The 72,089-nt window shown below is 39.4% G+C and overlaps 3 protein-coding genes across 4 annotated transcripts; all 3 read right to left on the bottom strand.

The window, feature by feature from the left end:
- Positions 1-19,854: 19,854 nt before the first annotated feature.
- On the bottom strand, positions 19,855-40,254 carry OMA1 (OMA1 zinc metallopeptidase). Its single transcript, XM_082054134.1, has 9 exons — positions 40,034-40,254; positions 38,167-38,695; positions 37,217-37,445; positions 35,972-36,145; positions 35,761-35,868; positions 34,031-34,159; positions 30,569-30,643; positions 28,623-28,772; positions 19,855-21,349 (listed from the first exon to the last, which is right to left on the bottom strand). Exons 2-9 carry the CDS (start codon positions 38,673-38,675, stop codon positions 21,131-21,133), a joined length of 1,593 nt encoding a protein of 530 aa, XP_081910260.1. The 5' UTR covers positions 38,676-38,695; positions 40,034-40,254; the 3' UTR covers positions 19,855-21,130.
- A 4,132-nt stretch (positions 40,255-44,386) lies between these two features.
- On the bottom strand, positions 44,387-50,641 carry TACSTD2 (tumor associated calcium signal transducer 2). Its single transcript, XM_082052364.1, is given in 4 exon segments — positions 44,387-45,016; positions 46,526-46,981; positions 46,987-47,085; positions 47,088-50,641. Coding segments are annotated over 3 exon segments (921 nt in total). The 5' UTR covers positions 47,598-50,641; the 3' UTR covers positions 44,387-45,016; positions 46,526-46,669.
- A 3,016-nt stretch (positions 50,642-53,657) lies between these two features.
- On the bottom strand, positions 53,658-70,175 carry MYSM1 (Myb like, SWIRM and MPN domains 1). Of its 2 annotated transcripts, none has more exons than XM_082052353.1 (20): positions 70,006-70,175; positions 67,648-67,723; positions 67,373-67,443; positions 66,619-66,696; positions 66,455-66,481; positions 65,980-66,058; positions 65,183-65,281; positions 63,813-64,573; positions 62,469-62,599; positions 61,193-61,296; positions 60,158-60,235; positions 58,970-59,058; positions 58,580-58,634; positions 58,446-58,496; positions 57,687-57,761; positions 57,218-57,406; positions 56,878-57,010; positions 54,883-54,988; positions 54,702-54,756; positions 53,658-53,841 (listed from the first exon to the last, which is right to left on the bottom strand). In XM_082052353.1, the coding sequence occupies exons 1-20, from the start codon at positions 70,071-70,073 to the stop codon at positions 53,677-53,679; spliced, it is 2,490 nt and encodes an 829-aa protein (XP_081908479.1). In that variant the 5' UTR covers positions 70,074-70,175; the 3' UTR covers positions 53,658-53,676. The 2 variants fall into 2 exon arrangements, with proteins under 2 accessions (XP_081908479.1, XP_081908478.1); XM_082052352.1 differs by having other exon boundaries at positions 54,702-54,759; positions 70,006-70,173.
- Between the last annotated feature and the right edge of the window lie 1,914 nt (positions 70,176-72,089).

The following is a 72,089-nucleotide window of genomic DNA, read 5'->3' as shown; positions in this document are numbered from 1 at the left end:
AATAGTTGCTTAAAAACTGCTTTTAAGGTAATTAATGTAACACACACCCATCTAGTCCTATGGACATACAGACAAATGTATATATTTCATCCAGCTGCTACATTCCTTAAATACTTGGAAGAAGTGTTCCATACTGGCATGGTCTGTGAATTGTACTTGGTCTGAAGGCCAAACACAGGGTTTGCCTCCACCGCAAATACTGTAACTCAATTAATCAGACCTAAACAAACATAAAGATGAAATTAATTGGAACAGGCAATAAATCAAAGCTAACACAAACTCTTTCTCCTTGTAGAAATATATCAGTCATGTTTTCTCCAAAATATTATCAAATTATGGTTTACAGTACCAAAACACCTAGCATTTTCAGGTAATTTTTTTTACTAAACATTCCAAATACACAGAAATAATTAATCACCAAAGCAAAGAACTTTCAGACAAAAAAGACAAAGTGGGGCAATCAAAGCAACACAAAAGGGATGTGATTCACTCTACCCAGGAAGAGACCCATGTACCAGTTCTGTGCTGTCTGTAACAACCTGGGGAGTCAAAGTACGACTTCTGAATCACATCTGCTTTACTGAAGCATGGTATGACACAACATCTAGGCTTACAGTTTCCTAGTGGAATTTACCACTACCTGCCAAAGACCATATCAAGATATCTGCCAAAGTGTCATGGCTCTGAGGGCACTAAAATCCTTAATGGCCTTGACAGCCTCACCTGGAGTTTCCACCCAAACCCATGAGACCACAAACTATTTAAGCTCCTACCTGAGGTTGGCAGCTCCTCCTGTTGGAGGAGCAATGGTTTCTAGTGTGGCTGCAGTTGTTTCTGGCCTTGGTGCTTCTTGATCCAGCCATCAACCTGCAGACTAACTTCCTGGCTTGATTTTGACCTTGGCCCTGCCTTGTCACTATGGATCCAGGTAGGAAGAGCTTATCCTGACCTGTAGACTGACTTTCTGGCTTGATCTCAGGCCAGGTTTGTCACCATGATGTCTCATGATCTGGGCCCCTCATTTGATCTGCTGTCTGTCCTATTTGTCTGGCATAGGTGTGGTGGGATGTGGCTTGGGCTGGTGAAGCCTCTGCCCTGCTGGTTGTTACTGGTCTTGGTTCCTCATCCCTCAAGTAGCTGGTGGCTTTTGCTGTTACCTGACAGAGCAGGTAAGGATGCTGTAATAAAACATTCATGATGGTAATAATGATGTATGTTTAAATTGAAGTATTTTCTGGTAGCAGATTGGCTGACTCTAGAGACAAGAGGGTTTTGTTAATATCATCACCAGAAAGAGGAGTTTGGAAAATGGAAAACTTCAACCCCAGAGCCAAGGAAATAAAATACACTGCCTCCAATGTTGGCATCGCTATTTAGAAACCTTACAGGACAGTTATTCAGAGCTGCTGAGCCAAGTAGGGAGTGTTTGAGGGCAGACCTGGAAAACTTCATATTGTATGTGGGATGGGAAAGGTTGTTTCTCTGTCAAACCTGTCAAGGCTGAATCAAACTGATCAGGAGCAAAAAAAGGGGCTAGGATTCTGAGAAAGTCAAAAGCCTGCCTCCAATGTGACAGTCACAGTCTTGATGTGGTCGTTTAATTTTCAGGGTTCACAGAACAAAATTCCAGTTGGGGGTGGAAGGAGAGTTTTTGAAAAATTACCTGCAAAATCATATGTCCCCATTTGGCATTGGGCAACTCAACACTAACAAATTTTTCTGTAGTTCTGTTTTCAGCCAGTTGAGTAGGGCTTAGTTGCTTAGAGTTGCATTTTGCTTATCCTTAAGTGCTATGAGCATGTTCTGGGTGTCTGGATTTTATGGCTTAATTATTTTACTATGGAGCAGCTACAACAGTGTCTGTTTTAGCAAAAGAAAAAGGCAAGTAAATTTTCCAATTATCAAGGCAATGTAACAATTGGTGTATATCATTATGAAGCTGTTAACAAAAATGCTACATTTTCATTAGCTAAAAGGCTATTTATTCCTAATGAGTTCTTAAAGACTAAGGGCAAAATTCTGCTTTCAGTTACACCAGTGTAAATCTGTAATCCATTTGAGTGCCTCTGGATTTATACTGGTGTCAGTGAAAGCAGAATTTGGCCTAAATGCTCTTGGATGTGACTTTGTAATGTTTCCACTTTAAGAAAGTAATTATTCACCCGTAAGGACCAATCAGTAACAGTAATACTGGGAGGTAGGAGGAATCAAAGGGACTTTTTTTTTTCTTCCCCCTATGGATAATTCAGAACATAATACAGTGTTTAAAAGATGTCTAGATGAGGTTCTTAGGGACGTGGTTTAGTGACAGCCCTGGGTTAATGGTTGGGGACGATGAGCTTGAGGGTCTCTTCCAACCAAAATGATTCTGTCTATTGATATACAAACTATAGCCTAGGATGTGTAAAGTAAGAACATATTTCAAGACTGCTTTGCAGCCTAGATGCTGATGCACATGTGGATGACAGACACAGAAATAGAAGCTGGCCAATTTCTAGGGCTTCCCTTTTAAAATAATAGTAACCAGCAAGCAGTTCACTAACAGTTGGAATGTGTTCTGGGATAAGTAAGAGACTCCTGAACTGTTGCCTACCACAGTAAAACCCCTTTGGCACAACAGTCAGTCTTATAAAACATTTGAGAGATTTTTCTGAATTGTGGCCTTTAAATTGGAGAAAATGTACATTTGGTGACAGTTTGCCACTGGCTTTAGAGAAGCAGGAATCTTTCCTTATGAGATTTATATTAAACAATTGTACATGATGGATTTATACAATACAGCAAATTACAGGTGTATAAGGGCCTTACAGGCTATAACATGTCCATTAAAGTCAAATATGCTATAACAATGATGCTTACATGACTAGATATACTTAGAGATATACTTAGATATTTCAAGTGTAAAAATTTTGAAAAATGAATGGAAATCATAATTTTGAAAAGCAAATGTAAAACAGCGACAGAGAATCAGTACAAATTATCCGAAAGCAGTTCATGTGCTACCTCCTGCATGTGAATACGGCTCTGCCAGGGGCTGACTGTGGGAACCTTCACAACAAAGTATTTATTGATAGCTAGTGACACGTACCAGATGTGGTATGGACTAGTGATCTGCACAGCAAACTTTCTGGTTTTGTCACCAAATTTCTATGTTGCTTTGTAACTGCAGCATCTTGTACCCGATTACACAAACGCTACATCTGGTCCCGTAGATTGATTTATAAATCTGACTAGTAAATTAACTTTGATAGCTATCAGTGGTACTTCTGTATCCTGTGCTTTTCCTGCAACTCTTTAAAATATTTGGAGTAATAGCTAAGATTCTAGGCCAATGGTTCCTAACTGATGCAATAAATTTCTCCCTAATTTAGCATTATATAAAAAAAGAGGGGTACTCAAGCTTTTATAGCTGCAAAGGTAACACATATAAAAACACAACAGGAGTTAATATTAAGGATTCAAAAATGGAAATGGGCCTGAGCTGAGAGATAGATCCCAATGTAATTTCCATGAAGCCTACAGATTTGATAGCTTAATGTATTAAAGAGAAGCTGCAATGGCCAAGATTTTAAAAATCTGTAAAAAGATCAGCTTTCTTATGGTGTGAACACTATATTTCACAACAACGTTTGTTAGGAAGTCTGACTCTACAGATGACTTCAGGCATATCTGCCCACCCTGGGACTGTGGGTTGCACTTCGGGGCACTGGTGAGTCTTGCAGAGGATAACACAGCCTTTCCTCTCCATGTCTGACCTTCCAGCTGCCCTCATAGCTCTAGTCTTTCTGAAACTTTTTGGAGGCAAAGGTAAGTTCTGTTTGCTATATTGTATTCTTGTACAGTAACAGTAGTAAGTGTAACGAGAAATTAAGTTCTTGCTTGCCCCAGTTTTTAAAAAACAGCAGATTGTTGCTAACACACGTTTTTCCTATCATCCATGATTGATTCATCTATTCCTCTTATCTACTTTCATCTGTGAAAGTATTTGCTATCAGTAAACAAATAATATAAATATAATTAAATACAAAAGGGAGATGCCTCATATTGTATAAATTATTACCCAGGAAAATATTATACTAAGCATGAATAAAACAATGTTTACTGTAAAAGAAGCAGAAACATGTAGATGTATAAACATTTCTCAGTATTAGCAAAAGTATGCTTTCTCACTCTCATTTTCTTAGTTGAATTCGACTCTATAATCCTATAAGCCACTAAACCCTGGAGAGTATAAAGAAAAGTAGAGTCACTGAAGGGTAGCATTAATTCACATTACATGGCAGACAGCTACAGGTAAAATATTAATTTACAATGAAACACAGCCTTGAGGAATCTGAGTCCAGCCTGAATATCTGCATGGAGCTGCTGGGGAAAAAGCCTTTTCAAGTACGAGTTAAGAGAGGAGGTTCCTGTAGTGACTATGGCAGTATTTCAAGATTAAATGCCCCAGAATCTTCCTTCCAAAATATTTTTACCTTCTCTTGTTTTGATCAACAAGAACAAAAAGTTGCAAGCAAATAGCAAGAGACTAATATGATGATACCACTGAACACACTTTGGTTCTTGTCAACATCAATCAGCTCTGCAGTTTGTAACACACGTATTTTCATATTCTTTGGAGGTAAAGAGGCAATTATTTCACTTCTCTACTCTGGACTGGAACACAACTAAAGGAACTGATTTTCCTGGGATATACAGGAAGCCTGTGACAAAGCAATGACATTAACCCAGGACTCTTGGGTATAGTCCCTGGCCTCTGAACTATTTATTCTTCCACTCTGGGGTTAAAGCAGATCTGTTTCTTTGATAGTCCCTAGAGGAGTAAAAGGGAACCCAGTACACGGGCTCATGAAGCTTTGTCATTTGTGTTACTGGATGGTTTGTACACTTCAGCACATGTATTAATCTGTCATAGGTTTTCAGTCTCTGTTGAAATTCTATGTTTCCACTTGCTTCACTCACTGCAGCAAAAGCCAGTGGAGGAACTGTGCACCCACTGCTGATGTGTAGTGTAGACAGAGAATGAATCCAACTCATCTTTGTGTCTGGGGAATCTGAGTAAGGCATAAACAAGGACTCTGGTGATCTCTGGCTCTCATAGGTTGCTACCTGGTACTTGTGTATGGGGGTTTCAAGTCCTGGGAGAACAGCCACTGCGAAATTGGCTTTTAAATTCAAAGTGGGGAAAAAGCAGACTCAGAATGATGATCTCAAAGCCATGGGGCATAAAGCTCAAGCCTTAACTGTTTCCAGGTTGTGATGAATATGAATGTCACAGCAAATTTGCAGATAGTCTTTGGAGAGCATAAGTGAAAAGTCAACCATGAAAGACAGTCCATGAAAGTGTTACTGAGGACCTTGTTAGTGAGCAAAAGTGCTTTAAAATCAATATAAAATGTCAATCATAACAAACAAATTTCAGAACTCCACTTGTGCCTGACATGAAAAGTGAAGCTTGGAATCAAACCACCAAACTAATTGTGATTTAACACTTAGGAGAAGATTTGGCCCCAGGCCTCTCAAGTCAAAGACTAGTGCAAAAAATATTCTCTTCCATATATTGTTCATCTTCCTTCTCCATTCAGTTTAACTTCCAAGTCTCATCTGACCTTCAAAAGGCATTCATTTCTTCATCTGTAACCTTAAAGAACTTGCAGCAGTTCTGTGTGGGCTTCCAAATGCCCTGACCACTTTGTCAGAAAGACTTGTTCCAAAACATCATTCCAACCCCTTCTAGTTTGTCTTCTTACGCTTATTTTCCCATTAGTCTGTTGGCCAGATTAAAAAGCTGGCTCCACTAACAATAGTCCTTCCAGAAGTCCATGAAATGAAACCTGCTATTTCCCACAAGGATCCCAGTATATTTCCTTTAAAATTTCAGAGGGAAGCTGAATCCTATTATTGATATGCCACTGATTTATATAAGGAAGCCTCAACACCCAGATATAATTTATCTTAGCCTAGTGTTTGGAAAATGAAGCATTCAATATTGTGCCCTTTGACAAATGTATATAGGCACTAGATCCCAGAGGTAGCTCTAACAAATGGTTTTATTCTTGCACCATTCTATTATAGAAATGCCTAAATCCAGCAGCTTCACAGAATTGCTTTTGTAGGTTCACACTAAGTAGTCTCACTGCTTTTGGGGAGAATTAAAACCAAACAACTAACCCTCAAGCTCAAAAGCTGCAGAACTCATTTATTTTGAAACAAAATAATTAAAAGAAAAAACACTAACCATAAAGACTTCACCTTTAGAGTCAAACAGCCTAATTGAATTTGTCCCTGGAAATCTTACAGATTAAAACTAGGGCTTCCCTTCTGAGTGAATGTTCCACCAAGAAGTGAGAATCTCTTTATTTGCCATATGTCTAATCTTGCCACAAATACTGCATGACTGTGTTAGACTGACTTAATGGCAACTCTATCAATAAAACCCCTCTTGACCTAAAGTAGCAGTTCTGCTGCTGCCATGAAGTACAGATGCTTGTTGGAGCTGAGGATGTGGGGTGAAGTCCCAGAGCTGTGTCTGGGCCTGGGAGATGCTATGAACAGTTGAAACTTGGATCTCTCCTATGCCAAGTGGCTCATGTTGAGCTAGGACAGGGTGGTCTAGGACAAATTCTCAAGTGGCAGGACATAGTGAGTTGTTTATGAAATGCAGACTGCAGACAGATGTACAGGGATTGCCATTAGGATGTTGACATTTACAGTTGGAAGTGCTTTTTGTTACCATGGTATTTGGAGTAGCCAGGGCACTGCTGTAGCTGTGTGTACATGTTCCTCAGAGGACTCTGGGCATCTGCTCATTAATGTCCAGTTGCTCTTGGCTTCACAACAGCCAGGCAGTAGGTCAGAGTCCCCACATTACATGGCACCTGGGGGATGGAGTCACCCTTCCTTGCCTGCCATGGGATTTTCCAGCCTGCAGCTTTAGTCATCAATAGACACCACAGAAAATTCTCCACTGGCTATAGCCACACAGAAACACTGACAGAGGAGAACCAGCCCTGCCTGTGTCCTTCTCCAGCTCCTGCTGACTTGCACATGACTAAAACTATGAGCTTTCCCAAGGACCTTATTTCCTATACACATATGCTTCCTGCACAAGGTTTGAAGGATATAAAAATACATTGCATTATCAGTCCAGAGAACAGGACTGGGCTGAGAAATGGAAGCTGAGCTTACTGTGCAGCACAGCAATGTGTCTAACCAACTGGCTAGCTTGAGCAGAGCTGCTTGACTCTGCCTTGGCGTTATCACTAAATTCTCCAGACAGGCTCAATGCGCCTCTGTGGAGATGACATCATGATATCAAAATGAAATGAGACTATTTAAATGCAAGACTATCGTGGTCCTAGTACAATGTGAAAATGAAACTAACTCAATGTAACCCCACAGGGAGCAAGTTACAGTTTGAGAGAGGAATAAAACAATGTAAATGCATGTTACACTGGACTTAAAGAGCCCACTGAGGCCAGGGTCTGTTGCTGAATTTGTTTGGGCGTTCAGCTTAATTTGTGCCATATATTTTGAGCTGGATGCATTGTTTTACTGAACAGCTATTAACTAAAATTAACATGCATGAAAGTATGTTAGCGTTCAGGCAGGGTTTGACCTAAGCCATGAAAAGCAAAGACACTGGAAGTCTGACATTTCATTCCTAAGTGGGAAATGTCACTGCAACAACTCAGTGATACAGAATCACACAATTATGAGTATTCTAGCATAGTCAAAGAAAGATGTTGACAAACTCACTGGAAACTAAAATGGGAAAATATAAATTATAAAGGAATGTGGGGAATTCAGTCTGATTTGAGGTGATCAGGGTAGGGAGGGGGAAGCGAAAATGCAGAGTCATCACCAAGCCTTTCAAGGGTGTGAAATAGAAAAAAACCTACTTCTCGTCCTTAGGAGAGCTATCGAGGTGTAATGATGCACAAGTGAGGATAAGAACTATCCATCTGATTACCAGAAACAGTCTTGCATTAGTGAGATCTGCTGGGCTGTGACAGGGTCTCCCTTGGAAACAGGAGCTTTCAGCTCATCTGTACTGGGTGTGCTGGGATTCTTGGTACAGATATATAAGTTCATGTGCTGCTTAGCATAACAGCAGTGACATACTCAAGAAGCTGCAGCTGTCCTAAGCACTAGCAACAGAAATATATTAAAAACTTGGCTTTTTGACCACTATGCTGGAGGTGATGTTGTGTTATGTTCATGAGACACCTTGAGGTCTCAAGGTCTGCCCAGGCAAAATTTCCAGTTGGAAAAGGGATGTAAGAGGCAAGGTCATCCTCCCACTGCAGCACAGCCATAGCTCACCTTTTCCATATATTCAATAATCAGAATAATGCAATTAGATACCAACTTTCCAAACCTTAAATGAATTAATGAGCAACAGATCTATAAGACACAAAAATATTTTATTATCATATTTTGAAGAAGAACCTGAAATTTATCAGAAGTCTCACAAGAGCGAGAAGGGACGCTAAAATTTCCCCTCTACTTGGAGACAGAGAAAGACCCAACTGAAATTACCTGGGTCACCCTTGTTCTTTTATTGACATGCATTACTGCAGTGACAGAATACAGATGTTCTCAAAGAAGTATTATAGTTCATAAACCCTATAGTGTCAACAATATTCAGGTAATCTGTAATCCAAATAACCAGGAGTATTTCAATATGTCCTTAAAGAGCACTTAATCTATAGCTATTGGCCTTACTATAAAGTTCCAGGGAAATTCTGGTTTAGAACTATATGCAGCCACTATACATTTAACTCCACTGGAGCAGGAATTGTATCAGCTACCCATTTAATAAAAAGAATAATCTTAAAAAGACAGAAAATCAAAGAGAACTCAATTAGTCTAGATTAGGGATCAAAGACATGCTACATGTTAGAGCAGGTTTTAGGATATAGGAGAGTAAAACATTAAAACTGTTCGGTGTGCAGCATCATCGTTATGAAACTCTTGACTGCAGAGAACTAAAAAGAAAAGTACAAGTATACAAGGAAACACAGCAGGAGCTAAAAGCACCAAACTGTGGAAAAACCAAAGAAACAGAAGCAAAAAAACACACAACACCCACAAAGCAGCCTTTTAAGATCCAAACCAATTATGATTGCAAATTATCATGCTGACCATACTTAAGGAACTTACTAAGGGCTAGAAAACAAATGCAACTGAAGGCATGAAGAGGCTCAGGAAAATATCTAAGTTCTCAGCTTTCCAGAGAGCAGGAATATGGAAGAAAAAAACCACACCTAACCAGACAAAGCCAACCAGCAAAGGAAAAATGCATCCTGTAACACATGCAGTTGTTTGGCATCTGAAGGAGCTTGATAAAACACTCTGGAGTTGGAGCAGCAGGTCAGTTTGGGTCGTGTAGCTTGCGGAGCACTTGTTTGCCTAGGCCTTAGCCTGAGTTTGTGACATGATTTCCATGCCTTGCCCACAGGTCTTCTAAAGTAACACAGCAGACCAAGATCCAAGAGAGAGAATTCCAAAACCAGTGAGTTGATTGCCTGTGTCCTCAGATATCAATGGAAAATTAATACAAACATTTAAAACTACTGTGGTGCAGGCTGGGGCCCACCATCTAACTTCAAAAGACCCAAACTCTCCAATTCCACGTTTAGGTTCCAGGTCCAGCAGCCTCCCTCAGAGCCAGCAAGGCCCGTACCAGGTACTGGGAGCCTGTTCCCAAGGCATCAAAGGTTCGGACTCCAGGAAGATTCTGATCTCCGGGTACGTGACAGTTACAAATGATCTGTGCAGGCCCTCTGACAGGCTGCTCACTTGGTAACTGATGAGCTGGTGTCCCAGAGAGCAGAGCCCATGTATTTAGCAAACGACAGAACCGCTATGTTGATTGAATCTATGTGGATAGTAAAGAAAAGCAAATACAGGCTTTACACTAACTGCCCATGATGGATAGATCCATCTTGCTGTGTGCTACTCTGATTCCAACGTATTCACTCAAACTACATATGTAATTGAAATTTTTCCTTGAATTTATTCTTGTTTACAGGAACTCTGAAGCACTGTGCTTCCAAGTGCTTGCAAATGACTAAGTACTATGCCTTGCTCCAGGGAAGGATGTGAGTCCATATCCTGAATTAAGTCTGTAGCACACTCCTGCTAACTGCAATAAATAAAGAGTAGGCTTTGATTTGTCCATGTGACACTGTAAATCAAAGGAGGTAGAGGGAACAAGCCCCCAGCTATATGGCATGTATGAAATGAGGAGGGGTGGAGAGACTGGTTCTGTTTCTTCTTTGGCCAAAATCTAATTGGCTTTGAAAGAGTAAAAAGCTCAAACCTCCCACCTGCAGGGACCTCAGACATTTCACCTTTGCGTTCCACAAAGAGTGTGCAAATCCACGTTTTACTGTCAAAATTTATCACAATACTGAGGTTTTAAAAAATTCTTTATACTAAAAGAGAGAATTCTGCAAGATCTTTATGTTTCCTAGATGGCTAGTTTTGGATCTTTGAAGCCCACCTGTAGGGGGATAAGAGAGAGAGATAGAGTCCCTTTTTTTTTTCTTTTCATAAACTCTTTCCTTTCTACAAATCACACACAGCTTTATGAGGCACCTTTGCAGCAAATCTCTGAAGCCCCAGGAAGCCTGAGCAAGGTGTAGTTTTGTCAGAGCTTTTTGGGGTGGGTGGGTTGGTTGGTTGGTTGGTTTGTGGGCTTTTTGTTTGTTTGCAGGGCTTTTTGTATTCTCTGTTTAGGTATTTTTTTTTAGAAGCAAAAAATGCTAATTAGATTGTCTTAGTATTGACATTTTCTTTGTTGCATTTTTTCTATTACCTTTTCACTAGGCCAGCCTCATGGACTGGAGCAGACATGTAAAAACATGATCCCATTGAGTCCCATGAGGCACTGCAGTCCAAACCTATCAGCATATTAAACTGAAAATGTTCTATATTCAATTTTCTCTTAAAAGACACAGGATTTCCTATGTTAGCCTTTTAAACTAACAAAGATAGAGTAACCTTATCTCACTGAAAATACGAAACTATTCCTATCTGCTTCCAAGACTAGTTTCAGAATTCAGACTTGCATGGGCCAACCTGCCCATCAGTCTCCATGACCTGGCAAAGGTCGTTCTCTTGGTGGATGAGTTTTCTGACCTTCTAAAGATGGGGGAATCAACTTCAATAAGCAGCTTCAACAGCAAGCCTTTCATCTCTGACCTCCAGGCTGGATTACTGCAACTCATTAGACTGTTACAGTGAAACATGCTAATAGATTGCACATTAAGAGGCATTGATGTATCAGCACCTGGGGTGAAAGTCTCTATAGGAAGAGTTCAAGATGCCGTTGAGTCACTTGCAGCCACTGCCACACTCCATGGGTTAAGCCACTTCATCTCACTGAGGCTCTTAGCTGTCAAAGCTTTTCTTGTTATTTTAAAACAGAGGCAGAAAAGAGTAGCTATCTGGATTTACCCTTACATTTCCCAAGCAAGCAACCAAGTTTAAAGAAGAAAAATAGGGATTAGGAAAAAAAGGTGAGATGGAAGAAGCATGAGAGGAAGATGGAGGTCACAAAGCAGCTCTGCCTCATGTCAGAGAGGGGCTGTGTGTGGCTCCTGCAGGAGAGGCCTCAGCACAGGCTTTGCTCCCTTGTTCCAGGAACCAGAACTGTGTACACAGTCTGTAAAACTGACACCAAGTTTAAATAACTGTAAGGAGCATTTTACTGATTAGGGAAACTTGGAAACTATTATAACAAAGGGTTTATATGCAGAGAAAGTGATGCATTTTTATTAGTAACTAAAATTAAGGAAAAGTAGTAGAAATGTTGGGTGGGGGCAGGTGTCTCTAAAGTAGTCATGCTCTTATTATGGTATCTTGATGTGACACCTGTGACCATCAGCAGCCATGTGCCTTCACATCTATGCCTGAGAGCTATGCTGGCAGCTGCTGGCACTGAGTTACAGCATATCAATGGCAATAAAATGAGAAGTTTAAATCTGCGATTGCTCAGGAAACTGCTCAGTGTATCAGATATGAGTACACAAGTACCTTCTGAACACTTCTCTTTGATAATGCTGTGCTCGTTTTATTAGCTGCCCTTGTTATCCCCATCAAATTCAAGATCCTCCTTCCTAAAGTCCTATATGTATCACCTCATGATAGTCATTATGAAACATCCTCCAAGATGTTTCTTGACATGTATGTCCCACAGGCACTATGAAACACTGAAGTGATAAAACTCAAAGTCCCAAGTTAAGAGATGGAGATTTCTTCAGGGACAGCCTGATAGACTGAGACCTGCTCCCCGAGAAAAATCATGAAGTCCATAGATCTCAATGGCTTTCATAACCACACAGGAAACTAATTTCAGTGGATCCTCTCTCTTGCAATACTGACAACAAAGATAAGGAAAGGTCAGCATGTCAAAAATAAGTTAGTATTAATAATAGAATGACAAAATAATAGAAATAGAATGACAAAATAATAATAGAATGACAAAAGAGAGCCATGAGGAATTGAAGCTGGAGCCAATCTAAATACTACACCTTGAGACAGCCATGAGAAGTTCTTCAATGCCATACAGGGTACATACTCTGTGTAATATGTGTGTCATATTAGCTATGCCCACAAACACTGCCAGCCATTAAAGCTGCAGCCAGGGCAGAGGCAATTGAGGTAACAGAGGTGCGGGGATAGATGACGATGCCGGACCAGCAGCATTCATGGCAGCAGTCGCTACTAGAGACAGGGTCCTACTCTTGGCACAGCCCCAGGACAGCCCCCAGCTTCAGCTACAATATAAGAACTTGTCCTTTTAATGCCAGAGGTCACAACCCACCATATTGTCTAAGACTGTGTCCATCATAGTTAATCACAATAAAGAAGGGTTTACAGAAAGCACTAAAGCCTTCCACAGACTTATCCAAACCCTGGCTTAAGGGTTAACCTGTGATCAAATTGGGCCACCACACATGACACCCTTAATGAGTGTGCAGTATGCAAGGAATACCTGCTATCTGTGATTCTGACACAGCAGCAGTTACTTCATCTTGGTTAAAAAATAATACACTTTACCTGGGGACAAGCAAGCTTGTCACCGAATCATCATAATTAATTTAACCACTATCATTACAGCTGAACTTTCCAGCCCAGTCAAATGAAGTAAGTCAGTTCTTTCTGTGTACTTTTTTTGGATGTTTTCCTTCCTCTGTGGCTAATTATTGAACATTTTTTCTAAGCCCTAATTCATGCCTCCTTCCTGCTTACTGAAGATAAAATGTCATCTGTGCAGGAGCTCATAATCAGCTGATGCTGACAAGCAGAGGATAAAGCACAAAAGGAAGAATATTGTTTTAAGGAGGGAGAAATCCAGATCTAACTACTGGGACTTTTGCCAGAGATTTCAGTGTGAACAGAACAGAGGCCTCATTGTTGACAGCGAAAATTGGACTCTGCTGCTTCTCAAGGGTTTTGTTTCCTTCTAGCTTGTTGGCTGAAAAAATTGTGAAATGCAGACCAGTAGAGCCTCATCTGTATTACCAAAGTAACGGGAGGGTGATACAGCTGGGGACATAGCAAAGAAGTGGGGAAAACTCCACCAAATACAGTGCTAGACAAGGTTCTGATTGCTTCAAGAATCATTTGCTGTTCTGTTGAAGTGCTTAAAGAAAACATAGTAACTTTCTCCAGGCTCCGAATCTGAACACACTCTTCATATACCTGGCAGTCTGAAATCCAGTTAACACATGTTCAGCTCCTCCAAACCTCAGTTATTTCCCTTCACCCTTGTAGTTCATGAATTACCTCACATGGAGTGGGGAAAGAGAGAGAACACCAAGCACTGAGACCACAGAACAAAGCCAGAATCCTCTCATTTCACCATCTCCTGAACAAGTAAGGCTGGCTGATGTGAAGGAACCGCTCTCTCTTCCTCTGCCTATTATCCCTCATACTCTAAAACCACAATTACAGAGAAGAAAATACAAACAGCCTATCCTAACATTTTCATTTTCTCCTCACCTCAGATATATATCCATCCTACACATCCACAGCTGGTGCTGCGGTCACCCTCAGCTCCCGGCTCATTTCCCTCATGCAGCAGCTGCTCACTGCTCGCTGACAGGTTGGAGAGGAAGGAAAAAAGCAAGTCCCAGGACGTCAGAAACACAGGTGGAAGCACATTTCTCATCTCCTTAGAGCACAGATCCTGCTTTGGTCATTAGACAGAGACAAGCATGCCATAAGCACCAAAATAAAATGTTCTGACTTCATTTGTTATCCTACCGCAGGAGGAAAGCAGACCACATTTGCAGGGAGGGCTCAAAACTGGCTACTACAAGTGTAAATCCAATGGTGCATACTTCATTTTTGCATGTACAACTTTTCACTCAGTCACCCCTTTCTGATAATTTCTATTACGGGAAAGTAAGGCTTGCCAGACAGCAGCTTTTGGTAAAGTTACCTGCTACCCAGATAAAGAACAACCAAAAACCTCCAACAGAATCACCTGAGATTCACTGGCTCACAAGGATGATGTTTCAAGTTAACTCTAGGGAAGAGTTATTGCAGTTAACGCTGAATGAAAGCGAAAATCACCTTGATAATTTACTAAAGCCAGAGTAAAAATGAAGGTGTTACAACGCATCAGATTCCAGATCAGCTCAGGCAGCCCAGCTGCCATCTCGTGGCTAAAAATCACACTGCAGCAACTTTGCTACAGTATTCCTTCCTCATTTACTCTTTCATTATTTATCCCACACACGTATGGAATAAATCTGACGACAACACATCCCAGGTAGGAATAAGGAACTCAGATCCACTCGAGTCCAAATATACAATACAAATCAATGTCGCCAGAAGGGAAAAAGAGATAAATTTAATTACATCAAGTGTAATTTGCAGATTAAGATTGCAGAGAATGGGAGGAGGGGAAGCATCTGAGTTGGGGCAGGAGTCATCTGAATTTGGGTACTATTCTGTACACACTGATCTGACAGAAGAAAACCAACTTCAATACCTATATGAAAAACATCCATTAAAAGTTGGGGGAAAATATTCCATTTGACAATTGGGTCAAATACCCAGTCGTCTATGCAATTACGGAAATTAGGCAGTGAGGGAGTTAAGAAATACCACTTTTCCAGCAGACCCTTGCATCTTTTGTAGCCTCAAGTTGACCTCAACAGCCATTTGAAAAGGTCTAAGAAGAACCTGCAATTAAACTTGCATAGGAACTTTAGAGCTTCCTACAATGTTTATCAAGTTTTCAGACCATTTAGCACTTTCAGGAGCTTCTGTTGCTCACGCATGGATCACCTTACAGCCTTTTTCACGTTGACTCAATGCTGAAATGTTGGTTTGCTCATCCTACTTCTGTGGCACTTGATGTATTTTCTACATTGGATTGTGTAGCAAAGGCGTGATAAGAACTTGAGAGAAGCTGGAGGGACTTGACCAGTTCACCACAAACAGGAAAAAAACAACTTGTATCATTTTGATGGAACGCACTTTGGAAAGCAGCCTTTTCACTTTGGGAAACAGTCTCTACTTGCCATTACAAACAAAAGACAGAACGACCATAAGGCTGACCACAGTATGTCCAAATACAGTTATAATAAACACATCTTTGCCATGAAAATCCACATGCCAGTGAAAGCTGAAGCAAAAAGTAGGCAAGTCAGATCATACAGTACATGCCACAAGCACAAGTTTTACTTCCACTTGTTAAGTGAATGGTTTCTAAGATGAGCTTCTGTGTACCTGTACCTCCCCTGACTTTCGCAGGAAGGCAGCAGCAAAACGACCAGATCCCAAAGAATTATTACCTTTTGCTTTGCCTGTTCCCTGCACTTCCAACTGGAACCACTGTCCTAGACAGTTACCTCGAGCTGTGTGTTCTCAACCAGGTGGCTTCAGCTACAAGCTTTGCAAGCTGAATGCTACAAAATAAATGTGTTTAGCACGTATTTTGGTGTCTATCATCAAAAAGTGCTGTCAGTCAGCAGTGTTTTTATCAGATTAAGATATAGAAGACAACCATACCACAAAGTTCTTCTTCGAACTTGTATTTTCACGTTTTGCTGGTCAACAAAACGAGACTGTGTTAAGGATATTATATAGGTGACTAAGTTACACATCAGGTTTCTATGAACTGTTGTCCCACCAAATGCTGGTTACGATTTGCTAATTAATCCAGTACTGTCAGAATCCCATTTTAAATGGAAATATCTTAGTAAGCTGTAACAAAAGGTTTAGGAACATCATTTTTAGTAGGTGATTGATATCAACAGCCTGAAAAATGTTTATGCTTAAAATATAATGACAACTGCACATATCCTTTTTAACTTCAATGCTCTAGTCAATGTATTATAATTGAGTTCTACTGAATTACTTTTCTAGTGGATAAATACTGTACACGCTGTAGTGTGAAGCGACATCATGTAATGTATACTAATTAAGCCATTATATCTGTGGAGAAGATCATATCTGAAATATCAAATTAGCAAGAATTAAACATCTCAAAGGATTAATGAAATGTTATGGAGCCATTCACTTCCAGGTCAACAGGTTCAATTTCAGCTTAGTTTAATAGTTATAATGAATTTATGTACTGGAGATAACAATTCTCTGCATCCATTCATAAAGCAGGGTAGGAGCCCCTGGTTTGTACCAAGAAAAGCAGCCTTTAAGCAGCACAGCCACAAGAAGGCAGGCAGGAATGAGCTTGGCCTGGCTTTGGCACGTAGCCTCTGGCTCCAGGAGATCAAACAGCACATTTACTGGATGCCTGCAATTCGTGTAGGCAGCAACAAGGGACAGCAGAGACACCCAGCTCTCTTTACACATCTGCCAACAATCGCCAGCCCCACCAATAAAGTTATCACTGGCAGAACATCCAAGTCCATCTTTTACTTCACTTATTTAAGAGCACATTCTGCTTATCCTAATTCCTCTCCCTGCAACTCTTGCTACTTCTAGCAGAGACGCATGCAGCATAAGAAAAAGCTGGAGTGGGGCCACGAGAAAGGAAGAATTGTAGCCAATTTTTATGCAGCATTTATGACCATAAATACAAAACAAACCCTGATTCTGTGGTAGAATCACAAATTTGAGATTAAACTATTTCTGAGATTAAATAACCACCGTGTCAACAGATTTAGGCATCAGCTCCTTAGTGATGACGGACAGTAAACAAACAATAACCAGCTTGCACATACAAGAAAGTAGTTAAGAAATAACTACATCAAGAACAAATAGGTATCTTAGTCAAGTATGCATAGAGGTACATCCAACCTCTGAAGAAACACATCAAAATGTGAAAAACTATAAATGTAACAATCACCCAAAACTTATCACTTGCATGTGCTCTGCAGTGTCTGGTTTCAGACATGCAGACATTACCCAATGTGCCGTGGGAAGCTAACGAATGATTCCCAACGCCAAAGTTCAACCCCAGAGTTTTTCCACTGATCTTCTCTGAAGCTTTGCTAAAATCACTGTGCTACCAAGCTTCACTATCTCAAATAAAACTGTTACAAAGTCCACCTATGGAGGTACTGCAGAAAAAGTTCATTATTTATGAGGTACTTCAAGGTATCTGGAAATGCAAATTATTAATATCAGTCCTTACTAGGGGTGACTAAACCCTGCTCTGCAATATGGATTGGAAACATAAAGAAGCCGCAGCGTATTGCTGACAGGGAAGTCTTGTCATGCTGCCTCTACTACCAACCACACTTTGTGATCATCCCCTTCAAATGCTCCCAAGATCTGGGAAAACAACACGGATTTTCAGCACAGAGAATTTTGATGGCAGTGAAATAGCTTAAAACAGACTACTATATAGAAAATAATTTTCAACCAGGAGTATTGTGATACAAACACCACACTGAAAAAAAAACCCCTGTGGCAGCCTACACAAGATATGAAAAAAAGCATCAAGCTTGCAGGATTGTTCTCTTTTATTGACTACAAACGGAATTCAAGAACAAAGAGCATTTTAACCGCTGTTTGCTTTGCCTACCTGGCACTTCTGTGTTAAGAAACCAAAACAAAATAAAGAGTAAGCATGACAACCCCAAAGTTATAATGAGCCATTTTTATTCCAGGACTGCCTTGAATGAATGTCCCCTGCTTCTCAAATCTCTCAACACTCCCACAGCAGTGAATGCATTATGAGATTAAAGTGAAATTTGTACGATATATTTAGTCCTTCATTGGGAAGCTGTGAAGTACAACATACAGTATTGGTGGTTAAAATGCAGATGCATTTTTATCCATCTCTTACCTTTTTCCACTTCAGCCACCATTCTCCCCCTCGCACAACACGCGCCTTTCAAGAACTGAATCCCTTCAACAACACTTCTCAATATAATTTTCCTGTGACAGACATACTAAGTTACACAAATGCTATCTACAGTGAAAGTTTCCGCAACAAAAAGCTTGCAATCATAGTATTTCCTAAGGGATATATTTTAAAAATTGTATTATTAGAGTTTTTATAGATTAATTATACATAATAATACATCATTATATGCACGCACAACTTGAAATTATTATATGTTATTTCATTTTAAAAGTGCTATTTTTACTATGACTTGCTAAACCTTTGGAAAGCAACATTTCTTTAATTCTTCTGTTCAAGAAAGAAAAAAATACTTTAAAAATCTAGCCAGATGTAATGTATTCAGTAACAATGTAAGAAAAAAGTGCCTTCCAAGAGGCAGATGAGCACAAGGCATTTGCAGTGTTGGACAGTCAAGAGAAGCAGAACGAAGGAAACCCACCCAAAGCACTTGAGAAAAATATTAGGGATAATTCTAGATGTAAAAACGGAAATTTTCAACGTCCCATTTTGGACTTTAAAGTTTTTTAGTGTAGAGGCCTAACTCTTGTGTTTGTGCATGTTCTTTGTATATATACACACATATACACGTGTGTATATGCATATGTAAGGCTTTTAAGGAGAGAGATGTTACATCAGTACAGATGGAAAAAGTACTTAAGCCCTTTGTCATTCCCGTGTAAGTTACCACCTCTCCCTTGAAACCTTCTCTCTCACATCACCATGATCATGGTTACAAGACCATGTATGTACAAATTGGAAAAAATAAAAATTGTATTTCTAGCATTGCACTGCAGTATTTAAGCCACTTAAAACAGGCAGTAGAAATCTGAAACTTGCGTAGTTTCATACTTCATCTTGAATGTTATAAAACCCATTCTATGTTCTCCTTAGTCCTAACAGACACAAGCATCACGCTGCATGTCAAGCGGGAGCCCTGGGTAACAAAACAAGCTTTGACACTGGAGCAAGACAGAGGCGGCCCTGCTGGGGTCTGGGTGTTGCAGTATAAACTACGATGTCCGCAGGGAAATCTAAATGGTGTATTTTTCTGTTTACCTTCAGGTGACAATGTCCAAATGCTTCAACACATCGCTGAACGTCTGTTAGAAAAACTCCTGTCACTAGGAATAAGAATGGATGGATGAATAATGGTCAGGCTGGACCTTCTGCCTCTTGCCAGGAGTAGTGAGTAGAGATTTAAAACCAGCTTACAATATGCAGCCAATCTAGACCTATATGATCAGACCTAGAATCATCAACATTGCAGATACATCAACTTACCTCTGAGTAAAGACAAGTTTGATAGTTGTTGGTGTTTCTCAAAGGACCCTGGTTCATCGAATGAAGTCCGTCAAGGAATTATTTGTTTCATAATCTCTTTTTCCAACTATGTTCACTAACAGCACTGAATAGGTTATTTTTTTTCCTTTTTAAAAGCTTGAATTCTGCTTTAATTGAAGAAATTATACGTTTGCCCCTCTCCATATATAAAAATGTTTCAAAATACAGTGCACTGTAAAATATTTTTAATGTCCTCTTCATGTAAAATCCTACCATACATGAAACAGATTTTTGTTTTAACACCAGCAGCAAAAAAAAAAGTAATGTACTGCTTAACAGATAAAGGAATGGGATTTCCCTTTTTTATTTTCATTCACTGCTGCCTCTTTCTGTGTCCTTCTGGAAGATCAACATGTCAATATTTTCATCAACTGCAAAGCAGGGTTAACTCAAACAGATACAAATAAAGATTAACATGCTGGCTATACTGGGCAGTCCAGCACAAAAGGCAGAGCTTTACTTCTACTGGGCATATTGGTCTTTACAGTATAAAATCTGTCGCGTAGGGAGGTTGGGGGGATGCTAAGCATCAGACGCCAGTTTCCTGAGGAAAAGTAATCTTTTAGGATAAGGTACAGCTGCAAAAGCTGTGTAGTCAAGAAACGTTTTTGTATTTGTCTACTACATGATATATTTCCACATTCTATCCAAACGGATATACCCAAATGAAATGTTGCTACCCTCTGATGAGGCACCCTGGTCTATTTTAAAAAGCCAACAGCCATCCTTGTGAAACATTCTAGTCCTACCAACGGTGGGTCTTATACAGTGTTTTCTTCAGAAGAACGACTCGCTTGAAAATTATTTAGCTCCTTTTTTTTTAAATTCAACTTTGTGTAACCCACTCAGGTCACTTTGAAGAAAAATGTTGAATGAATCCTTATTCTAAAATGGCTTAGAAAGAAGAAAAATCCCAGCAGTAAATCCACCTAATTAAGTGGGGTGTATCTAGCCCATCAGCTATTACTGCATCTACACTTAATATTTTTAACCATACTATACGTGGAACAGGCGGTAAGCTCTCCTCATTATTTCTTAAATGAAGCTGAACAGATCTAACCCAAATTCCAGCAAGATAAACCAGACAACTTAAGCGATGAAAATTGTACTTTTTTCCTGTGCTTTAGGGATGCTTCTGGCTCATCCGTCCTCTGATCAAGGTGAGCCTGATAAAGCTGAAAATTACAGTGTGACTGGATTGTATGAGATTATGTTTCCCCTGAGAAGTGATTTATTTTAATAACTCTTGATGAATAAGAAACTTTCTGCTTAACATTGCTGCTCTTCTAGTGTAGACACAGTTCCTTATTGCTTTGAATGAGAGATCATATAAAAGAAACATAGAATATGAGTGGCCATGTCTTCTTTATGGTTCAAAGACAAATTTGTGTTATAAGATAGACCTTCAGGGACCACAAGTTTCACAGAAAGTGAAAATTATTATCACTAGTTTGTAGGTTTAGCTGCAAAAGTTACTGGCATATCTTCCGCTTTTTGAGTGTGAGGAAAATCCAGTTTTGGTTTTGAGAGATCTCGTTTTGTAGAATTTTGAGTTGCTCGATCTTTAGATGATTCCAGGAGATGTTGCATGTTAAGTCTGAAAATGAGGCGAGGATCTGGTCCAGAAAGAGATGGGCAATTGCAGCTCTCTCTTATTTTAAGAGCCTGTGAATACATAAGAAAACAAGTGAAGCCCATTTGAATAAGAAAAACAAATAAAAGGTTTCAGTCAGTGATTTCACTTTCCAGTAAGGTCTGCATTTGCACATAAAGCTTAGTGAGTATAGTACTGAGTCTGAGCTGTTGCTGAACAACTTTTCAATAGAAAACAAGAATTCCTGAGAAGAAATGCAGCAATATGGTAAAACAATGGGAAAAATGAAAAATGAAAAAAATTTTTTCAGTCTCTCGAAGAATGGATACTCTAAAAGGTACAGCATAAATGAATAGGAAGTTCTTCAACTATTTTATGTGATTCTTGTTCACATTGGTACCTTTTAGCTTTTAATTTGCATTCACATGTAAATGAAAATGACTGCATCAAGATAAAAAGGGCTGTGAATAATTTAATTCATCCGACATATTCTATATTGAAGTAATTATATATAGATGTCTGACTCAAAAAAGCAGGGAAAAAATCTCCAATAACATAATGGACATTTCACTGTTTGGCACAGAGATCCAGATGGTTGATCAGTATAGTTAAGGTCCAGTTACACAAGTGATCTCATCTCCAAGAAGCATTTGATTACAGAGCTTCCCAGTGCTCTGAGAAACCAAGGTAGAAAATTATCTGGATAAAAAGATTAGTAGTAGGATACCGAACTTTAAATTTCTCCTGGTCATTGAATAAGTGCCACTGAGGCACAAAGAAGCCAAAGAATTTCCCAGGGAATTAAAATCCCACAGGGCAGACATGCCCCCCCTGACCATTCTGCCTTGTGGGCGATCTGAAAGGAACAACAATTTCATTTCTCAAAGGCACAGTGGAGAAACTAATACAAACCAGAATGAATTTAGCTGTTTTAAAGGATGCTTAAATTGGTGTTCATTTTAACAAAGCTGAACATACTTTAATTAGTTCGTGAAAACAGGCAGATCGTTTTAGAGCTAACAATAGATACCACACAACTAAGTCCAATGCAGTACTTTGCAAGTGGCTGTACACAGATCTAGTATCCATGGATTTTCCTAAAAGATCCATTTAAATTAATCAATAAAAGTTCCTATTATCATATAGCAAAATATTATATGTAGAATTTCAGGGGGTTCTACACCTTCACTGAGAACTATTTTTTCAAGATTGCAAAATGAAACACCAAGAAAATATCAAGTCAAAAACTAGCCTGATATTCAGCATTAATCAATGGTCACTGTGGTACTGTCACATTTACACAATATTATCTGTATCTTGACCTCAATTAGCATAAAACTATGGGCAGATTAACATTCAGTTCAAATGTTTATTTTGTCCCAGACCTCATCATAACCCTGGATTCCTGAAAAGTAACGGCCACACATGTCCTGCACTGTAGCCGGGTGCCTCCTGACCAGCTGGTGACTGGTCCAGTTGGGATTGTTGGTGGACCGTGTGGGTTGATTCATTTTTTCAAGATGGATTAAACAGGAAGAAGAAAGCAACACAGTTTTCATATCACTCCTACCACTGCACTTAAAAACCAGTCCAGAAATTGTAATCTGCTTTATATATACTACATTTGGCTGAAATAGCAAATCAAATATTTCAGTATGCCTATGCCTAAGAATTTGCCCATCATTTTGAAACAATCTGGTATTGTTTCACAGGAGACACTGGGAACACCTTACTACAGCAGATTTTAAGAGAAAAGCAGAGTTTCTTAACACATTTCTTTATACAAGGAGGTATTAAAACATATTTCTCCTAACTTTTCTATAGTGAACTGATAAAGAGTTTGCTGCAAATGCCTAGAAATGAGAAGAATTTAAATTTAACAACAGGTTTTGGAAAAAGGTCCATTCCAGGAATGTAGCAAGAGTTTCTCCACTCTTTCTTGCTGAAATATAACATTCAAATTACTGAATACACAAGTCTGGATTAGACATGCAAATATTTCTCTTGTCCAACTTTTAAAAAATATGAATAAAGCTTTCAGTATTCGTGGGGTTTTTTGCTTGTCTGTGGTTTTGTTTATTTTGTGGGTTTTGTTTGTTTGCTTGGTTTTGTTTGTTTGGGTTTTTGTTACGGTGTTTGTTTTTTTTACAGCATGATTGTCCATGTAGTCACCAAATGCAGCTGTTCTGCTGAACACTCTTCTGCTTCAGTGACCAATTAATTTCTAAACCGACATTTATGACAAACCAAGAGTTTTGTCTTGTTCTCTTCCAGAACATAAGCTGCTGCAAGACTGCATTAATGTCAAGCAGCATTATTCAAGGCAAATGGAAATATAAAGATTTAGGCTGTATCCTGGAAAAGGCAACGTAATCCTCTTTTAAACTAATTTAGCAATTTTACATCTCTGGTTTTCATGCCTGGCCTATTTCCATGGTTTCACTTACCTAAGATACTGGAGTATTTTGGAATTTACAAAAAAGGTACAAAACAATAATTCAGAGTTAACATTTTTACCCTGTGGATGACTTTGTGCTCTTGCTAGAGGTAAAGCTGTCCAAGGGGGTAGAATGCTTTTATACACCACCATCAACTCATACACCATTAAAAAGACTACAGCAACAAGAATGGAAATTAAGCTGACATGTCATCTCACTGTTAAAGACAACTATGGCCACACACTCCAATGAGAGTGGCCTTTGTACTTATGTTTGTGACATGTAACAATCAGCCCTAGTCACAAAGTGCTCTTTCCGTGGTGTTATTTTGTTTTGTGCCGGTAGCTCTCTAACATCATTGAAGTGCCAGTAACAGGCTGGTGAGCTTACCATTCAATTTTTCCTGCAAGATAAGCCAGCCCAACATGATCAGCCATACTGTACTTCCAAAATCACCTCCCAACTTCCAATCTGGTAATTTAATATTGCTCAAGTAAACTGGATTTTGACAATTTGGGTAATAGGACAAGTAAAAGCATTGATAGTATAGTAAAAACATGTCTCATTGACTGCTTATACTGAAGAGTATTCTCAGTAAAGATGGATAGAACTGAGACACGGTTAACTAGCTAGAGTGAGTACGTAGATTCACCTGGGAGTACTTTAACGCCGTTCTTTTCAGGTTAACCTTAAGAGAGAAGTACTGCTGTTCAGAACAAAGACCACCTGCATACTTACTGGTTCAGAAGATCTCAAATAAGATATCAAAAATACTGCTTGTAAGTATAATAACAAAGGCAAAGCTGTTTTTCCTACCGATACAATTGCAGGAGGTGACTGCAATGTGCTGGAAGGGGGAAAGGAGTAAGAACTAGGGAGGACAGCCTCAGCCTAATGCTTTCATATAAAACCAACCAGCAGAGATGAACATAGAAACAAGCAATTTTTAGGTCGCAGTCTTAATCCTTCAGGCTAACTGCAGCATCTTGACCCCCTGCAGTCCTTTGGAGTGGATCCCACCTCCCAGGATGTCAGCTCTCTCAGTATAAAAGTCACATTCTCTTGTCCACAAACCAGGCTAAGGGTTAGAGTCGCTTGTGTCCAACCTGCGATTACCTGGCAGGGCTAACTTAGGCTCTGACCTTGCAATTCTGACAAAAACTAAGAAATAGTGCAAGCATGGAGGGGAAAAAAACAAAACAGAAATGCTGAGTTGCAAAATGAATTACAATTAGCAGGCATAGGGAAGACAACAGGTTCTACAAATGAAGTAGTAGTAAAAAGATGATTAATAGAATGGGTAGCTTTGTTACTTGATAGAGAAGAAAAGCAACTTATATATAATGTTAATACTTCAAATCTTCCACTACTTCTGTTGGCGCAGAAAAGAAAAACTGTGACATAATATTTAACAACTTTACAACAAGGTTAGAAACACAACTCAGTATTTTTTATTCTTATTTTCCGTTTTCACATTGATAGGGCTTAATTAATACACTCTAGTACTAGAACTATCTGAAATAATCTTCAAATCATAAGCAAAGGACAAATACAGCAACCTATTTTTGAAAAGTAAGTGAAATAAATGTATCTTCATCTAAAAGGCAGCAGACTGAGGAATAAGCAATAACTACCCAAGCAATAATAAAAATAATAAACAGTAAATGTGGATTTGACAAGAACAGGTCTTGTCAAAGTAATTTTTATTTGACAAGTTAATTGATCTAGCAAATGAAAGAGAAGTAGTAGAGGTGACATATCCCAACTTAGTATTACTCTTTAAATGTTCTCAACATGGCATTTCCACAAGAGAGTGTGGGAAATAGGAATTACAGTGAATCAAAAACGGAATCTGAGCCAACAACATGATGCCAAAAAAGCAAATGTCACATCAAGATGAATTTTTGTGTCACAGGCAGAGCTCAGTAGATAACCTTCTGCTTTATTCAGTATAGCTGAGGCTTCAGCTGACATAGAGTGCTCTATTTGAACAGCATATTAGGAAAAGGTAGAAAAACTGTAGCAAGTCAGAGAACATTAAAATAAAAGGTTCAGAGGTGAACAAGAAGATCATATGACTTCTCTCTGGCACTACACTTCCAAACTTTTTCTCTCCAGGACAATGCTAAGTATCCTTCCTGCTACTACAAAGTTATTTTAAGATTTATTTTTCTGAAAAGAAAATGCATAGGTCTTCATCAAGCATCTCACCACCTTCCATGGAGGAATTCTATGAAATTTCAGTTTCTTATTTAACAGTATATTCTGTTTTCCTAATTTACAATTCAAATCTCTCCCAGTCTGAAGGGAAAATCCTTTAAAAACCATGGTAAATATTTTTAATTTTATTTCCTTTGCAGGACAGCACCACCTTGTAACTGCTTATAGGTCCCTTATTAACTAATTCCTCAGCTTGGCTGTAGCTTCAAACTGGTTCAGAAAACCAGATGCAAGATCTTTAAAAGACAGGGAGCAAATCAAATGAGTTTTAATTATGTGAAAAAATAATCCCTGTAATATTCCTGCTTTAATTTACATTTCCTGACACTGTTAAGTCACCTTATTGAGACATGCCATTTCATTACCTGAAGGAAAATTCTCACTTTATATGTTCACATCTTATTGTGAACTTGCTTAGAAGTCTGCAGAGAAACATCCATGTGGCCTGAGAACTCAAAAATCTTATCTCTATTTCCCCCAGCTATAGTAGTTTGTCTTATAATAGATACTACATTGTCCTGAAAACCACTTCAGCTTGAAAACCATCAGCATATGAAACACAACAATATTTGTATCATTATCTTTAATATAAACCAGTCTACTGAGTCAAGTACAAAGGCAAAATCCAGCAGAGGGGTTATTTTTAGGATTTAAGCCCTTGTTTCTTGCTCACGATGGATTTGATACTGAGTCTAAGAGGTACAGTTTCTTCAGAGAGGTACTAGAGAGATAAAAAGGCCCTTTTCAAAACTTGACTTCACTCCATGGGCTCTGAATGTCTAATGGCCATTAATATATGGTAAATATACTGTTCCAAAAGGCTTTAAGTATGTGAACAATGAAACAAAAAGGCACTGATACTGAACAACAACCAAGCGCTGGGATTCCATGGCTTCAGACAAGAAGCCTCCAACAACACCTCTACATACCTTCTTTCATGTTTATTCCACTTTGGTACTATCAACCTCACTTATCTAGTGACTGTTAAAAACAGGAAGCCTTCGGCCCCAGCTTTCTCATCTTAGTCCAAAGAATGTTTAAGGTAAAAGGCAAATGAAAACACCTCCCACTCAACTATCTTTTGAAAGAAAACTTCCTAACCTCCACCGCTCTTGGAGGTGAGAATGGCTATAAAAACATGAAGGTTGCTCTGCCTGCTAAACTAGAAGATATAAGACAAATAACGTAACTGCCAGTTCTATACAATTGCTCAGTTATTTAACTGATTTGCTCAGTCTGGGGGTAGAACATAAGCAGTAATTTATTTCATTACCACTTTATAAGCCAGTCAGTAACTGTATGAAAATAAAGGATCCTGAACTCTTTATGCTCAATCTAACTAAAATTAAGGCTCCGCAACAAGTATAGTTTTCCATTCAGCTGCTCCAAAGTGTTAGAAAATCCATCAATAGTCTCACAACCTGTCTTTGCAAAGTACAGAATTTGTGTATATTAATTTAAAACATTCAGTCTAACCAGTCTCCACTCTCCTACCCCTAATGTCGATTTTGATTTATGCCATTGTTTAGAATATTCACCACATTCATTCTCATCAAAGGATTCATGAAAATCTTTTTTCCTCCTTTGAAATCAGCAAACACCTCAACATTTTAGTGCTCCCTCTGCCAATAAATCCTCAGCTGTCTTTACAGTTTGGAATTGAGAAAGACTTAAAGTGACTGAAAGCTTTTAAAAGAAAAAAAAAAAAAAAAGAAGAAAGTACCAGTGGTTATAAGAAAGGGAATTTCCAAACACAGCTTAGCTTGCTGAAAAGCAGTGCTGTTATGAAGTGCTTTAGCACTATCTTTCAAAAAGAAAAAATAGGCAAAAACCAATCCATACTATTTTGCTGTAGTTAAAAACCCCACCATCTAAAGAAACAGTAAAAAAAACTCAGATTACTAAACTTGGAACAGTTCTCTGTTCTACCAGGGAGTAGCACAGCAAATTAGGAGAATCCCCAAGTGGGTACCCACTTGGCATTCCTCTGAGAGGAATTCTGAAAGAACAGAGAAACGACTGAAGATTCATGGGCAACTGTGTGAATTAGCTCAATTTCCTTGGCGCGGGGTAAAATCTGCTCCCTAATGTGACAGAACAGAGATGTGAAGAAAAAAGCAGGCTGCAAAATCTAGAGAGACCTATCATAAGTAGGGCTATTAGGAAATCTTCTACAGGGGATCTGACCTTCTTTTGAGGCGCAGATAATGGAGGTGTATTCAATCACACATCAGTGAGAGAGACAGGACAGGCTGGGGCGTTCTCGATTTGAAAGCTCAGAGCGAGCTATCAAAGCAAGAGAAGTTGAGACAGTTTAGGGATCCTACTTAAAAACCGGCTTCCAAAGTGACAAAAAAAGAGAAAAGAATGGATGAGACCTGTGACACTGTCACATCTACACTAGGGAGGCCATTCAAAAGCAAAAATACTACACTTCAACCAGAAACAAACACATAAAACAACATAATTACATTTTACCTGTGCTATCTTAAATTTTCCTCATTTAATAGAACATTTAAGGTTGAGAACTTTGTAACGGAAATTTTATGGAAGGGTAAAGAGAAAGATAAGTACAATGCTAAAAGAGTAGATTGTAAATCAATACCAAAGTAGCTTGTGAATCAATACCAAACTAATTCTGGCAACCTTCCTAAAAGAAAAAGACACTTCTCTGGACTCTGCTTACCTCTGGGATAAGCCGGTCTAAGTGCTCAGCTCTATTTTCGTGAGAAGGGTGTGTGGAGAGCCACTCTGGTAACTTGGGCTGCCCTTGAATGGTTTCTGCTAATTCCATCTGTTGCCAAAATACGCTGCTTGCTCTTACATCCACACAAGCCTGGAAAGAGAAAGGAAACGCATACAGCACTAGACTTCTTAAGTAATACAACACACATTCTAATGTATAAGAAATTACAAAAGACATCTTTAATTTTTAAATTTAAAGGCCTCTTTAGGTGGTCATCCCTCATATCTGACAGGAAAAAATATGTTCTAAAATATCTAATACAGTAAAAAAACCTCATCCTGATCATCACTGGATTTATTCCTTCTAACACCTATGTAACTCCACCAATCTTAAAATCCTTATATCTGAATTAGACAACTCAGGAGGAAAACAGATTCACAGTTTCTGGCATGTAATTGTTCTTTAAAAAACTCAGCTGCTTAATCTATTTGCTAGACACAGGTACTGCAGAATAACAAATTAATCATCTCCACAGATTTAGGCAAATTTAGAGGAAGAAGTTTAGCATGAAAAATATAAAGGGATAATGATACATACTCAAATATCTCTAAAAGTGAACTGCAAGTGATTACACTGCCTTTTTCAAGGGTCATCTTTGTAATCCACAGCATGTTAAAATAGCAAATTCTGCAGAAGTAGGACTCTCCTACCCCTCTCCACAGAAGTATATATTTAACAATGGAAAGTCATGGAATACTAACTTTAATGGCATTTGTATATGAACAACAGCCTCCTTTATATTTGCATTTAGGTGGAGGGGGGAAAAAAGAACAAGTTTTCTTACATTAATTTTCATTTATTTAAGAGAGACAAATTCTCAGAAGGCAAGGAAACTATTTTTTTTTGTCCCTCAGAAAGACAGAAGTGCTTATCTGCAGAAGCAGAGAAATGGCAAGATACCACTTTGCTTTTTATTTCTGGTATGGCCCTACATCTTAGGTCTTACAAAGCAGTGAGTACACACAATAATTATACTTTTTTAATGGTTTGTATTATTCCCTTAGATGACTTTAAACTACAAATGCAGTTTCAATCCCAGAATCAAAGTTAATTTTAAAAACTCTTCCTTGAAGAAATATTAAATAAAGGAAATTTTCCTTTTGAAATATTAACACTAGGTGGTGCTGCTCTCATAGTTATTGAACAGTTATCTAGCTCTATTGCCCTTAGCTAGAAACGGAAGAGTTATTTTGGTTTCTTTAATTTAGAATTAAAATCCACAGGGACCAAAAAGAAAAAAGTGACTAAAAAAACCCAAACAATGTGTAGTTTCTGATGAAATTTTGCCTTACTTTAGCAAAGCTGCATTTCTTTATTGCTGTATATAGATTAAATCTTTAAATATCAGAAAAGTATGGACATACTTTGTATTTATCAGTAAACACAGAAAATATAATCACAATATCAAGAAGTTCTTAAATTTTACTCTATTGTTACAAAAATAGATGTTACAGATTAGAATATTTTAAGTGCAGTACAACATAGGAAAGCATTCCTCAGAACACACAATAGATGGAAACTGCATGAAACACAAAAATCTAAAAGGCAATTTGTATCTTTACATGCTTACTGTTTGGCATTGTCCTCTCTATAAATATGTAGCTTTTTCTTCTAATAGTAATAAGCCACACAGAAAGCATACTGTGCAGTCATTGAGGCACAACTTTACACTTCAATTTTATTACAAACAATTTAGCCAGAATGACTTTGTCTTTCCCTACAAACTCTTTTATTTCCCATTATTTCACTAATCTATGTACCTTTACAAATTTGGAACCCTCCCACACACAGTCTATCTCTGTATGTGATGTGAAACTCCCTCTGATTATAATGGGAACTGAAAAATGTCAGGTAAATTGATGACTTAGCAAACAACTTGTAGTTACCTTTGCTGCGAACTGAAGTCCCACTTTATCAGCTTCAGCCTCCAATGTTCTGCTATACGGTCTGTCAAACATAAACTGCAAAGAAGGACATCCAAACTCTATTTCTTGGCTTTGAACATGTACAAAGCTAGAGCACTGTAGCTATTTTTCTAACCTTCTTGTAAGAAATAGTGTTTATTTACCATGTTCACATCACATCTGATCAGTATTAATTTTCTTAATGTAATATTTAATTCCATTGTAAGTAGTTCATTGATCCTGTATTCAGTGGAAATTAATTCAAATTATACATATTTTCATGGCCTCTCTCATCAACCAGTCTCACAGCAACCGAAGGGTCAATGCCAACTTTAAACTAGATTTTTTTCACTTCATGCAGTAATTACTCCTTTGTCATTATTATCCCCCAACACAAGGTGCAAATTGCCCTTCAGAAATCAAAATAGAAGACGTCAACCTGGGCAACTCCTCTCCCTTTTTTCTAGGGCATGAGACTGTATTAATACACACTAAGCGACAGTGGTAGTTTTCTCAAACAGTTATTTAGTCATAAATACCACCTTTCATCGTATGTAATTCATGTAGATTTGGGAAGCCCTGCCCTAGTAAATCAGGGTATAGTAAATGCAAATCAGGACTTGTTAAAACAGCCGTCTCCTACAGAAATAAGGAACATGGCACAACATTCTGCTCTGGGTTTCAATTAGGAAATATCAATTGAAGAATGGGGATTTGAAAGGTTAACGAGGCTACTGAAGAAAAAAAGAAACCTCTAGAGGCTTTTTCAAGCCAAATATACTAGTTTGTAAGTAAACTTAGACAAGGTCACTTTCTAAATTCCTTACAGACCTTAAACATTTAAATTATAAATATATTTTTGTAATTCTCTGAAGATAAAGTCATTATTTGAAGTGGAATATATTTTTTCTATTGCCTTAACAAGTGGTCTGGGTCTATTGCATATTTTCACTAAATAATAAAAATATCCCTGGCTAGTCTGTCATATATTCCTGACACACCATTTCCCAGTTAGCCAGATAAACTATCAGTTTAGTTATTAAACATTTATTGAACAGGGAAATGAAACTGGGAAGTCAACAAGACTACCCAAAGCACTAACTGGAACAGAGGCAGCAGAAGTAGCATCCATCTCAAAAAACAATTTGGAGAAGTTTAAGGACTAGGAAATTAATGGTCTGAATGCATATGTCTTAGCAGACCATCTAGAAAGAGAGATATGGGACAGCAAGAAGATGGTAATAAAAACGTCAGTATTTAAACTATTAGCCCTTAGTTTTATTTGCATTTATGGTTAAGCACAAGGATATGACTACTTGCTTGTATATCTACCCCAATACTGCCAAAAGAATATGGCTGTGAATATTTGTGAATGTGCTGGAATTAAAAATTAGATCTTCAAACTCTGATCTAAAATCCTTGTCAGAAATTGGACAGAATAAAGACGACAGATTTGATTTTTCAAATAAATTATCAGACCTGTCTGTGTATGTTAAAGAAAAGGTAGTTCCAGGTAATTCGACTATCCAAAACCACCAGTTTCCACACGAAAAACAAACCTGATGGTGTAAGGCGGACAAGAAAAAGAATATGAAGTACTGTAACTGTACGTACTAGTGTGCAGGACACAGGCAGAACTCAGAGTCACGCTTTCTGCTGTTCCAAGAATAATTTTTAGGCTTTAGTTCCCACATAAAATAACTGCTACTATAAAACCGAAGCCAATATGTTTCAGTTCAGAAAAACACGACTAAAGAACAACCATGAACAAATCCCATAAGAGAACTTAACAATTTCTTAAGGCAAGCAAAGCCATTGGCTTTGGAGAAAAAAGCAGAACTGAAGCTAACATGCCAAAATGCCAACCAAGAGTCACTGGTAACTACTTACAGTCAGTAATAACAAATAAAAAATAGCTAGTAAGTAAAAAAGTTAAGCCTCTGAGGACGGAAAAGAAAAACAAATACTGAAATAGAAGCAAGTACTGCAATGTGGCTTAAACAAACCTTTCATAGAGTGGGACGTTAAAACTTTAAAAAGTAAAACAGAGTTATGGAAGAAACATCCTGAGAAAACACGCAGAAAGGTTAATTTTCAGGTAAGCGCAATAGGCAAACATTAAATGGAGGAAACGAGCAGGCATTGCACCCCTGGGTGACTAACAGAAACAAAGATTTCTACCCAGCATCTTTTGTATATGGGATGAAAGCTTTGCCAGTACTAGTCATTTATTCTGTATCACCCATGGATATGTATAATGTTACTGAAAACAAGTTTTATCAGTTTTAAACCAGCACATTACTGTACAGTATCTCATATGCAACATATCTGTCCTATACCAACAGCGGACTATGAGCTTAAACCCAGATTCCATTTCCAATCTAAAGCACAACTCTAGTCCCCGATGCCAAAACATCAGTTGCAGTTAGCTTGCAGGAGGAGAAAAGATCCTGACAGGGAGTTAAATCTTGCTGTCTAAACTATGAGCCGTCTCAGGATTGATTCACACTTTGCTTTTTCCAAATTCAGCTCTTCAAAATGCTGGCTAGCATTCATCAACGTACTGGCTTCTTAGCTACTTGTACAAATATCCAAGCTCTTTAGAGATAATTTATGTTCAGAATCCACACATCTACTCATTAGCATAAGAACTACAAAACCAGATTGGTTATGTTTAATTTTATGTTTTTGAGGAACCAGGGGAAATCTCGGGAAAAGTATCAAGAGAAACTGAGGAAACCAGAGAGCTCTTTCACTTAAATGCAGAATCGAGTTTTACAATGCAAGCAAAATTTCTTTTAAAAAGACACATGTTTTAAAAAGAAATGGATCAATAACTGTCAAGATGCAGAAAGTAAATTAGACTGCTGAAGAAAAATGGCACCACAAAGCCTCTGAATTTCCTTTATTGGAATATATGCTGTCTGAAAAGATTATTTCAGTAAGTTTTATTATAGCCTGGTTTATACTTTAAAAGAGTGTTTAGACTCTCAATTTTCTTATGTTGGAATCCACTCTTACCACTAACAATGTATTTAAAGAATTCCATATATTTTATTTTGTTTAGAAACAATTCAACAATTACTCAAAATTAAAACATGTCATTTCAATATATACAACTTTAAAGGATGAGCTAAATTTCAAAAAGAAAATCATCTGACTTAATTGGCAAGCAGGTACTCAGAGCCTGTTCAGCTAAATCAAATCATTTAGGAAGACCTAAGGTTCTTCAAGATGACAAATGAGAATTTGCATCAGCTAAAACAGATGCAGATTTATAAAAACATTTTTCATTCAAAAACATACTCAAATATTAACTTTTCCATATAATATTTCTCCTCTTGCCGTTTTCCTCAAACATACTATTTAGTGGTTCCGCCTCCCCAAGATTAAAAATGTTTTGCCATGGAACTCCAGAAGGATAATCCAGAATGTCAGTCTTACCTCCTGCAACTTGCCCTGAATCCACTGGCCAACAACTGCCAAACTATCACGAGGACAGATGGCCCAGATCATGGTGAGAAAGATAAGTGATAGAAAATCCAAGAAGTGAACCAGGCTGGCTTTCTCTGCCTGCAAAAAGAAATGGTCCCATTTTCATTCCTCGCTGTCAGGCATTTTTTTTTTAACATAATAGAATTTGAAAACATTGTATAAAACAGCTACATTTTTTTCTGAGCAGCCACAGAAACAGGGCAAACACAAGCTCCCCTTCTTGCACCAAAAAAAATCCAGTTGGATACAAGGTACTTTCGGTCTAGAATCCACACCAACTGCATAAATACAGCTGGAATAAATACATTTTGGGTCTCTCCCAAATTGAGTTTAACAGCTGGAGATAACATGATGCGAGTGCGCAGTCAGTGTTCTTCAGTACAAAGGCCAAGAAACACCTCAGTTGGAAGGAAAAATCTAGAAAAAGATCTAGAAGTCTGTTCTTTACATTAACTTGAGAAGAGATAGACATCATTTCAACAGGAATACTAACGGGATAAGGGGACACTAGGCATAATATATTTATTATTTTCTGTTGCAGTCCTTTAATTTCAGAAACTGCGAGATCCTGAAGAAAGAAACTGAAATTCTTCTGGTTTTTACAACTCTGTTTGACATATGCAACAAACTGACCTGAGCACTTAAAAGCTGGATTATCCAATACTTTTATCTATGCCAGTGGGGTGACACAGGCTCCATACAAACAAGGTAAGTTCTCTTTATTATTAGAAATATCTTTTTAGATGTTTAACAAGTTAGTTGGCTCAACTGAGCCCAAGCAATTATGATGTCAACTGCTTGTCATCCAAAATCATACAAGATGCAGAAATTCTCCTGTATTTCCACTGCCTTTAAAATGCATTTACTCATTTCCAGATTAGTTTTGCAATTTGAGCAGGATCTTTACATTTATAAGCTTCTCAGTATGTCTTCTTAAACTGATGGATAGCTAATAAATACAATTTTCTAAAATAACAAGCACAGAAAGAAACCGATTTAAAAACAAAGCAGCGCCTTCCAGCAAATCGTGCCAATCTATAAGATTATGAGCCACATTTCTATGCCATCCTCTTTTTTCATAGTTTTACCTCCAAAACACAACAAAACTATTACATCCATTCTGTTCAAATGGCAAAGAAATACCCATTTCAACACATTTATGTCAGGATAGGGAAAAATTGAAGTCACCTGTCAATGCAGAATGAAGCTCCAGACATTCTGGAGTTTGGCGTTCTAAAAGCGTGTGCTACTGTAAGAAAAATATCATATATTTTTAAATAATTTATTAAAGTATATCCACTTCCACTAAGAAGTGATGGAGTAATAAACCAAGTTGCTGAGTACCTCTAGTTCCTTATGTCTGTGGTGTAGAAGGAAAGGCACCTCCAGACCAAGTTTGAAATGACTGTCAACAGTGAGCCATAATCCATCCATACAGCTCTGAACAAGGCACTGGCAGACGTTGTGCTAACACTGGCTATTACAGGACTTCTGACAGTTATTGAATATTACATGAGTAATGAGGATATACTGTATCAGAACACTCTCATTTCAAATTCCATTTTTCATTAACTAGAAATAGTCACACTGAAACTTTGGTTGGTAGTGACAAGAAAAACCTTAATTAAAGTAATTAGAATTAATTTCGGAATTTTAGACAGCTTTCTTTAAATACTTACTGCATGTTCCAGCACAGCATGAGCTATTTCATGTCCCAAAATGAAAGACAGCTGATGAATATCAGAAACGGCATTTAGCAATCCGGTAAAAACAAACACTTGACCATTCTGTAAACAAAAGAAGGATGAAAATTAAGTAGAAGACTACTACTTAACTAGAAGACTACTACTTTCAAGACTACTAAGAATTTTTATATTGGGCTCAACTTACTGGAAGCACAAAAGCATTTACATCTGGTTCATCTACCACATGGATAAGCCACTTGAGCATCGAGACCTGTGGGATGTCCTTATTGCTTTCAGATAAATGACCAACAACTCTCTCCACGACCTGATAACGTGCATCTGTCTCAGGTAACATTTTACTTTCGAATTTCTCCATCCACTGAAAAAAAAAAAATTCATTGATGGTCATGCGGAACAAATACACAGTCAGTTACAGATTTAGTGGCTACACACAAGTTGGTTAAATCTAAGTTTTAATACATAGACAAAGCAAATATATTAAGAGTTCAGGCTTTCAGACCCACAAGTTAATGATTAATAAACTTAAAAGGAAGTAAACCAACCACAGATCAAAAATAGGGTAGTAAAACTTTGTCCTAAAGCCTCCTGTATCCGGCATCTTCCTAGTACAGTTAAGCTTGGCACCACAATTTGGCAAACCTTTCTATACTTTCCTGAATAACCATCTGAATTTATAATTTATCCGTGTATTTCTCTTGCAATTTGTAAGGCAGACATATTTATATAAAAGGTAATTTTAATGTACCCTTGTATTTCTTCTGTTCTGTTCTTAACTCACATCTGTCAGACAGGAATACAGTGACATTTTCACAGGGGTTGTAAAGTTTCACTGGCTTAGAAGAAAGTCACAGAACTCAAAGTTACAGTGCAACGGACAGTTTAACATAAAGCACTTAAAGAAAAATGAGCTGATCCAATTAAAAAAAAAAAAAAAAAGAAACAGAATTGAATGCAGGTAGAGTATTACCTTACAAAGCGACAGCTTAGGAGAGAGGACCTTAAACAAGTGTCAAAAAATGCTTGAATCAGCACAGAAAATGGGACAGATCTCAGCATATACCTATTATCTATGCTTTTATTGCTTCCACCAGATTTCTGTATTTCTTGTTATATTACAATAATACAGTTAGAAATGTTTGCTACATACTTGTAATGTGCTCTCTAACTATCATGTGCCCCTGAAAGGTTTTCTAACAGAAATGGAACTCCTAAAAAGGACAGGGACAAGAGTGGGGGGTAACTGATGGGGCTGCTCTGCAGGGTTCTGAGCCTGAAGTTCAAAACTTATCAAGGACACCACAAGGTTTGTTTGCCCATCTCATTAATTGGACTACTTCATTGCTACCAAAAAAAAAAAAAAAAAAAGAAAAAGAAAAAAAAAGAGCATTAACAGTTTTACAGTATTTTGAATTTTTCTTTAAAATCTTACCATATCGTATTCCATCTGTGACAGTTCTTTAAAATGCTCTTTTCCAAACACCAACAGTCGAGCACGCCCAGTGATGGGTGTCTCCTCCAAGTGAGTAAAATAAAACATGACAAATAAGACTCCTAAGCTACTGACACCCAGCAGTATCTTCCATTTATTTTTTCTTGCGCTTTCTTTAAAAAGTTCCTGTTTATTAGGAGGAAGTGCCTTCCACCAATTTCTTATGCTCCTGTAAGATATAAATAGTGTCAGCTTAGGACATGGTTAAAACAGGGTTTGTTCGTGTGTGCGCTTGCTGTACTCCCACCTCATGGAAGAGCTTATGGAAGGTTATAGTCTAACTGGCACCTTCTCCCCTCCATTTCTTCCCTCGTGCAGCAGAAGGAAGAATGTCCCTCAGTGTCTTGGTTTCCCTCCCTCTACCATGTGTAGGTGAGAATGAGAAAGGCAAAAGATGCATCTAACACCTCTGAAAATGGAAACAACTTCTAGTTGAGCAAACTCTCAGTCAATACCTCAGTCCTACAAATTTTGCAGAGATAATAAAATGAAAACACTACAAATACATCTACCATTCTCCAAACTCATGCACACATCTTGGCATGACAGGGTCTTAGGGCAGGTGCTGAACTCTTCTCTTTAGTGACCAATGACAGAACCTGAGGGAATGGCAGGAAGATGGGCCAGGGGAGGTTTAGGTTGGACATCAGGAAAAAATTCTTCACCCAGAGAGTGCTGGAGCACTGGAACAGGCTCCTCAAGGAGGTGTCATGGCCCCAAGCCTGACAGTGTTCAAGAAGAGACTGGACAATGCACTCAGACACGTGGTATGAACTGTGGAGTTGTCCTGTGCAGGGACGGGAGTTGGACTTGATGATCTTTGTGGGTCCCTTCCAACTCAGAACATTCTATGATTCTACACTGAGAGAGGAAGTAAGATAGTATTTTACCTGCCGAGAATGATAGCAAATAATTTCTGAGCTGGCTTAACAATAATCCAGAAAAGAGGCACTGGTGCAGCCTGAAAGGATGGTGATGCATGAAAAGACCTGATGATCTGAATGTTCCAAGCAGAACAACCATGTGGAAGTTGCTCTACAGAACCGATCTGGAGGGATGTGGTCTTCTCCCCCAATGGCCAAGAAGACTGGAAGCAAAACCTTCCCCAACTGTGCTCTGCATTCTTGTAAACTTCTGTATTTGAAAAATTCAAAAGACACTTCTGTCCTTTATTGAGGAAGTTTCTGTAGTGCTCAGGGCTTCCAGTCAAAAAACAGTTTCTAGTATTTCCTCTCCAGTCCAGCCGTTGGCATCTATCTCGTGTACAAATGACTTGAGTTCGGCAATATGCAGCATAAAGCCTAGAGAGATTATTGCATTTTCCCTGCTTCATTAAAGAAGACAAATGAAAGAAAATACAGTTCCTGCCCAGCAACTTCAGGCCACAGATGATATTCATAACTTCTTTGGTTGGTTACCCTAAAACAAAAAAATAGCAGAGAGATATTAAGAAAAACACCCAAACACAAAACTCTGAAACATTACTTCATTTAATCTGAACAGACACCCTGTGTTAGTTTGCCAGCAGTTGCACTGCACAAAAAATGTCCGTTACAACTGTATCCTGTTGCAGTTTCAAGGTACCAATCTGCTATTGACTGTGAAAAGATCAATGTCGTATATCACTGAGAATAAAACAGTCTGATTTTTTTTTCTTTCGCTTTTATTACTGCCAGATCAGAATGACTACAGGTGTCCCTGTGGAAGACGTGTGCAACGTGACCCCTCTGTGCTGGGCTCCTTGCAACATCTGACACTCATATGTACCTTTAAGGAGCCATTGGGGGTGGAATGTTGTTTTTACAAAACTGGGGCCTGGCGCCTGACCCCAGCGTGGGGGAAGGACTGAGAGAGATCAGACTATGAATCCTTAATGTAAAACAAAGTCTCTCCAAACTAATCCCAGAATGCAAACTGATTACTGTATTTAAAAAATTAATCTAGGCGGAAGGGTAGCCAAAGAGCCAGGAATCCATATTTTAAATAAATCAATAAGGGGAGGGAGTTGTTAGAATTAGATGAATGAGACAGGTAAACTGAGGCAGGCGTCGGTAGTCTGTAAACCCTGCAGTACCAACCAATGGGGAACAGAGCAGGGAATCTGCATCTGGGTTTTGGGGAGGATACAAGCAGGGACTTTTTGCCGTAGTCCGTGTGCCGACCTTTACGTAGAGCGCCCAGCCCTGCAAAATTTTTAATAAAATACGCTTTGCTGAGAGATCCTGCCTGAGCCTATTATATTGGCAAGGTGATTTTTTCCTACATACTGAGGAAAACCAGGATGTATTACTTTGCTAATACTTCGTTCTGGAACGCAGGGTGCTGGTCTGCTGAACCCGGCCTAGAAGCAAAACGACTCAACGCGGCCAAACCAAGTCTCCCGCAGCCGGTGACCTCTTATACATGGGCGAAAACGGGCCGGGCCGGGCCACCGCCGCCTGAGAGGCCCGGCCGCGGCCGCTGCACCCGCTGGCTCTAACGGCGGCCTCGGCCTCCGCCTCCCCCGCCCCCCCGCTCAGGCAACAGCCGGACCCCGAACCGCCCCGGGTGCTGCCCGCGGCTGCCGCGACTATCGTGATATGGGCAGACATGAGGCGGGGGAAGGGAGGGAAAGGGAGACGTATCGCTCCCGAGGCGGGGGGTAGGGGGGTGGGCAGGGTGTTACGGGGAAAGAGGGGAGGTGCGTCCGCCGTCACAGCTGGACGTCCCTGCGATCTGCCCCGGGAAAGGCCTCCTCCAGCGGACTCCCCTACTCACCGCCGCGGGAGGCGGAGGAGGAGGGGTCGGACCTGGCCGACGCGGTGACACCGTCGATACCGGGGCGGGAGGCAGGTGGCGGGACGGGACGGGCCCGGCGCCGCCCCAGCGGCAGCCCCGGCTCTGGGCCCCGCGCCCCGTACCTCAGGCGCTGCCGGCCCTCGCGCCCCCTCAGAGCGGCCGTTGCGGAGGCCCCGCCCCCCAGCTCGAGCCCCAGCGCGCGAGCTGCGCGGAGCGGCCGAGGCGGCCGGAGCCGCCATTTTGTGACAGCCAGAGCGGCCTCGGTTGTGGTGCGAGGCGGGCAGGGGTTCCCTTCAGAGCGTGCTGCCGCTGTGCTTTCTGCTGTGTTGCCTTTCCCCGGCTTTACCTACGGTGTTGCTGAGAGGCCTGTGTGCTGCCTTGTGTTGCCTCACCTCACAACTGGGGTCGGCCCTGACCCTTGTGGCCCTGGGCCTGGCTGTTAAGAGGTCCTGAGTGATATTAGAGGTGCTCAGTTATTAGACCGTGTTTTAAGGAATTCTAGAACTCATAGTTTAGGAGACTATTAAGGTAGTATCCTTTAAAGATTAACCAGCTTTGTAACCACAGAATCTTCATATAAGCAGACCCTGTAACCATAGAATCTTTGTACTTAGGAATCATACCCTATTCTTAAAATTGACATAGATTAGATTCACAATTTATTCTTTTAAAGCAGGTAATCAGAAGTAACTGAGAAACATGCAACTGTTGCTTAGCATTGTTTAAACAGCCCCGGTCTGGCCCCAGCTCTGGATAAAGAAATGCTACTTTTAAAACCCTAAAACATGGTTTTAAGAGTTTATTAATTTAGCTGCAAACCTAACATGTAACTTTTGGCCTACTTGTCTAGCTGACACTACATTGTAAATGATGTGTTGTGAAAACCACGTTATTTACTGAAACAAAGGGTGAAGCATGGACATGTGTGGTAATGACAGGGCAGCGCAGGCTTCACACAAACCCTGGGGCTTTGCATGTAAACAAAGGCCCTCATTGCGAAAGGTAAGGAAACACAGATTTTTGCCTTCAGTAATCGAATACTCTTGTGTATAAGCACAGTCAAGTATCGTTCAGTGTTTGCTGAGATATTAATTAGTCCATCCCTTTTTATTAGGCACTTTCATGACAGTTCTTAAGCATTGATGTCCACTGGCAAGAAAAATACACAGTGACCAGTTCTTGGGAATCCAGGCCAAGAGGGGGCTTATGTAGTGATCAGTAGAAAGTCTGTTTTCACGAGACAAACCTCCTTTAAGACCTGCCCAGCCTCCATTATCGTAAGAGGCATGAAGAGTAAAATCTGTCAGTCAATTAGCATGCCTTTAATTTCGGTGACTGTCAGCTCCACTCACAAAACCAGCTGAGCTGTAGCAGCAGAAAAGCACTTTGTCCAGCCTAAGGCCTGTGTGTGTCCCAGCTGCAAGAAATGCAGAACTGAGATGGAAACTCCCATTAAAGTCTCCTGATGCTTAATGTCTTTATTTCTTATACTTCGTATTTGATTGCTTTTCTTGTCTTCTTTATCTAGAATTCTCCATGCCTAAGCCAAGCATGAATGGAGCTATTTCTGCAATCCTGACTCACCTGGATTCCTGTTAAAGTCAATGGATGCTTTGAGTGTGCAAGGATGGGGCTAAAAATTGTGTTGCACACTCTGCAGGTTCTAATGTCTTCCCAAGTGGCATCATTTATAATCAAAACTTTAGAGCAGACAAGCAGCAAATACAGCACAGGTAATTACAGGATCTCTCTATCAGATACCAACACTGTCTCTCTACTTGAAAATCTGATGAACAATTATCTCCTTCAGCAAAATTGAGACAATTATAAAGCTGTCTTATTTCCGACAACAGAAAAGAGCACATGAAGATAGAAAATAAAAAGGAGAACTCAACAGACCTGTGCTAAAAATTAGCACATGTGCACTGCACAGCAGCTACAGCATAGCCACATCCAGTTACCTTCTAGTTGTTCCACTTACCTTTTCTGGGTGCAACCAGACTAGCAAAAATGTTGAGATTTCTCATTTCAAGCCTTACAAGGACAGACCTTTATTATATTTCAAACAAAACTTAGCTGAAAAGGGTTGGGTGCCTATGCCACCAGTACTGTTGGGCCCACATGTAAAAATCTCAGGGGAAAATTAGAAATGCATTTTCATTCAGTCATTCATTTAGATATTACGAAGTCTCCCTAATTGTTTTTGTGGTGCTTGATTTGTGCTGGAGTAGGAATGCAAGATTGTTATTCCTGGGGGAACAGGGATCGTCATGAAAATGCAATGTGAATCTTGTCAGGCTGCTACTGTGCACGGAATTTTAACCAGTTAAGCCCTAGTACAAGGAATTTTGTTAGAACTGCTGAAGAATAATGGCAAAAGTTCTAGAAGTTGATTTTTCCTGCTCTGATAGCAATTGTAATGGCTCAAGATTAATTTTAGCATTAAGAGAGGTGATTGCAGTACTTAAAACCCTGAGGTAAATCAGTGGAAATGCTTTGGAAAGGATAATTATACCTGCATGAGGAAGAATATTTGTTTAATAGCATTATCTGTTCTAATTAAGGAGAAGTGGAGGAAAGGCCAATTTGTCATTTCTTTAACTGTTCTCTGAAAAAGTGTGGGTTTTTTTCTAAGGTGATTCCTCAAGTTTTCAACATTTTAAGGACTATTGTGGGGATCTTGTATCTAGTTGTCATCATGCACTTAACATCACATACATGCTGGTGTTTTATCATCTGAACAAAAGGGTAGGGGTGCATTTATGCAGCAGGTGTTTTGTTTCACATCGTTAACCTAATCTGGCCATAATCCCAGTCCAAACATTTATAAAGAGATTATTCTAAAATGGGGGAAGATGGGACAAGAAGAGGATCCTCTTTGTTGTTCCAGAACAGCAGCAGGTTTGGTCTATTTTACCCTGATAAGAGCAAAAAGCAGGCTGCAGGCTGAATGCCGCATAGGATCTGCTGCCCCAGAGCTTTCCCTGGGGCTTGCCCGCTCTCACAGAAACCACGAGGTGTGTGTCTTTAACTATAAGTGTGGGAACATGCGTTTGTGTTCACACACCTGTCATATGTAAATGAACACAGGGAGTTTGTGTCAATGCCTTGGAGAATACATACTTGTGTAATTAAACAGGCACAGATTTTACCGGGGTAATAGATGGAACAGAGTTTAAGAGGGTTTAAAGCCTTCCGTGAATCCTTAATTCCCTTGCTGTAGTGCTGGCTTTGCTTCTTGCGTTGTCCTCTGATCTTGAGAGGTTTTAAACTAAGAGTTAAATGCGAAGGCCCAAACCCGCTTTGTGCAGTTGCACAAAGGTAGTAGCACTGTACAGAAAGGGCAGCACTAGCCTCTTTGGAGCCCTAACATAGAGGCAGGAATTTTTTCTCTGCCGGTGTTATTTGAGCTTTCTCAGACAGTACTTCACCAGTTGGAATTGCAGAACATAATTTAAACAACAGACGGCTCTACCCTTGTTAAAGCAAACATACCCTCTGTTTTATAATCCAGGCAGGCACTCTTTCATATCAGCCAGGGGTTTGTTTCTCTATTTACCCACAGACAGGTGCATAAATGTATGTGTATTTATACCTACAGAGTATTAACACAGCATTCCAAAACAAAACAATCCCTGACTACTTTTATGCCTGAGCAGACTCCACAGAAACAGATATAAGAGTGATGTTAATCACTTGTTGAGGGCACTGGTTGAAAGGTGTCAGCCAGCACTGCCTAAAACATAAACCCACCGTCACTACCACCATACCTGCAGCACCCACTGCAAAGGGTGTAAAGCCTTATCCCTTAAACACGACAAACACCCCATTAGAAGAGGATGATGTAATCAGGAAACGGATAACTAGAAATTTCAGGGTTAGAAATTCCTAAATTCAAATTAATAATAAAAAGCATTTCAATTTTGCAAAATTTAAAGCTGACGAGTTCATTTTCTCATTTTCAGTGAGAACGTTAGCAGTGGACGAACAAGCTAAACATCGTGGGCTGTTACAATAAAATACTTGATCTACCATTAAGATATAGCCCAAGAGGTGGTGTGGCTGGAGCAGCAGGAGAGGAATGAGTACTTAGCAGGAGCAATGGGTATGTTCAGTTTATTAAAGCCCAGACCCTACAGTAGCTTTACACAGCCTTATTCAAGTAGAATGATCTAATCCAAAGTGAGGTTCTCTGAGCTCTGCACTGCAATTAATCTTCCCCTTCTTTTGATTAATTGCAGACACACACCTTATCACTCCTATTGAGTGACCCTAGTGCCTTCCCAGTCCCTGGGCAGCATCCAGACTGCTGGTGCCTGATGACTAGCAAGGAAATAACTGACCACAACACATGATTTTCATGGGGCAGTCCTTTAATGATTAATAAAAATATGAATGGCACCACAACAGCCTCATTTTTCAATCTCAGCTTCTAAAAGAAAAAGCAGGAGGCAAAGAAATATGCTGAAACTGTTACTTGGTAGGATTTTTTTCAACCATTAGTCAAAATTATGCCTATGTGTTTATATTCTACTTTAATACAAAATTTCATCATTCACCTTGAAAATATTTTTTTTTTTCTTACAACAGATGTGAGAAAAATGCAGTAATTTTAGAAGAATGTTGAAAACTACAGTAGATCCCCAGAATAGAGGGCACATCTCACGTTCTCATAGCTCGAACATGTAGCTTTTATCACCTCTGCATAAGTTGAGAAAGTGGTTAGGCAATGTACTTGGGCAATTTTCATTCTGATCCTACATTTCTTCAGCACTGAGAAGCACTCAGCTCCAGATTTTTATTCGAATCCATTTTATAAAATCCTACTTGCAAAATCGTGTGGAGTTAGGCCAAGTTCTGAGTTTTCCAGTGGCTCGGGAAAATTCGGCCTAGATATTAGATTCTCGCTTCATCTTCTATCCGTACTAATGTAACTGAAAACCAACCAGCTTGGAGGCTTTGCTGTAAGACATACAAGAAATTGTAGACCCTGCTCCAGAGGTTTTTGGTTATATTAATACTGCTGATGCAGTTGCAAAAATATCTGATTTTGGGGGAACATGATGCATCCACCTCACCCTGTGTATCCAAAGCCCAAGTTTTCCCAACAGGTGAGTGAACAAGAATGATTTTAAATGGCCATGGTGTATGTTGAGCCAAAAAATATTAAACACCCTCCCATTCCACCCAAAACAGACAATCTTTTCCTCCTTTATATAAACAAAGGCAGGAACAGAATCAAAGCATCTTCAGTGTTTTCCTGGTATCCTATTCAGTCAAATCAGAGACACATATTTAGCAGTTTACCCTAAAAGTAGCGCATTACTGACTGTTATTGTAATTACAAACCAATAATGTTGAAACTAATTAACAGAATAAAAGAGCTGACCCTGCAGTGCATGTGTGTAGAGGTGGCATTTTGAAGATATGCAGATTAGACTGACAGACCTTCCAGACATCCATACACAGCATGGAGAATATAACTGCCAGTATTTCAACATTTAACAACTAGCATTCTTTTCTTTGAAGTGTCCTTCATGGTGGATGTGACCTCCCAAACAAGTGCAGCAGATAAGTAGATAGCAAAGAAGTTCAGTTCTAGTGTCTTGGCCAAATTCCAACTTCAGTAATGACTCTCTGCTCTTAAATTCCCCCTGCACTTCTACTACAATAAAGCTCATTTCCAGCTTGTTCTGAAGCATTGTGTAGTATTTCTGCGAAGCTGTACAACACTGAAAAATATCCCTTCCCATTAAAATTGCAAGGGGAGTTTAGGTAGACAGAAAACTATGACCAGAGTTTGGATCTGGGCAGAACATCCAGATTAACTTGCACTTGTACGGGGATTGGGGGATCTTTGCTGACGAGTGTCAGAGCCCCATTAAGGAGCACAGGTGGGACCAGTGCCCTGCACGGCCTGTGTACAAACTTGGAAATGTGGGATCTCCATAACTGGTAATGCCCACAGGAATGTTTCCTAATAAATTACTATATATAAAAACCTCTGGTGCTATAGCATATCTTATCACAGCCTTACCTGGTTATTTAGTAATATTTCTGAAATTACTTGTTGATGAAAATGTTGCAGCAACTTAAAAAACAAACGAAAAAACTACCCACATTAAAATAAAAAAGTCCCCCAGCAGAAAAGCAGCTTTATAACCCAATTATGCCAAAGAAGTATTTGAGTTTCAGCAAGTAGATATCCCAAGAAGCACTCAAGAGTATTTCAGCAAGCTGAGGCAGAGCTGCACGGCTGGTGAGAGCATTCCACATTACACTAAAAAAATGATGTAACAGTTTTCTTAGCCCCTAAATTGGGACTAATTTACAATATTTAGGTAACTGACTCCCAAGTTAGTTTATACCCCAAACCAAAAAAGTCATTCTTAGTAAACTAGAATAATTTAGAGCAGTCACTGTACAAATTCCTATAAAAAGAAAAGAACATCTCCAAATCCATCTACTTACACCGAGTCTGTTTGCTATTTGAATTTTATGTCTTTTTAAAAACATTTTCTTCCTGTTGTTGCTTTTCTTTTTTCCGATCCTTTCCTTTTTTCCGATCTGGGCAGCTATAAGCTTGGTGTTCTTACTTCATCCATTTCTTCAATCTCATCTTTCTCTTATTGTGCACCGCAACCCAAGAATCACCAGCACAGTGATGCCCAAGCCAGCAGCCAGCACCACCACTATCACCACAGCAGTAACTTCACCAGCCTGTTGATTCAGGGAAAACAGTGATGGCTTTTCATCCATGTAGTAAATCCTTTCAATATCCAGAGCATCTCCATTGACAGAGACAGTTAATGTACTGTTAGAATGAAATATGGAGTCGTCTTTTATATCTTTCTCAAAGTAACAGGCTACATCTGCTGTATCTACATCACAATTAGATTTCCCAGAGTCATGCTGCTTCAGGTCGATTTGGAATACTTAATGGCTGCAATGTACTTGGGGTGCAGTTTGTATCGACCCTCAAACAGCTGTTTCAAAGGATTTGCTACATGGGCAGCATCCCAGGCCCCAGACATTTTTTTTTGTGCTTCAGCTGAATGTAGATCCAGCTTGTTCTAACCAGTTCATCACACCTCAGGCTTTTGTCAACCTTTTCGGTGATTCTTATGCCAGGAGTGTTCACACACCAGCAAGCATCGGCTTGATTGCACTGCCTGGCTTTAAAGATGCCACTGTCCTCGCAGTCTGGACTGTAAATGCCATTGATATCTAGCACCCATGGGGATGGCCCTGGAAGCACTTCTCCTTTCAGGAGCATCATTTCTGCCTTCATCAGCAAGCATTTTGGTGTCAACATTGAACAGTCTACCTTGTGACTGGAACCCACCAGCGTGCAGGTGCAGTTCTCAGGTCCATTCTGGGCACACACCGTCCACTTGTTGGACACGCAGGTGCAGTTGTTCTGTGCTGATGAAGCTGCCGCCAGTATCAGACCCAGAAAAACCCCAGCAGCGGCTCCAAGTTGCGGGTGAGCAGCATGGATGGTCCCGAGGGATAGCAGGCAAGATCTGAGGCTTGAACCCATTCACAGAGCTACTCTGTTCCTACACGCTGGTGTGCTGCTCCCTTTATTCAGATCCAAATCCCAAACAGGTTCTCTTTCTGAAACAAGTTGCATCTCCTACCCGAATCCTAGAGAAGAGTTGCATTTTGATCTCTTACTTCACAGGGAGTGGCACCAATGCTGCCTCCAGCTGCCTCCCACCCCTCTTACTTGATGAGAAAACAACAGGAACAGACAAAAGCCGACCTGAAGCTCCTATCCTGGGCTTCCTTTACGGATTAAAGCCCAAGCCACTTGCCCTTTTCCTTCTTTCGCCTTTTGATGGACTATGCAAACACATTTAAGGAATTTCTTCCATTTCTGTTAGAAGAAATCCTACTCCTCCGGTTCCATCATGGTTTTCCTCCATCTTCCATCACAGAACTGTATCATTCCACTGTATAGATTCTTATTGGTTATTGTCTTCCTCCTTTCTACTGCCATACATTTATAAAGTAAAGCCTTTTGGAGTTTAATGTAAACTGCCTGGAGCAGCTGCCAATTCAGGAGGAACGACTTGCTCAGTTCAGTGGCTGCTCCCCTACATAGAGCACAGGAGCGCAGTCTCAGCTTGTCCTTTGGCACATACTCATCCCAAGGCAGCACTAGGAATGATGATTTTCATGCCTGCATTACCCTTATGAAGTTGTTACCCATTTCTGCAGAAATTTTTCAAACTAAGCTTTGAGTAATGCCTCTGGCAGGGTAGCTCCCAAGTGCCCTAAGAATCTACAAAGCACAAGTTACTGTTTCCTTGTGTTTTGGCAGCCACTGAAAGATCTTTCCCAGTTTGCATTAAGCAAGTCCCATTCATCTGGTTTGTCAAACACTGTCAGGCACTTCATAAATCATTATTTTAGGACCAGTAACGACCATGGAACAGTATATGAGCCATTTTCCCATCCACGCAACTTGCGCCCAGCCTTGCCGTCAGCTCCTTTTACCTGCCCTGCTTCAAATCCATGGCAGCTACTTCTAGAGATGGAACAATTACCCTGGCTGCCAGTGAGCATTTATACTGCCGTACACATTTACAACTAGAGCTCCACGTGTCAATACTCTCTACTGCCAGAGAAGGGCATAATCTGGAGTTAAACTTCGCAGCTAGAGCTATTGCTAAATAAGCCACAGAAACACACTGTACTTGAGGGAGTAAAGATGAGGCAAGTTCTTCAAATTATCCCTGGCCTCTTTATAGCACTGTCACACATTTCCCCTTCCCTCAGGCAAAAATTACAGTAGTTACCTTTCTTACAAAATAAGAGATCTACATTTAAAATCATTACAAAAATCCCTAGGTATTTCAAGTTGTCACATTGACAACTCTCTGGTAATAGTTTAGTAACCTTATCCCATTTTTAATTTCTAAATAATTCATTAACCTATAGGAATCTGCACTTTTTAACAGGACTTTTTGGTAAATAGTAGTTTATGTGATGTTTGCAGTCAATCACATTTGGTCTCAGCATCATATTATCATTTCACAGTTTCCCCTTTTTACAAACACTTGGAGTAGAAAAAGATATAGTGGTTTGTCAGAAGTGACACATGGAAGAAAACCACAGGTAACTGAACAAGATGGTCTGTTTTACCTGCTGGAGGAAGATTCTCGCTGCTGTTACCTTAATTAAAAAGTGCATTCATTGTCTCTTCCCTCCTAGGTAGCCAGTTTTACAATATCGCCATCACCAAGCAAAAAGTGTAGAACAGTGACAAGAGAAGGGCAAAGAAGGTATAATTCCAAGTTTCCCTGAGAGAGCTGCATAAATTGCCCAAATAAAAGTGCTCTTTTCCATTGATGTTTTTGTATCGATGGATTTTCCCCCTTTGTAAATAAGGAGAAAAGAGTTAAATAAGAAAAAAAAGACTTATTTTAAAAACAAAAGTATTTCCAAGTATCTATATGGATACATATGTATTTATATATATATTTCGAAAAATACATAAAGCCTCTGTGACACTAAAAAAAAAAATATTACTTGCTTTAATCCATGCTAAGCTGCAATGGCACTACAAGAGTTAGTTACTTAGAACAGCAGGCTGCAAAAGGAATAATCCTGCAGGAAACGTGGAATGCATTATTTCTTTAGTGATCTCTGCTTCCATGGAAACAATTTCTCAGCACAATTCTAAATCTCATAAAACCAGGGCACTAGGTCTATGTAAACCAGCAAGCCATTTCCAATTAAACAACCGGAAAGCTTTTATCTAGGCCATTAAATACTTTGTTCAGTATTAGATATGATTACAGCGTTTGCTGGGATTTAACAACCAGCTGCTGCCCATGCGCTGGCTTGACGGGGCTGGGTAAGTCACCCCATGCATCCTGACGTCCCTCAGCGGGTTTGCAGTGGCAGGGGACATTTGTCCCCTTCAGACACTGGCTGCCCCGCTCTGCCACTGCTCTGTCCCCACCTCCATGATGTCCTCGCAGCTCGGGGACACCCAGCAGAACAAATACTCTGCTAGCGCAGCAGAAAAGGGTGAATCTGGCTCCTGCCGCTGGCAGAAACAGAGCTCAACCAACACACTTAAATCAAATCTGGGTAATGAATATAGTTGTTTGAAAGGTAATTTGATCATCATCTTCAGAATTCTCTGGAGTTGCCCATGAAAACCATTATATTACTTTAGTGACCCTACAGCCAGGATCAGTTCTGAAAACAGTAAGGAAAATACTGATCTGCCACCCTGGCATTGTCACCACAAAGTACCACGGGGTCTTCTTCTGGAGACTAAAGCAGAGGGTTTGTATAATAAGAACAAATGGAAAGAAAAAAATCTATAATGAGGTACACAGCTACTGCTCATAAAATTTAATCACTACCCAGAAGTTTACATGTAGGAACAGTTTTGCTCTTAAAGGTTCAAACCCTTTTTTTGTACCAGTGGTAACAAAGCTCCCTCCAGTGGTGTTAAGCTTCCTTGAATCACTTTGTTATTGTTACTGACTTGGAGTAAATACCAGATCTCATGCTCAGAGACAAGGGGCTGTTACAAATGCGGCTCACAGCTTTCAGGGTCCCACATGTACACTCTCTATTAGCAGCCTCCTGTCTGCCATCAAGCAGGAATATCAAAGAAGCAAGCAAAAGGAAGAAAGTACTTCATATCCACAGCAACAGTGGTAACTTTTTTGGTTGCTTTTTTTTTAAAAAAAATTTGTTTTCCTCAACTGAATTGTTCTTGGAAAGTTACTTATTACAAAAAAATAAATAAATCTGTGCAGTCCCCTCCCCAGAACACAAGGCATCCCCACATCCCTGTGAAGAAGCACTGCTGAAAGCTGGGATAGCAGAGCTGCACTCAGCCAACAAAGAACGGATATCTGCCCAATGTTACATCTTAGCGGTATTTTTGTTTGTTCATTTCTCAATCTTTTTCAACTGTTGATTCTTCCAGTTTAAATTGTACCATTTTACTTGCTACTCAACCATTTCCCATCACCTGAGCAACATCAAGGTGTAACAGCTGCTCTCACCTGAAGAAATGGCATATTAGTCCACAACAAAGTAAAACTAGCGTGAAAAGAATAGCTATGTGGAAAAAAAAAAAGAGCTTCCCAATAAAAATATTTAATGCCTTATATGTGTTTGGTAACAGAACTGGTAGAATTAGTAAAATGATTTTTTTTCTTCTTCTTAGAAGCATGCAACTTCCATACTCATATTATTAACCACACAGTCAAAATAAATCATGAAAAGTAGGTTAGATATTTTCTTACCATGGCTCCTGCCAACAAAATGATCACTTAGCATCACACATGTGGTATTCCCAATTCTCATACATTATCATGTGATCATACTGGATTACGATGGTACCCACCGTTATATTTCCTCCCACACCACCCTGCTAATAAACCCTTAGAAGACCTGGAGTCTTTGTATGTGTATCAAACGCTTAGTGCCGCACCTTCTGCTCTTCTCGAGACAAACAGCTTCAAAAAATGTTTTACTCAAAGCTTTTCTTATGTGACATAACTGTGAAATTCAATTAATATAAATGTATTACTTTAACTCTTTTTAATCATTGCACGTTATTACCACTAGTAGGGTAATACTGACATTTACCCTCAAATGGTTGGGAACAGACCATACGTGGACAACAAATATTATCTACTTCCTATTGCTGTTAGACAAGAGGTTCAAAATTATCTTCCTACAAATCAGAACTAATTACAACTTTTAGTACATATGTTTATATGGTGTGATTTTTCTAGAGAGTAACCTATGCGAAACTGCACCAGAATACCTAGTTAAACTAGGAACAGAGAAAGTCATGCAATATTTTTAATTAGGAAATCCCAAAGATGACATTTTAGAATATATGCAGACTGAGTCAACATGCCTTATGTAGGGGGATACACCAAGTTTGTAAACTCCACACAGTAGTGGGACCTAAAGCTGTGCACCAGCAGATCTGCACGTCAAAGACAGCAGAGAATGTTCACCGATATTTTTAAGCCCTCAGCTCTTGAATCTGCACTGGCAGAATCTCTGAGTACCCAGAGCTCATGTTTTCATACCATCAGGTTCTGCACCTTCTACTTCATAACAGAAAGAGACCAACGTTTTATGAGACATGATAAAAAAAGTCCAGTTAATACCTGTAATGGAGTTCCCTCGCTGGGATGCAACTCTAGAATGTTAAAGCTTTTCAAACTCTTTATACAAGTGAAAAGCTGAAGTTAAAAATGCAGACATATAAAATCTTAAAATGCCATTTATATTATGTAGAACTAGAGATGTACACACACATGTGTATATATATATTTTAAATAAGAATTGAGTCCATAGTCACCTCTCTGGATATAAACTCAAGGTCTTGCTTGTTTTCAAATATATTTTAGACCCCTCTGAGAAACTCTGCCCAAAGTAATTCTGTGTAAATAGTAATAACTGTACACAAGTCACATTTCCTCATGACTTAGAAAGCAAAACTTAAAGCACATTTTTTCCGTAAAGATTCACAGTGATATAGCTCATGAAACATTTCCAAGTTACAATCAAGAAACTTTTCAATCAGGATCAATTTATGGCTATCTGAATATACACTTGTATGGAATTATAGCTGAAGAAATGATATAAACTAGTATGTTTTCTTCTCAAACTGCACATTATAGAGAATACTCTCAATATAGAAATTGGTGTTTTGGGGTTTTTTTTTCTTTAAAAAGACAAATAGATTTCTGCTTGGTGCACAAAGTTTGCCGTCAATCGAGAGCTCTTGTTTCCACGGGAAACAGCAGCAATTAGAAGCGGACAAATCACAATGATCTGGCAGAACAACATAATATCTCCCTGCAGAATGGAAGACCAGAAAGATCACAACCTGTAGCAAGACAGGAATCACCATTTCCACTGGAAACAAGCACAACTGCTACTGAGAAGTCATGAAAACTTGCCAGCTTTTCCTCCCCAATATAGCAGGAGGATGGCCAAGAACAGGCCAAAAAGCTACTTGACCATAGGGATCAATGGGGAGAGAAAAATGAAAAAAGGGGGAGGGAGCGGGGGCGGAAAATCAGATGATGTATTAAACTACAACTGAATAAAACTTCAGACTGGATACCAGGGAAGTGTGAAATCAGTGAGCTACAATATTTTCATTTTAGTTAAGTTTCTATTTTGTGAATTCATTCAAACTTAAAATATCTAAAGCATTAAGGAACAAATTCATTCAGCATTAGGTGTGTACCTGGAGGGAGCAAGGAAGGGAAAATTCCCAAACCGAATGACTTGAGAGCGGACAAACTCTCCTGGAAGACTGAGGTACAGTATCCTTGAGAGGTTGTCCTCTGTCCCCATGGCAGACTGTTGGTCAATCAATCAGTTCTGTGGCACTCATGGTTTACAAACAGTATTAAGTGCTTCAGCATGTAGTCAGGTCACACACATTAGGAGTTTTTCAAATTATGTTTAAACCGTAACAATGACACTGGATTCTCTAACAGTAACTACTAGACTGGATAATCATTCTGAAAGAGTTGACATAATGGGGAGGAGGGGAAGAAAATGAAAAAATAAAATCAAAACTCCATCATTTTGTTTTGTTAACATCATCACATTGACAATTCATTTGAAGGTTCATTCTCATTTTCTTCAGCATTACACTTTTTTTCACTCTTGTATGTGGAAAGGAATAAGTTTTCTATCTGTGTCAAGAACTCTTCAGCAACGAAGCAGTTTGTTACCTTGCCCAAAGTCTTCCTCATACACTCCAAAAGCTAGTCAAAAGAAAAGGAGATTTTTTTAAATTGTCATTTTTCCTGAGGGTTGTTTTTTGTCTTTTTATTCCCCACCCCCCCCTTTCTAGCTGATAAGTATTCCAAAGGGATTTTCTTTTTTAATTTATTTAGGATTAACACTACAGAAGTATTCAACTGCACAACATAAATTTTAGACAGGAACAGTCACACAGGAACACATCGGTGATTTAAAACCAATTCTTTAAAACTAATTACACAATAGCTAAATTCAAGAGTATTCCACCAATTCAATTTTCGATTTAAATTGTTTATAAGCGAAGTCAACTGGAGAGGAAAAAAAAATAGATGCGGGTAATTATAGTGTATGTATTTTCCGTTTATCTTTTGCTTTAGGCAGATTTTCTGTCTTCTTTGTGCAATTACTACTAGAGCTGTAATTATTTACCATTTCATAACAATTACTACACTGACTGGAAAATTAAAGTTCTCGCTTAGGTGTGACAAACGCAGCACAGCGCTCCTTTCCTGATGGAACAAAGGACTCGAAGTTCAAATTTTCTCCCAAAACACATGCAGCTCTCCACACTGAAAGCGCACAACGTGCTGAGAGGAGACATGAACAATTTGCCTCATTCTTCTCCAAACTGAGGTTAAAACTTGGTATCTGCACATCACTGTTGTCCCCAGCTCTCTTCAATGAACATCCTTCTTTTCACTGTGTTTGTAAGTAAATAAGCTGCACATTAGATGTCATTTATTGTGATTAGTTTACATGTCCGATTTGTAAAAATGTAACGTCAGGTGACTTCTGATGATATGAAACAGATTTGTATTTAAAACATTTAGAATTTTAAAAAGTTTAAAAGAAGAAAACTTACTTTCTGCAAACAAGTCAGGTCGGAATCTCTGTGAAAGATTTTATCCATGGGAACACTGCTGTTGAGAGAAAAACAAAGAACAGTGCTGTAGGAAGCAGACACACGTCTTTACTGACACAGCAATAACAAACATGCAAAAATTTGAAACTGGCTATTCTTTAGAATGTAAGTAGACATATACCTGTGGCAGAATCTGTATTTTTCAATTATCCATCTCGTTTTTTCAAATACTAATTCCCACTGAGGTTCCTCCAACATCTGCTGCACTTCAAATTTGTAGGGCAGGCCTGTAATCAATGGAACGTGATTATTCAGTGTTTCTAGTTCACTCAACCTTTTTTTTTCCTTTTTTAGTTTAAGGTGCAATCCTTTCCTTTCCCAGAACTGTTCATAATTTATTATCAACTGCAGCAGCTTGCAGCCCCGTTCCTTGCCAACATTAAGGAGGTTGAACTAGAAGCATGATGTAGTTTGGATTCCAAATGTAATTTTGCTGGGAGGAGGGAACAAACCTGTTCTCCCCCGGCTCCACCCTCACCAATTCCTCCTACCACAAGGGAGCACACAGAAATCTACATTACAGCAAAACGGCAAAATGAATTGTATTTTTATAACTTAGTACCACTTGTCTCTCCATGTGGTTATTAAGTGAATAAAAAGGTTTTGTTTTTCATGTACAAACTGGCTGGTGAAATGGCTGACTATTGTTCTAGATTTCAGAGGAACTTTGCACCTAAAGGAAGAAATTCTTCTAGTTTATCACAGGTGAGGGAAGAGGAAGGTAGAAAGTATTCTAAAGAAAGACCAGAGAATTACTTGCAGAACACAATGCAGTTACCAAAAATCAGGGAGAAAGAAAGAGGCTGTAAATTTCAGTATGTCATTAACAGCAACAAAAAAAAGCCTTTCCAAGATCATAAGGATTTAATACGATGAAATACATGCTTTCCTACTAGACCTCAAAGTGAAAAGAAAGCAATAAATACAATTTACTATTTGAACGCATCTCAAATCTGAAGTGTTCAGTGCAGAATGCAATTCCAAGAGTAAGAATTAATCTACAGAAATATTTATGGATCATATGAAATACGAAGCTCCGTCCATTTGCGCAGTACTATGGTACTACTGCCACACTACAGCTTTTCCAAAGAGCAGGATAAGATACTATTTTGTAAAAAGCTGCTTTCAGGAGATAAATATTAAGTCACCTCAGACAAAAAAAAAAAATTATGCAACCATAAAATGTCTATTTCTAAGGGCAGAAAGTTTAGAATGATTTTAACTCCCCACCACAATGGGAAATAAGGATAAAATGAGGGTACGATCAGTGTGGTAAACAGGAATTACTGCCCAGATGGGGAGCTGTTGGCTCACACGGCCACTACTAGTGCCTTGCCAAGGAAAATGGAAACCTCGGAGTTTGGATGCAAAAATCAGGACTTAAACAACATGGGGAGGCAGGAGAAGAGAGAAGAGGCAGCTACCATAACCAGGTACGGTTATCGTGGAATTGTCCTCAAATTAATGTCAGGCAATGAGCAGAAGACCTGATCATAAATTTTATATAACATCTTCCTAACTATTCAAAAAAGGAAAACATCCCGTTTTCATGAAATGGCAATGACATTTTTAATTTGATCTCTTCGGCTGGGATTCTGGCCAGCACAGCATTTCAGCTTCCGTATCTTGTCTTTTCCTGGACAGCTGGCAAGGCTGATCTTTTGACCTTCTGAACACTCAGGTTCACTCAAATCAGCATTTTTGGCTCCTAAAGCAGGCAATTCTTTGCTATTACACTTTTATCTCCTCGATCAGAGGATCTGTTCAGAATTTTGTAAGGCAGCAAAATATAAGTAATACCTGTGAAGCAGTTTCTCAGTTATTCATATGGATACTGTATGTAAATAACAGTGACCATTGTCCCAAACCTTTATGGATTGTGGGAAATACTAATGCAGAAAACTAATTTTCTGCCTATTTATACCTCTATATTCTTGTCATAACAGCAAGAATTACTTGCAGGGCTACTCTTTAAGTGAAATTCCTGGTTCTGTACAGCACAAGTTACCAACATAAATATATAAATACCTATTTCTCAAGTTCAAGAACAGACAACATTTTTCCCCTTAGTATTCAAAAGAAAAATTAAGACAATGGATAAAATATCAGTACTTACGGTAGGAACCATCAGAACTGAGCTCATCACTAATTACCAGACATGTAATCTGAGAGTATGGAAGAGGATTATTTCGGTTGTAAGGACTTATAATCATTCCAATGAACATGGCACCGCCCCTGGAGAAATAACTCTAAAAAAACAAAAAAAACGCACAAAAAAAGCACATACAAGGAATACAACCTTTTTCACAACAGCATAGAATTTAAGTCAATTTATGAATGATTTAAGATGCATTAGAGCAGTCATGTGTATTAACATTGTAAATACAAGGGAGGTATTAGGGTTAGGGGGTGGGGGTTGCTATTTATTTATTTTCAAGGTACAGCCCAGCAAGTACCTGGTATTTAGCTTGAGTGTCAATATCTCGTATGGAGGGGTTGGGGTCGAAGGCCGGGTGGGAATGGTACCAGCCCAGAACGCTGTACCCTCTGGCAGCCAGCGCCTCCGAGGCCTGCGTTTGGGACACCGGATCCATCTCACACTGCAGGCCTGTGCTGAGGCTGTTGCACGGCTCTGCTGCACAAACCTGTTAAGAAAGCCTCCAGATGGATAAATGCAAGAAATCTCCATCAGTTAAATACAATTTAAAGAATTTGAAGAGTCATATATCAGACCTTCCTCACTATAGAGCTGACAGGCCAACACTTGAGCGTAACTCTCACACTTCAAGGCTACAGTAATTAACTTCAACTTTACTATGTTTAATTAGTTGCCCTTCAGAAATAATACTTACATCTATTCAAATTATATCTATTATCCTAACAGTTTTAACCTTTTACAGAAAATGTAAAAAGACAAACACTTACTTCTATGATTTTATCAGCTTCAGAGTATCTTCCACCTAGCAGGCCTATTACTTCTGCCATAGACACATGAGAATGCTAAAATGATATTAAACAATTATTAAAGTCCAAGTTGTATAATTTCTCTGAGTTTTGATCCGCACACGACAGAATACATTGGCTTCACAGCTACAAGTCAGTAATTTCTCAATGACATTTAGAAGGAAAACTTAGGAAGCTAAGGACTCTCAAATTTCAATTTAAAGCGAACGGAAAATATTATGTTTGCTTCCGACATACACACTGGTATATAGCACATTTGTATAATGCTTCCATACATGACGCAATCGCAGCTTCAAAAACTGAAGCCTGTGCAATGCTGTGCAGTGTTCAACAACCACACAAGTTTTGGTACAACCTGTTGTTATTAAAAAAGCCACACACATTGCTTTATAAACACTAAATCAATTTCCAGTCTAGCAGAAAAGCAGCCCCCAATGTTTCAAAATGGCAGTCTATCTTAGAAGGTAGCTTTAAGCAAATTATATTTAAAGTATGATGGAGAGTAGTAAGTAGTAACAGTCTTATTAGTGCACAATCATTTACCTTCTAGAAAAATTAACAATATAAAAAAAACATTAATCTTAATGGCTTTTATTGAATACCAGATTCTCACTTGTAGGAGGAATGAAGTACTGTATTTCTCAATCTTATATTGCTCATTAAAAAACCCAACACAATATATACAAGATAGCTTTTTGAAATATAAAACTTAGTTCTCACCAAATCCATTATTAAAAGTGCTTCAGAAGACACTTTCACCTGAAAAGGTTCCTGAAATGATAAATGCAATAATGACTATAAAAAAGTAGCACAAGTAATGAAGTATTCTTGATGATTCACTGATAGGTACATACCTGTTTTTCTTCAGTGAATAAACAGCATGGTATCAGCTGAAAGGGATCAAAGGAACTATAAAATGAAAGAAAATTTCTCTGAAGGTGTAGGACAGTCAGGAAACTTTCCAAGTTTCACATTGTGTCCTTGGCAGAGGAGAAATAACCTTGTTTCCCTTTCCTGGATTTTCTAATCCCACACTGGGATGACTTCCACCCAACACAGAAACTTCACCACCCACACTTGTGACTTTCAGTACAAAACCCATGAATTACAAACGTGTTGTTTCAGACCATAATACATATTACAGATTTCCACCATTCCAGCCCAACAGTACCCAAGACATTTGTTTAATTTCTAGATCTATGTTTGTACATGATGAACATGATCTATGTTATATGATGTAATACCTTTTTATTTGTCTTGAACCTTTAGCAGATTTTAGAGGTTTCAGTTTTTCTTCTTCTCTTCTTCTTGCTAGTTCTTCAGCAGACAGATGCTTAAAAAAAGAAAAAAAAAAAAATAAAGGTTATTAAGTGCTCTTTGAGTAGTGCTTCCAAAATCAGCTCAGAATAAATTCTGTACATCAGTATCCTCTTGATATACTATGAATTTTTGTGTGTTACAAGACGACTCAGGGTAGAGGGCGACAGCTGTAGCTCAACCACGCAGTGTGAAAGTAACGACCAAAGGTCTGGTCCACAATATGACTGATGAGAGAAATATTACATTCCCCAAATCAATCAAATGCAGTAAAATCACAGCCCATATCACAAACCGTGCATAAATGCACATGTTAGTTATAACTACGGGGAACATCTGCCATTACAATCAGTGTCCAGAATTTATCATGACCCCTCTCTTTAGGGATGAGTGTTTTCAAACTCAATTTCAAGCCAAGTCTGTATTTTGCAGAAAATGTTAGAATTATTAACCAAATTTACTGAAATGGCATTATAACACCATGGAAGTTACAGATATTTATTACTGAAGGCTTCAAATTTAAGAGGTTTTCTGTACAAGAAAAATAGGATGTTTACGGTTCCTCACTTTTTGTGGAGAGAAGGACATGCTCAAGCAGACATTATATTTCCAAGTGTTCTACAAAATATTTAAACTTGTAAGAATTTTTCTAAGCACTTCATAAACTACACTATTTCTGGGGATATTGCTGGTAGTAAAATTAATATTAGGAACTCATATCACCTGCCTTATAAGTGCAAAAACCCAAGAGGATGGAAAGAAAAAAATTAAAATCTTTTGCTCCTGTCCCCTCCTGTTAGCATTAGTAAGGCAGCTAAATGAAAACAAAGGGGCATGAAATCTCCTACAAGACAAGGCAAAGAGCTTTGCAGGCATAAAACAGTGTAGGGCCATCCGTGCTCACACATGAACACCTTTGTCAACACCAAGTACCACCCTATTTAGCAGCAGCAAGAGGTAACAGCTGCTACATTATTTTCAAATTGTTGCTTCCACAAAGAGAGGTGAAGTACCTATTACACAACTGTTTCCCTTCTAGATTTGATGCAACACCAGCTGCAAGCAATTAGCAAGAATTAATTCTGTACGGAAAGTTTAAACCACAGATGGGTTACCTCAAATGTCTGTCCTTCCAAATCCTTTGCATCACACCAGTTTCCCCAAGGGTCTCGCACTCGCCGTCTTCTTGTACGCTGCAACGAGCAAATAAATATGAGTCAACGATCATACTCCTGAAAAAACTGCATTTACTTTATTTAATCAGCCATAAGCACATTGCCCATAAGGTTACTGCCACGTGAATGTAACTAATACTGTGACATATTTCCAGAAAAGAAAGAACACCCTGCAATTCTGCAGAATTAAGTAGTTCACAATCTATCATAAAATATCAACAGTGAGGCTTTCAGTTTTTAAGGCTATAAAGTGTAACACCTGGTTGATGCTCCATGGATCACTCTGACAGCAACAGCGCATTATCATCCAGCTCTGAATTATAGCTCAGACAACACAAAAAGCTATAAAACCAGTATGTTTACATCTAGTGTATGCTACAGCTCTTTATCCTTCAATTTATTTTTTTTAGTTGGATTGATTTATTTTTCCTTCCATCAACTGATTTATTTTGCTATTAAGTACTTAAAAAATGCTAAATGTGAATATGAAAATTAAATCTGGCAAGCCTTGGCAATTCATGTAGTAATAAATGAGTCACTACTAATTGTGTACATAAGGCTCTCAAGTAAGTCCTATCATATACCTAGCATACTTAACAGTTCAAATACAAGCAACTTAATCACACACTACCAACACACTCCACTATTTTCTGGCTAATACAGGCTAATAAATTAAGGAGAGGTAGGAAGGAAGGGAAAGGTAGGTAGAAAGTTTAGGGCTGCAGGGAAAGGACAAACAACTGCACTTATGTATCTGAGCAGAAATACAATGTGCAAGAGAGCAGAAGTTAGGGCAGACACCTGTCAAATTGCAGAACTTGGACTCAGACTGATGCTTGAATTACAGAGCATTCTAAGGAACCCACAAAACGAGAAGAAATTTCCTGAGCTGCCCTAGTTTGAAAACGAAAATTGAAAAGCCCTCTCCATGCTGAATTTTTATTTGTTGCCCCCACCTCCCTTGCCCAAACGTACCATGGACTGCAGGCGCTGAGCGAGCTGGTATGCTTCCACCGTGTCTTTGCCTTCCCTGGAGCGTGCTTTGTCAGCAGGCTGGGGGCGGTTATAGACAGCCTGTTCTACAGGATATGGAAAAGATACACACTGTACTTCAGTAAAGTACAAAGCCAATTGTTTCCGACACAGGGCCAAGAACGACATAGATAAATGGTAACAACAAATGCCATAAATACAGAAGCAACAAAAATAATCCCTAAACAGAAAAGACATCTCTTAGTGGCAATATTACTATTACATAGCCCTCTCCCACTACCACAGCAGTTTTAAGACAGGAAAACCTCCTTCCTTCTTGTTAATTTATTTCTAATAACCTCTACTTTGGACTAAAAGTATTTGCAGGCTATTCATTCTCTCCTAGGTGACTGCCATTCAGCTTTGGACCAAAAATCAATCTAGGGACTCTACACCAACATTGACTTATAGATGCATATATACTTTTAACATGTCACTCAAGTTTAACATTTGAATCTTGTAAAAACTAGTCCTGAGGATGAAGATACGTTTTTATTATTATTATTTGGGAAATAGTTATAATTCAGAATAGGAAAAGAAACAACTTGAATTCTGTCTTACATGGAGGGAGGGCAGAATTTCAGAAACAACAGGTATCATGAAAAAAAAATCCAATACTAGACACACAGAAAAGCACAAAAAAAGAAAAATACACTCTACCAGTTGGTGTGCAGTAAACATAAGGGGGGGAAAGGTCTTTTGAGTAAAACAAAAAAATCCATAATCTTGTAAGCAGGTTACAAACTCCTCTAGGTTTTCCAAGGTCATGAGAGACAATCTGCTGAGAAGGTTCTCCCTAGTAAGGATTAACATGTATCCTTCTGCTTGAGCCGTACGCCCTACACTGACTTCAACTTTAGTGTCAAAATAGCCTACGGCCATATTCAGGTTGGAACATGACCACACTAACTACAGTCCAAAGATTCTCTTTTGCAGAACTTAAATATAACAACAATTACTATTTAAGACATTGAATGTCCAGAGAAGTTGGAAGATTATCCACATGGATGCTTGATTCTGTTTAAGTGCGGTCATCCATGCTTCAATGAAGTGAAGTTATGACTTTCCTTTTCAAGACACATCTACTAACCTTACTGTTTACCCTGTAGATGAAAATACTAATTTTAATTAAAAAAAGCTAACAATCAACAACAGATGTGTTCAGCAAGAGCTGATTGGAATTTAAGTTCTGAACCGATTCCAACAAAAATATCTTTACCACAGCCAAAGTTGATTGCTCCTATTAATTCCAAGTACGTGTGGATCCGTCCAATGCAGTTAACATCGCCACAGTTCTTCAGGCCTGGACGTACCGAAGTCTTATTCAGGTATTTGGGTTTACATTTCTCCCTAAAATAAAGTACAGCACATTGTCAAATAGTAAAACAAATCACAGGCGGAGGAGGGAATTGTGTGACTTAAAGAGAGGTTAAGTGCTCTTTTCTCTCCACGACGCACACACTACCCACCACTATGCAAGAGCTATCACACCAAAAATATGAATTTCACAAAACACATGATTTGCCTTATTATTGATTATGTTTTGCTATTTATACACATGCATACTTGTGCAGAGTGAAACTTATGTCTATGCATTAAACTCTTCAACACAACTGGTGCCAGGAAGTAATGACTTACTCAGAAGTACTACAATATTGTTAAATTGATATAAGAACATCTGCATCACATTAGACTAAATAGTTCATATAATCACAGGCTTCCTTGGTGTAATAAACAAACTCATTTTCACTCTCTATGCACTTATCACTTGCTTTTAAACTGATACTGAATCGTTTCAGTTCAACACATCTCTGGTCTGGAATTTGAGAGTTTCTCTGCAAGCAGAGTAAACTGTCAATACATAAGACAACTAAATGAGAACAGAGTTAACTTGGCAATTCTTTCTACAGAAAAGCAAGTAAACCAGAGTGAGCACACAAAACAGAACTGTGAGCAGAAAAAACTGTATATTGAGCCTGCTACCACAAATCACTAAGAGTCCTTAAACTGATTATTTGGAGACGGAATATAAAATATCCAAGTGTCTGAGCACTACTGCAAATGGATTCCTCATTGGAAGTATTTTTTTTTGGTCAAAACTATCTGTTCTAGCACAGACTATTTCTTCTAGCTGTCCTGTAAAGGTAGTACTACAACGCTACAGACCTCATTCCAGAATTAATTTCATCAGTTACTCTGAGGAAACATTTATTAAAATCATATATGCATTCTTACATACAGGATGACAAAAATTGGAAGAAAATAGCATAGCCAAAATAGATACAGATTGTTCTGATATGGAACACACATTTTGATAGTGCTTCAAAGTATTTTCACTGCTTAGCTTCCAGAATGTAAGAAAAAAGACAAACTGGAAAGATGCAAAAGCAGCATTAATAATGAGTGCTGTTCACTGGCAATCTTTAAAACACTACCATAAAATTTATTTTACTCTTTTTAGAAGTGAGCTATTAGTAAAAGTGTGTTTTAACTATTATACAACAAAGTAGGACACAAATCATCTTAATTGCTTATTTCAGTAAGTGAAATTAATGCATCTTACCATTGATCCAAAATATAATTCCTAATTTTCAAATAACGCTCTGGTGTTTTGGCCTGGCGCCCTTCAAAAAATTCAGGAATAGCTTGCTTTTCTTCTTCCAGAATGATGCTTCTGTCAACCTCCACTTCTTGCTCAGGTGGCTTAAGCTCCTCAACTTCTTGATGATCGTCATCCACTTGGCAGGGAGAAGGAAAGAGCAATCCATTATCAGCCAGCTCTCTCTGCTCCTCGTTAAGCTCCTGATCAGTTACTTGTCTAGTACCACCAGATGTTACTAGTCCGCCTTGTTTGGCTTTCTCAAGAAAATTATTGTGCTGCTGAAAATCCAATTTCACAGATTTATCACTGTTCAGGTGCTGAGAGCATGTTGCTGCAAGACCTGGAAATACTAACGCATCTACTGGATCTTGCTTGATATGTTGAGGATTTTCTTTAGGTAAAAAAAATGCGGAACCGCGTCCAACAGATGAAAAAAAACATTCCATTCCTTTCATTTCTTCAACTGGACTTTTTGAAACAACAGATAACTCAGATTTTCCAGTTTCTTGCTGGAAGGTAGAAGAAAACAGTTCATCCATGTCATCAGTTATGTCCACTTCTTCATCATCTGACAGCTTTTCAATTTTCACTGCATTCAGATTGGGGTCTGCACGGCCTCTCAAGTTTCCAGATGACCATGCTTCTACCTGCATCCCATCTTCAACAGGAAGACTGCTACCGCACTGACTTTGCTCTTCTTTTTCAGAATCACCATTTTTTGCCTTAGGAAAATATAAAATAATTTTAGAAGGGAAAACCAAAACAATTCCTTCTGCCTCCCAAATTGTCTGCTGTTCAAGCAAAATAGTTCTGACTTTCTGAAGTGTTTCTCCCTCATCTTACCTTTTCAATACATTTTAATCCATTGCAATTGACTTTTACACAGCATCATAGGTATACTTTTAGCCCAAGTGTAAATTTACATATATTTCCATTCAAAAAACACAAGACCATAGTAATTTCTTCTTAAATGCCCCTGAAGTCTCAAATGAAGCTAAAGCTAAAACTACAACACAGCCAAAACAGCTATATAGTGGAATCTAATTATTTCCAGACTAACAACCAATAGTATAAGAAACTAGTTATACTACATTTATTGTTTAGTTATATCAGCAGTAAACACACTGAAGTCATACCAGGAATTTGAAACCAGGTCTGACTTCATATTTAAATCTGCAAATAAGTATAGCCCACTTTTCTGTATATGGGAATGAATAGAGTATGTACTTTAACGGCAGTACTCTGAAAAGACAGATAAAAAACCAAGTTATTTGTACAACAGCACCCTTGTCAACCAGCCTTTTTGCTACATACAGAGATACCCTGTTTACCTTGTTCTTAAAATACTGCCGAGCATAACTCTTTACTTGTAGAACAGTACGACTTCCCATCAACTTGGCAATTTTTGTCCACCGGCGACCAAATTTCACCTGCACAAATTTCACCACAAAGCACTTTTAAGTTACTCTGACTCTAACATTCCAAGCATTGCACTTTACTATCCAAAGAAGTTTAAAAATTCATTTGCTACAAATGCACAAACAGTACAGCAAGCACATGGTAAAGATCCTCACTACTCGCATTCTAACGAGAAGAAAATTGCATCCAACACTAAGTTATTGCTATTCTAAACTAGAGGTTTTTCACCCAATTCTGGCACACTGTAAATGATGCTGCTTACTAACCCCAGGAATTCTGCTGAAATGAATTTGTATTTGGCAAAGCAGCCTCCGCTACATTCAGCACTATATAAACATATAATCTCTAAAGACCTTGCAAAAGTAGTTATAGGATTTCACTTTATTAGCTGACTTGTCTAAAGCACACACTATATTTCTTGTCGCTAACCACAGCATTATGATTGTACCATTCATAAAGCTGCATATTTGATATTTTGTGATCTCCAATTGTCATCAGCCTCACATGAACAAAATCCACTAATCAAAGCCTTTTGGGGGATCTATCAACATAAATCTGATTTATCATTGCACATTATTTTTTAACACATTAGAAGTACAAAAGCAGAAGCAGATAAATATACCATGCTTATTTGTATTTACTGTTATTTTGTTATTTAAGACAAACTAATGACTTCTATTCAAAACGTGACATATATAAACAAGTTTACCAGTCCTTGTTCAAACAGCTCTTTTTCTTCTGATGTCCACTTTAATGAGTAGCTACCTGATTTTGTAGGTGATCGCACCCTGGGAAAATAGGAAACAGAATTTAGTGCTTTCTTAAAAATATATATTCTCAAATCCTAGTAACTGAAGGCAACTTCTAACAGAAGGACTGCTCCCCATCTTCTGTAAAACTCAAGGTATTGCTTAAAACATGAATGTAGCTGATAAATAAAATATTGAGAATCATGTCAGCTTCTCCATCACCAATAAAGGTTCAAGGCAACACAGCATTCATGAGTAACAAATGGTACAGAAATACATAAAAGGAGGAAACAGAAAAGTTCAGGCATGAAAGCCAACTAGAATTAACAGTTTTTTTTCCCCACCATGCTACAAAAAAAAGCAAACTAGTTTACTACAGGCCTATTAGTACACAGAACAATAAAAAATGCAACTGAATCATTAAAATGTACGTACATGACTCTTCCAGTTTTCTTATGTGGGCTGCAAATAAAAAACAAAGTGAAAATAAAAATTAATAATTGTGATGCTGTTGCATATCTCAGCAAATAAACCTTATTTTGGAAGGACTTTTCATTTCTTCTCATCTAACAGAATTTTTTTTCCAGAATATAGCTTACCTTTTCAAAGATCTTTTCTCTGCTTCCTTTTGATTGAACCATATTTTTTCAGAAAGTGATTTATTTGATAAATAATATCTGAAATACTTGCTAAGCAAGTTGTTGAAGCATCAGAAATATTTGTACATGTAAGAATTCTAATAATCATATAAATTACACTGGTTCATAATTATTCAGCTGTAGAAACAAGTAGGGCACTGCTTTCAAAAATGAAATACAATTTCACACACTCCTCTGAGCTTAATGCATAAGGAAGTGACATTTGACTTCAGCTGTTCCTTCCTGTTTTTGTCTCGCATCTTGGCAGAAGTATGAATGTAGCCAGACAAAAATCAGACAGTAAACCAGTCCAAGTGAAGAACAATTCAGAAAAAACAAACAAACAAACTAACAACCAGATCAGCTGTTCAATCAGGTTCGCTATGACACCATACAAACGGCTGCATCAGCACAACGCTGGGGGTGGCAATGAAAAAGCAGCTGAAGTGGGGTGACACTATTGCTATTTTTGGTGACAGTATCAGCTTCAATTCAACAAGTTTTGGAGTCATTTCCTGAAAAATCAGAAGCACCACAGGAAGTTGCAGGTAGCTAGATGATTAATTCAGGTGTTCTACCTGACTTCTGCAACCTACCTACAAGATGACAGTGCTTCAGTCATCTTAACAAGAAAAGATTTGTCCAGTTCCTCTGGAAACTGGAAGGTTTCTATTGTTACACAGGAAAACATACAAGCAAATCAGCAAAAGGATACTCTTCTTCTAGCAACATTTTCTCAATGACAGCCCTGTTTTCTTCACTAATGCTGCTGTCCAGCGTCCATGGCTGCAAACAATACGAATATGTTTTAATATTTGAATTCTATCACGCTGTTACTTAAGAATCAAGTATCAATATATAATAATTTCTAAAAGTAAATAAAAACCACTGTTAAAACTGAAAAGAGCACATGCATGGAGGGAAGAGAGTGGGGAAAACAGAAGTTCTGATAACCCTGTTAGAAGTACCGTTCATTTAAAAAATACTTACGAGACAGTTATCAGTTCTCCAAGATGAATCAAGATAGTGATCATGCAGCAAGCTTGAAGCTGTGTTTTCATGATCTCTGAAAAAAAAAAACCAGTGTTCAAAACACCACAAACATATTCCGACAAAATGAAGGGTGTTATAAATAATTAACGGTGTAGTAAATAACAAAAAATGTAACAGAAGATGACAAAATTGGATACTAAACTAAAATCCTATATTGCAGACTATATTACTTTCTTATAATATTCCATTACACGTTGTATAAATCCACCTCAGTAAGTCACCTTTCTTAGTAATATCAATAGCAAGTCCTCACCTACCTCACTGCAGACTGCCTGACAAACCAGTAAAACCCTAAACAGTAAAAATTCTCATCCAGAGCAACTGAAAGCAGGAGGGACCATATAAAATACACACGGATGAAAGAAGCCACAATTTTACAGTCAAATAAAGAACTCTACTGTTAATATTAAAAGTGTTAGTGCTCTTATGGACTCCATCCAGACTATGCTTGATCTTTTCTGTAAATAACCACTTATTACTTTTAGAAATCCATCACTGATTAACACCATTGATCAACTTTCTTCTGTTTTAATGCAGCATAAAATCTCCTTAGTATTTCATGTAATTACTTCTTTTCAAAAATCTTTGCTTCCAGAACATTCAGACTTAGAAAAGACTAATTAGCACTATATTCACTGCAATGCTACCGAATTAAATTCACCTCCTATTCTGAACCGCTTTGTGCCAGTAGTTCAAACATCTTTTAATAGGTAAGGATAAATCCCCAAGTACAGCAGAAACCATTACAGCTCCTGCTGCTTTTGGAGTGGGTCAAGAAATGGGTCAGATCATCAGTTCCCTTTGCCCACTGTTCTGTCTCCACTTGTGGCAGCAGGTGACACCCAGGACATCACGTGAGCCCAGCCACAGCCTCTGGTACAATCCCCTCACACTCTCCCAGCACCTGCGATTGCTCCATTTGTAGAGTTAGAATCACTCCCAATTCAGTTCAGTATCTATTTACAGATCCCTTACCCATTAATTTGTTCAATTAGTTTTCTGAACCCCCCTAAGTTCAACTTTCTGAACCCATCTGCCTCTGCAACTTCACCACCCAGGGAACCATAGAATGTTCTGAGTTGGAAGAGACCCACAAGGATCATTGAGTTCAAGTCCTGTCCCTGCATAGAAAAACCCCACAGTTCACACCATGTGTCTGAGGACACTGTCTAGTCTCTTCTTGAACACTATCAGGCTTGGGGCAGTGACACCTCCCTGGGGAGCCTGTTCCAGTGTGCAGCACCCTCTGGGTGAAGAACCTTTTCCTAATATCCAACCTATACCTCCACTGGCACACCTTCCTGCCATTCCCTCAGGTTCTGTCACTGGTAACTAAAGAGGAGTTCAGCATCTACCCTTCCTGCTCCCCTTGTGAGAAAGCTGTAGCCACCATGAGGTCTCAAGTCTCCTCTTCTCTAAGCTGAACAAACACAGTGACTTTAGCCGTTCCTGATACGGCTTCCTCTCCAAACACTTCATCAACTTCATAGCCTCTTCTGGACATTCTCCAATGGCTTTATATATTTTTTATCCTGTGTCCCCAGCCCTGCACACAGTGCTCCAGGTGAGGCCGCACCAGTGCAGAGCAGAGCGGAACAATCCCCTCCCTGCCCAGCTGGCCATGCTGTGCTGGATGCACCCAGGACACAGGTCCCTCTTAGCTGCCAGGGACACTGTTGGCTCATGTTCAACTTGCTGTTGATCAGGACCCCCAGATCCTTCTCTATGGAGCTACTCTCCAGTATCTCATCCCTTAGTCTGTATGTACAGCCAAGGTTGCCGTGTCCCAGATGCAAAATCCAGCACTTGCTCTTGTTGACCTTCATGTGGTTAGTGATCGCCCAGCTCTCCAATTAGTTCAGATCCCTCTACAGGCCTCTCTGTCCTCAAGCGTGTCAACAGCTCCCGTTATTCAGGACAGCACCTTCTGTCTGCGCATTTGAAAGGAGCCTCCCAGCAGTGCCACCAATGCCCCCAGTGCCCGTGCCGGGGACCTGGTGGCAGCAGCTCCGTGTTCACCTCACCGCAATGACCCCACAGGCCCAGTTCGCAGGTCCTTGCCCGACAATGCTCCACATTTGCGCTCCCCCGCGTTCACGGGCCCTCACGAGACTCCAAGGTCCTTCCCCTCGGGCGCTCGCGGGAGCGCGGCCCTTCCCGGGCAGCCCCTCAGCCAGCGGCCGCGCTGCCCCCGCCACCCCCTCACGCAAACCCCGACCGCCGCGGCCACACAAACCCCGCCCGCTGGCGGGAAGGGACGCGCTCCCCGGGGCGACACAACCACCCCTCACTCACCCCGGCGCCGCCTCCCCGGGCACCGCCGCCGAATCCCCCTCGATGTCCACCTCGGGCTCCTCCGCCATGACACCGGCCCCACTACCCTCGCGAGAACAGGCGGCAGCGCCGCGCGGGTGACCGGGGCGTGGGCGGGGTGCCGCGCGTGCGCAGCCCCCTCAGCGAAGCTGCGCCCTGAGGAGAAGCCGGGACGGAGGCGGAGAGATGGCGCCGGGGTAGGCGGGGCGCGCAGGGGGCGGCTGAGGGCGAGCCGGGCGCCGAGGGGCAGGAGTGGGAGGGGAACGGAAAGGGGCGAGTGTCAGGCGGGGATGGGAGAGCGCGGGAGCTGCGGGGGAAGTGCCGGCGTGACGGGGCAGAGCGGGCTGCGGCTGAGGGAGGCCCGAGCCCGCCCAGGCCGCGCGCCCCGTGCCGGCTGCTCCTTCGGGTGCGCCGCTCGCTGTGCGGCGGGGGCGGTGGGAACGGGAGGCCGGGCCGTGTCGTGTGGTGCCTCAGGGCGGCGAGAAGCCTGCCGGGAGATCCGCTTCTCCTCGCTTGCGGCTGCTGGAGCGCGCTGGGGCAGCGGCGGTTTGCGGACTGCCCGGGGCGCACCCGGCCCTTTGCATTGCAGTAGGCTTGATACCTGTATTTCTAACTATTGGACTGTATTTTGAGGAATTATAGGACTCACAGTTTAGGAGAATATTAAGGTAGCAACCTTTAAAGATCAACTAACCTTGTAACCATAGAATCTTTGTATAAGCAAACCTTGTTGCCATAGAATCTTTGTACTTGGTAGTGCTACCTTATTCTTAAAACTGATATAGATTTATGACATAATTTTAAAATAGGTAATTGAAAAGTAACTGAGAAACATGAATGGTAACTGAGAAACTGGCAAAATGTTGCTTAGCATTGCTTAAAAGATAGCTTGTGTTAGAATATGCATGGAATATCTTAATAGTTGTCAAGAATTGTGATGGTTTTGTCAGTTTTCAGTCAATTGTAGTGTTTCTGTCAATATAAGCCATGTATAGGTCAAGGGCTGATCTATGGAGGGACACCTCCAGTCCGTCCCCAGTACCGAATAAAGAAATGCTCCTTTTAAAACCCAAAAACATGGTTTTAAGACTTCATTAATTTGCCGATTTTACAGTATCAAGCTGACCCAAGAGGGGATGCTTTCAGTGCATCGTGCTGCAGATTTCTGGTCTGCCAGCCTCTGCACCGCTGAGCTCACCATCGTGTCTTGCTGTTCATCAAGAAGATGACAGCAGCAGGGTGTTGTGCAGGTTGTAACACACCCATAAAAGTCATGTTTTTTTCCCAAATGTCCTTAAATCTGTTGTTTCATTTTGCAAAATGCATTTGTCTTTTCATGGTAATTTAGCTTCTAATCATATAGTGAATGAAAGTGTGAAGAACCATAGGGGTTGATTATCATTATACAGAAAATGACCACAGAGATCCTCCTGTCAACTTGAGAAAGAGTTTCTGTTTTCAGATATTACAATAATGCATATTTTGAACAAATAAACTCATTACAACCTTTTTAAACTGAACATTTCATCTTTGTGCTGAAGCTGATTTGAAAGTGAAATTAACAAACAGCAAATATGATTGGTTTTGTTACCTCTACTTAAAAATGCAAAATCTGGAGAAATAGTGTGATGAAGGATAGGAAGAAAAATTATCTATTTAGTCTTGGGATCTGTCAATGCCATGTCATAAGGTATAATATATAAATGTCTAAAGAGGGTCTAGCCCGATACTGAATGTCAATGTAGCACACAATAGTGGCCTGAAAACAACATTGTGTTAGCAAAGTTTTGGGCACATACTCCTCCTCCAGTTGTTTTATACTGAGCCTCCTGATAAGATTTATTAGCATGGGGAGTGGGTCTAGTAAATCTAGGGTAGAGCAAACCCCACACTAGTAAATTTGCAGGGAGATGCCTTCTGACCTCTAGTTAGCTCAGACAGCAATATTGTGATCAGCATAAAGCAAGCTAATGTTACATTAGCCTCAGGAAAGCTGGTGCTGTTCAGCTGTTTGCTACCCTCCTTTTCCTTGTGTTCAGTTATAGCTGTGGAGTAGGTTGAATCAG

Source organism: Streptopelia decaocto, assembly GCF_964273445.1.
Source record: "Streptopelia decaocto genome assembly, chromosome: 5".
NCBI classification, from domain to species: Eukaryota; Metazoa; Chordata; class Aves; order Columbiformes; family Columbidae; genus Streptopelia; species Streptopelia decaocto.
This window is presented reverse-complemented; position numbering and strand designations above follow the sequence as displayed.

Excerpts from the sequence above, each read along its gene's own strand:
- OMA1 (XM_082054134.1), bottom strand. The coding sequence starts at position 38,675 with ATGAATATCATCTGTGGCCTGAAGTTGCTGGGCAGGAACTGTATTTTC. Across the intron at positions 37,446-38,166 it reads TTTGCTATCATTCTCGGCAG|GAGCATAAGAAATTGGTGGA; the intron begins GTAAAATACTAT and ends TATATCTTACAG. Across the intron at positions 21,350-28,622 it reads TAGACCGGCTTATCCCAGAG|GCTCTTAAAATAAGAGAGAG; the intron begins GTAAGCAGAGTC and ends ATGTATTCACAG.
- MYSM1 (XM_082052352.1), bottom strand. The coding sequence starts at position 70,073 with ATGGCGGAGGAGCCCGAGGTGGACATCGAGGGGGATTCGGCGGCGGTG. Across the intron at positions 66,697-67,372 it reads AAAATGTTGCTAGAAGAAGA|ATATTATTTATCAAATAAAT; the intron begins GTATCCTTTTGC and ends CAAGTATTTCAG. Across the intron at positions 57,762-58,445 it reads CACTTTTAATAATGGATTTG|CATTCTCATGTGTCTATGGC; the intron begins GTGAGAACTAAG and ends ATATCATTTTAG.